Raw genomic sequence first — 72089 nt, 5'->3', positions numbered from 1 at the left:
TTGCAAGCAGCTAGAAAAAAGCAATTCAAATATCAAGGGGCCACAATAAGGGTCACACAAGATCTGGCTGCCTCCACATTAAAAGATCGAAGGGCCTGGAACATGATATTCCGAAAGGCAAAAGATCAAGGATTGCAACCAAGAATAAACTACACAGCTAACTTTAGCATTTTCTTCCATGGAAGAAGATGGTCATTCAATGAAACAGTGGAATTCCATTTGTTTCTAAGAAAAAAACCAGACTTAAACAAAAAAATTTGATCTACATCCACAAGACTAAAGAGAATCAGAAAAAAGGTAAAAAGAACTCTTGAGAACTGTATCTCTGTTGTGGATATATAGAAAGTCTGCATGGATAATTTGATTTTACTGATATAAAAAAGGGGGGGGAGTAGTAAAGGGAAGGAGGTAATATCAGAAAAAGGGGAGGGAGTGATAAAAAGAGGGAAACTACATCCCAGGAAGAGGAATAGAAAATATACCATATCTGAGGGAATTTAGAGAGGTAGAGAAACATTGTGTGAATCTTACTCTCATTAGAATAGGCTCAAAGAGTAAATAATTGACACATTTGTTTTTCAGAGAATCCTCTCTCACTTCATTAAAAGGGGGGAGAGGAAAAGGGAAAAGGAAAAGGGGAATAAGGGAAGGGACTTGGAAGGAGGGGGGAGGGATGCTAAAAAAGGGAGGGCTGTGAATCACAAGTAGGTTCTATAAATTAAATATTGGGGAAAGGGCTCGGGGGGTCAAGGGAAAAAAGCATAATCTGGGGAAAATATGATGGTAGGAAATACAGAATTAATAATTTTAACTGTAAATGTGAATGGGATGAACTCTCCCATCAAACGGAGACAGCAGACTGGATCAAAAGTCAGAACCCTACAATATGTTGTTTACAGGAAACACACTTAAAGCATGGCGATATATAGAGAGTACAGGTAAAATGTTGGAGCAGAATCTATTATGCTTCAGGTAAAGTCAAAAAAGCAGGGGTAGCCATCCTTATCTCAGATCAAGCAAAAGCAGAAGTTGATCTAATTAAAAGAGATAAGGAAGGAAACTATATCCTGCTAAAAGGTAGCATAAACAATGAAGCCATATCAATACTAAACATATATGCACCAAGTGGTATAGCATCTAACTTTCTAAAGGAAAAGTTAAGAGAACTGCAAGAAGAAATAGACAGTAAAACTATAATAGTGGGAGATCTCAACCTTGCACTCTCAGATTTAGACAAATCAAACCACAAAACAAATAAGAAAGAAATTTATAAAGCAAATAGAACATTAGAAAAGCTAGGTATGATAGACCTTTGGAGAAAACTGAATGGCAATAGAAAGGAATATACTTTCTTCTCAGAAGGTCACGGATCCTATACAAAAATTGACCATATATTAGGACATAAAGATCTCAAAATTAAATGTAGGAAGGCAAAAATAATAAATGCCTTCTTCTCAGATCACAATGCAATAAAAGCTACATTCAGTAGGAAGTTAGGGGTAAATGGTCCAAAAACTAATTGGAAACTGAATAATCTCATCTTAAAGAATGACTGGGTGAAACAGCAAATTATAGAAACAATTAATAATTTCACCCAAGATAATGACAATGATGAGACATCACACCAAAATCTGTGGGATGCAGCTAAAGTGGTAATAAGGGGAAATTTTATATCTTTAGAGGCTTATTTGAACAAAACAGAGAAAGAGAAGATTAATGAATTGGGCCTGAAACTTAAAAAGCTAGAAAAAGACCAAATTAAATCCCCCCAACCAAAAATCAAACTTGAAATACAAAAATTAAAGGAGAAATAAAAAATATTCAAAGTAAAAAAACTATTGAATTAATAAATAAAACCAAGAGTTGGTTTTATGAAAAAGCTAATAAAATAGATAAACCTTTGGTAAATCTGATCAGAAAAAGGAAAGAGGAAAATCAAATTGTTAGTCTTACAAATGAAAGGGGGATCTTTCTACCAATGAAGAGGAAAGTAGAGAAATAATGAGTTACTTTGCCCTACTTTATGCTAATAATTTTGATAACTTTAGTGAAATGGATGACTTTCTCCAAAAATATAAGCTTCCTAGATTAACAAGGAGGAGATAAATTGCTTAAATAGTCCCATTTCAGAAAAAGAAATAGAACAAGCTATTAATCAACTCCCCAGGAAAAAATCCCCAGGGCCAGATGGATTTACATTTGAATTCTACCAAACATTTAAAGCACAATTAGCCCCGATGTTATAGAATTATTTGAAAATATAGGGAATGAAGAAGTTCTGCCAAACTCTTTTAATGACACAGACATGGTACTGATACCTAAACCAGGTCGATCAAAAACTGAGAAAGAAAATTATAGACCGGTTTCCTTAATGAATATTGATGCTAAAATTTTAAATAAGATATTAGCAAAAAGAATTCAGAAAATCATCCCCAGGATAATACACTATGATCAAGTAGGATTCATACAGGAATGCAGGGCTGGTTTAATATTAGGAAAACTATTAGTATAATTGACCATATTAATAATCAAATTAATAAAAACCATATGATCATCTCAATAGATGCAGAAAAAGCATTTGATAAAATGTAACATCCATTCCTACTAAAAACGCTTGAGAGTATAGGAATAAATGGACTATTCCTTAGAATAATCAGGAGCATATATTTACAACCATCAGTAAGCAGAATATGCAATAGAGATAAATTGGAACCTTTCCCAGTAAGACCAAGAGTGAAACAAGGTTGCCCACTATCACCATTACTATTCAATATAGTACTAGAAACGCTAGCCTCGGCAATAAGAGCCGAGAAAGAGATTCAAGGAATTAGAGTAGGAAATGAGGAAATCAAACTGTCACTCTTTGCAGATTACATGATTGTATAGTTAGAGAACCCCAAAGACTCTGTTATAAAGCTATTAGAAATAATTCAGAATTTTAGCAAAGTTGCAGGATAAATCCACATAAATCCTCAGCATTTTTATATATCACCAACAAAATGCAACAGCAAGAGATACAAAGAGAAATTCCATTCCAAACAAATGTTGAGAGTATAAAATAATTGGGAAACCATCTACCAAAGAATAGTCAGGGATTATATGAGCAAAATTATGAAACACTTGCCACAAAAATAAAGTCAGATTTAAATAATTGGAAAGATATTCAGTGCTTTTGGATAGGCCGAGAGAATATAATAAAGATGACAATACTCCCCAAACTAATCTATTTATTTAGTGCTATACCAATCAGACTCCCAAGGAACTATTTCAATGACCTAGAAAAAATAATAATAAAATTCATATGGAAGAATAAAAGGTCGAGAATTGCAAGGGAACTAATGAAAAAAAGTCAGATGAAGGTGGTCTAGGTGTACCTGATCTAAAGCTATATTATGTAGCAGCAGTCACCTTAACCATTTGGTATTGGTTAAGAAATTGCCTAGTCGATCAGTGGAACAGATTAGGTACAAAGGACAAAAAAGGATGCATCTATAGCAATGTAGTATTTGATAAACCCAAAGATACCAACATTTAGGATAAAAATTCATTATTTGAAAAAAAAAACTGTTGGGAAAACTGGAAATTAGTATGGCAGAAATTAGATATGGATCCACACTTAACACCATATACCAAGAAAAGATCAAAATGGACCATGATTTAGGCATAAAGAATGAGATCATAAACAGATTAGAGGAACAGAGGATAGTCTACCTCTCAGACCTGTGGAGGAGGAAGGTATTTATGACCAGAGGAGAACTAGAGATCATTATTGATCACAAAATAGAAGATTTTGATTACATCAAACTAAAAAGTTTCTGTGCGAATAATACTAATGCAAACAAGATTAGAAGGGAAGTAACAAATTGGGAAAATATTTTTACAGTTAAAGGTTCTGATAAAGGTCTCATTTCCAAAATATATAGAGAACTGACCCTAATTTATAAGAAATCAAACCAATCTCCAATTGATAAATGATCAAAGGATATGAACAGACAATTCTCAGATGATGAAATTGAAATTATATCCACTCATATGAAAGAGTGTTCCAAATCACTACTGATCAGAGAAATGCAAATTAAGGGAACTCTGAGATCCCACTACACCCCTGTCAGATTGGCTAAGATGACAGGAACAAATAATGATGAATTTTGGAGGGGATGTTGGAAAACTGGGACACTAATACATTGTTGGTAGAGTTGTGAGAGAATCCAACCATTCTGGAGAGCAATTTGGAACTATGCCCAAAAAGTTATCAAACTGTGCATACCCTTTGTTCCAGCATTGCTGCTATTGGGCTTATATCCCAAAGAAATTCTAAAGAGGGGAAAGGGACCTGTATGTGCCAAAATGTTTGTGGCAGCTCTGTGGTAGCTAGAAACTGGAAGATGAATATAGATGTCCATCAGTTGGAGAATGGTTGGGTAAATTATGGTATATGAATGTGATGGAGTATTATTGCTCTGTAAGAAATGACCAGCAGGATGAATACAGAGAGGCTTGAAGAGACTTACATGAACTGATGCTGAGTGAAATGAACAGAACCAGAAATCGCTGTACACTTCAATGTTGTATATAGATGTATTCTGATGGAAGTGGATATCTTCAACATAAAGAAGATCCAACTCACTTCCACTTGATCAATGATGGACAGAAACAACTACACCCAGAGAAGGAAGACTGGGAAGTGAATGTAAATTGTTAGCACTACTATCTACCCATGTTACTTATGCCTTCGGAATATAATACTTAATGTGCAACAAGAAAATTGGATTTACACACATATATTGTATCTAGGTTATACTGTAACATATGTAAAATGTGTGGGATTGCCTATCATCTAGGGAAGGGAGTAGAAGGAGGGAGGGGATAATTTGGAAAAAATGAATACAAGGGATAAGGTTATAAAAATATTACTCATGTATATATACTGTCAAAAATTATAAATAAAATAAAAAAATGACAGTTTTAAAGATTTATAAGGGAGCAGACTCATGGCAGAAATATACCTGAAAATTATATAAGATTTCAAATGAAACTAGCACTTAATAACACCGGGATACAGATTAAATTTAATGGCCAATTGTGATTAGAGGAACAATGGTGAAATATATTTCTCTCTTCTCAATAAATGAAAGCTAAAATATCGATGAGGAATATTACAGATGCAGTTCCTATGATTATTTTTTGCTTAGATAGTTTTCTTTGCAATTAGAGAGAACTCTCTCTCTAAGTGGGGTTAATTATGTTTATTCTGCCCTAGCATAGATCCATAGTAATTAGTCAGGCCAGATTAACCTCACTCCTTTTCTTTTTTTTTTTTTTTTTTTTTTTTTTGATAGGGTTACTTGACTGGTTCATCTACAAATCCATTGCTTAGCCCACTACTCTGCACAATATATATATTTTTTAATATTACCTGGTACGGTATATCATATTTTATTATGTTGTGTGATATTGTTTGGTATTATAATGTACTATATTATATTATCTTTAAATGTATCATATTGTACTGCAGTAAATGTAATACACTATGCTACTTTATACCTGAATTTTATTGCTCTTATGAATTATCTTAAGAATGACAAAATTTGGTCTGGTTAACAGAAAATTTACATATAAGTGGAACTGTACCTTATTAATGATTTGAAACTAAAGAAAATTGAGGAGGTAAACCTATATCTTTGGTCATGTACCATTCAATACCTTTATAAATAACTTGAAGGAAAGGAAAGATGACATGTTGATTGCATATGAAAACAGGTCAAACAAGAATGTGAAGTGATCTCAAAAAGCTATAATGAAGATATAAATCAAACAATATAAAATGAAATAAATATAAAAGTAAAACCCTGCACTTTGATAGTTTTAAACAATAAGCTAAAATAAAATATCCCCTAAAAAGATACATGTCTCTTAGTCAACTATACACTCAGTATGAATCTATAGTAACATGAAAATTAAAGGTGAAAAAAGAAATTTCATGACATCTGACACCATTAAGACAAACAAGATGGGATTGTTCCACTGATTTATTTTAAGTAGTATTTCATTTTTTCCCCAAATACATGCAAAAGTTATTTTAAATATTTTTTTAAAAAATGATTTAATATTTTATTCCTTTCTTCCTTCCCCATTCCCTAAAATAGCAAAATAATTTGATATCGTTCATATATGTGCAATCATTTAAAATATTTCCATATTAGTTATGTCATAAAAGAAGAAATGGACCAAAAGAAAAAACTACCCAAGAAAAATTAAGATAAAAAATTTATACTTCAATTTGCATTCAGACTCTAGCAGTTCTTTCTTTGGATGTGATCACTGTATTGCTGAGAAGAGATGTCACTCTCATAGTTGATCTTCATACAGTGTTGCTATTATTGTGTACAATGTTCTCCTGGTTCCCTCATTTCACTTTACATCATTAGTTTATATAAATTTTTCTGAGTTTTTCTGAAGTTCCTCTGCTCATCATTTCTTAGAACACAATACTACTCAATTGCACATATATTACAACTTGTTTAGTCATTCCCCAAAGGATGGACATTTCCAAATTTTACCACCATAAAAAGAGCTTCTGTGAATATTTTTGCAATTATAAGTTCTTTCCCCTTCTTTATGTTCTCTTTGGGAAACAGATCAAGTAATGGTATATGAAAATATTAGCAAAAAATTACAGAAAATCATCCCCAGGATAATATACCATGACCAAGTAGGATTTGTACTAGGAATTCCGTACGGTTCAATATTAGGAAAACTATTAGTATAATTGATTATATCAATAACCAAATTAACAAAAACAATAGGACCATCTCACTAGATGCAGAAAAATCATTTGATAAAATCCAACAGTCATTCCTATTAAAAACACTAGAAAGTATAGGAATAAATGGACTTTTCCTTAAAATAGTTAGTAACATCTATTTAAAATCATTAGTAAGCATCATATGTAATGGGGATAAATTAGAATCATTCCCAATAATATTAAGAATGAAACAAGGTTACCCACTATCCCCATTACTATTCAATATTGTATTAGAAATACTAGCTTTGGCAATAAGAGTTGAGATTAAAGGAATAAGATTAGGTAATGAGGAAACCAAATTGTTACTCTTTGCAGATGATATAATGGTATACTTATAGAATCCTGGAGATTGTACTGAAAAGCTCTTAGAAATCATCTACAACTTTAGCAAAGTTTCAGAATACAAAATAAATCCACATAAATCCTCAGCATTTTTATATATCACTAACAAAATCCAACAGCAAAAGATACAAAGAGAATTTCCATTTAAAATAATTGTTGATAGCCTAAACTATTTGGGAATCTATCTGCCAATGGACATTCAGGAAACATATAAGCAAAACTACAAAACACTTTCTACACAAATGAAATCATATCTAAACAATTGGAAAAATATTAAGTGCTCTTGGATAAGCTGAGAGAATATATTAAAGATGACAGTACTACCTAAACTAATCTATTTATTTAGTGCTATAACAATCAGACTCCCAAGAAACTATTTTAATGACCTAGAAAAAATAACAATAAAATTCATATGAAAGAGAAAAGGTCCAGAATTCCAAGGGAACTAATAAAAAAAAAAAAGCAAATGAAAGTGGCCTAGATGTACCTGATCTATAAAAATATTATAACAGAGGTCACCAAAGCCATTTGATATTGACTAAGAAATAGACTAGTTGATCAGTGGAATAGGTTAGGTTCATAGGATCAAATAGTAAATAACTTTACCAATCTAGTGTTTGACAAACCTAAAGAACACAGTTTGGGGTAAGAACTCACTATTTAACAAAAACTTCTGGGAAACTAGGAAATTAGTATGGAAGAAACTAGGCATGCACCCACTCTTAACACCAAGATAAGATCAAAATGGATTTATGATTTAGGCATAAAGAACAAGATTATAAATAAATTAGAAGAACATAGGATAGTTTACCTGTCAGACTTGTGGAAGAGGAAGGAATTTATGACCAAAGAATAACTAGAGATCATTACTGATCACAAAATATAAAATTTTGACTATGTGACGTTAAAAAGTTTTTGTACAAACAAAACTATCATGCAGACAAGATTAGAAGGGAAGAAATGAACTGAGAAAACATTTTTACAGTTAAAGGTTCTGGTAAAGGCCTCATTTTTAAAATATACAGAGAATTGAGTCTAATTTATAAGAAATCAAGCCATTCTCCAATCGATAAATGGTAAAAAGATGAACAATTTTCGCATAATGAAATTGAAACTATTTCTACTCATATGAAAAGGTGTTCCAAATCAGAGATTGATCAGAGAAATGCAAATTAAAACAACTTTAACATATCATTGCACGCTTGTCAGATTGGTTAACATGACAGGAAAAGAAAATAATGAATGTTGGAGGGGATGTGGGAAAATTGGGATACTGCTGCATTGCTGGTGGAGTTGCAAATGGATCTCCATTTTGAAGAACAATTTGGAACTATGCTCAAAAAGTTATCAAATTGTGCATACCCTTTGATCCAGCAATGTTACTACTGGGCTTATATCCCAAAGAATTCTTAATGAAGGGAAAGGAACCTGTATGTGCCAAAATGTTTGTGTCAGCCCTTTTTGTAGTGGCTAGAAACTGGAAATTTTATGGATGCCCATCAATTGGAGAATGATTGAATAAATTCTGATATATGAATGTTATGAAATACTATTCTTCTGTAAGTAATGACCAGCAGAATGAATACAGACAGGTTTGCAGCGATTTACATGAACTGATGCTAAGCGAAATGAGCAGAACCTAGAGATCATTATACACTTCAACAACAATACTATATGAGGATCAATTCTGGTGGAAGTGGATATCTTTGGCAATGAGAATATCCAACTTAGTTCCAATTGATCAGTGATGAACAGAACCAGCTATACCCAGAGAAAGAGCACTGGGAAATGAATGTGGACTGCTTGCATTTTTGTTTTTCTTCCCAGGTTATTTTCACCTTTCTAAATCTGATTTTTCTTGTGCAACAAGAGAACTGTATAAATATTTACACGTATATTGCATTTAAGATATAATTTAAGAGGTTTCATATGTATGAGATTGCCTGCCATCTAAGGGAAGGAATGGAGGGAGGGAAGAGAAAAGAAAGAAGGGAAAAGTTGGAACAGAAGTGATTGCAAGGGACAATGTTGAAAACTTTCCTATGTATACGTTCTGTCAATAAAGAGCTATTATAATATTAACAAAAGAAAAACATTTCCAAAAGTTATATTATTACATTACATGGATGATATTTTGGAATGTGCACCTGAGAAGCAAATGTTAGAATCATGTCTATAAAAGACTATAGAAACAGTAAGGCACTACAAATTGTGTATATCTCCAGAAAAAATTCAAAGACAGGCTGTATGAAATATATCCTATGTCTTTACAGTATAAAAGCTTTCTTTAAGAACAGAGAACTTGTTGTACTCCTTAAATGACTTTCAGAAATTGATAGATCTGCAATGGATGCATCCAGTGTTAGGCTTGACTACCTATCAATTACAAACATTATATGACATTTTAAGGGGAGATAGTGCTTTAAACCCACCACATCAGCTTACAAAAGAAGCTCAATAGCCTTTGAGAGAAGTTGAACTGGATTTATCCAATGTGGTTGAAAGAGTTACTCAAAAACCCTTGGAAATATCAGTTTTTGCTACAAAAGAGGTACTCATAGCAGTCCTTCATCAAGGAGACAATGTAATAGAATGCGTGACCCTGCCAGCACAACCAGAACAAAGTCTTACTCCCTACCAAGTAGGGAGTGATTTGTGGCTAGAATTTTATTAAAGGCCATTAAGGGAGTAAAACCTGACAAGATATACACCTTTTGTACCAATGTACAAATTAATTAATGTATACTGTGAAACCATCCCAGAGTGGCAAATTTTATTGGCTACAGCTCCAAATTTTCACATGAGTCTCCATTAAATATAACCTGGCTATTACATAATTGTTGAAATTTTGTTTAGTTTCTTTAAAAATAAATGATGAATCATTAATGGACCTTTGATAATATATTTCTTCAGTGTTTTAGAAAAAATATATCTAAATAATCAGCCTTACATATTACATAATCAGACATATAATTTATGATCTGATTAGATCATCATCAAATTACACATTTTGAAAAATGTCCCTATTTCTCATGCATAATCCTCAATCTTATTTAGCTAATTTTCTCTAATTTCATCAATCCCCTTCCTTCACCTTTCTTCTAGCTTCAGGTAAATTTTTTCAGATCTCTGACTGCTAGAATTGTTCACAGTCTACTGAGGCTTTCTTTTCTTATATCTCCAGAACTGCTTCAGGCTTCCTGCTGTGATGCCCCAGCTCACCTTCACCATATCCATTAACTTAATGACAGCACTTAAACTCTCTTTCTAAGAATATGACTGTTCACACCTACAGGAGTTCTGACTCTCTGTCTTTACTCTACTGAAACTTTACCTTAAAATTTAAACCTGAAAGTCAGTAGAATAGAAACTATTCCTAATCTAATTTCTTAGAACAGGGTTTCTTTACCCTGTATGCACGAATGTATTGCATGAAATATATTCTTGTACCCTCTAGGTATGAAAATTTTTTTAATTTGGTAACTCTATCCCAATTAAATTGGTTCCTTTTGTGGTCTTTTACATTTTATTTTATTCAAAATATTATTCTCAGGAGGTTATAGCCTTCCCTAGTCTGCCAGAGAAGTGCATGACACACATAAACACACACGCACACACACACACACACACACACACACACACACACTCACACACACAAAGAGTAAGAATTCCTGCCTTATTTTTTCCTGCAATCAGAGATGACTTGGCACAAAATATTGAAATACAGAGTTCTTTCCTCTCATCCTCAGTTTTTAGCTAAATGACTTATTTAATATTTTCAGATCTTATTAATTCATATGAGTAGTCTCCTCATTTCTTCCTACCCCAGATATAAGCATATTGTGGCATATTGTAAGCATATATGTTGGCATACAGTTGGCAGTGTTCAGAGATTTCAGTTTTTTAATCCTTACTATCTTTTAAAGGAAACAGTTTCAAAATTCCCTATTTTATTTTTTAAAAGTAGTAAAAATATTTAATTGGATACATAGTAGTATTCCCCAGAGCATGGAAATAATTAAGTTGATGAAGGATCCTTTAGAATAGTGACTTAAAATATTAAAACTTTATTTTGAAAAGATGAAGATTGGAATGTTAATTTTATAACATTACAAAGAAGAGAAATAATAGGAGGAGCTGCTTCCTCAGATATCAACATTCTAGAACTAGAACTATTCTTTGAATTTTGAAAGGTACTATTTAGAGAATATTTTTCAAGGATAGAATTGTCACCTAAGATGTGTCATAAAAATATATAGAAAATGTAGAAATATAGAAAATCAGGAATGATTTAGTTTAGTTTGTAAATAGAGTCACATAATAGATTAAATGAGTGGTTTAATAGTCTATTTTAGAACATATGTATAGAATAAAGAGTAATCTTCATTCCTACAGAAAATTCTATAATCTATTCTTGAAGCAAGTAGAAAGAAGGAAATCCTTAAAGCTGGGAGAGAAGTCATTCCTGTATTGGGGAAACAAAGATGCCAGAACAACTTGGCTGACTGCCATGTAGGGCAAGTGAGAAAGGTTGAGTTGTTCTTATTTTATTTTGTGATGGCTTTCAATTTAAACAAATTTTGCTAATTTGATATTAAGCAATGTAAATTCTATAATGCTGAGAAATCTGCAAATGACTTCTATATTGTCTGTGGTAGAGCCCTAGTTATACTTAGTTGTGATCTGCCTATGCTTTTCCACAAGCCATCCCACACAGCCTTTGTCAGAGAGATGGCACCAACAGCATATTTCTTATGAACAAAGCAATTCACCAGAAAGTTCTAAATCCTATGTAACATCCATTTGCTTAGCTTTTGCTAAGCTTTTCTTTTCATTCTCAAAAGTCCTATGTGTAATTTAAAGTCCTTATATGCTGTCACTTATGTACACATTATATGAAAAGTCTATTTTTGCTTTCTTAGTGGATCTAGGTTAGTGTTGAAAAAGCATCTACTCCTCTTGGGTAATAACAGGTTTAAATCTTAGCATTTTCCACAATGCAAATGAACAAAGTACCAATTTTCCTCAGCTGTATACTACATGAGCTGGACAATTATTAAGTATAATATTGGCTTCATAATTCTGATGCCACTGCATTGCAGAATAGAGGGAATATTTCTGTTTTCTTATTGGCTAAATGTGATCTTGATTAATTCTTTAGAAGGTGACATTTGATTTGATTTTGTTAGAGTTGTAAAGACACCATTCATCAGCCATGTTCCACACAGTCTGCATCTATAGATTTTATTTTCACTCAGAGATTTTTTCCACCCCATCCCCATTTTTAATCAATATTCTTGGTATCATATAATAAAGCAGTCACACTAGTTAGGGGGAGGCTGAAGGAGAAAAATGTGGGAGGAATAAGGATGTGTCTTACAGAGGTAATGATTCAAAGCAGCAGGTAAGCTCTTTCTTTCATAACACATTTGAAAGGGTGAAAAATGAACTGTTGGCCCCTGTTATATTGTTGTTTCTCCAGTGACACCTCCAGCCCTTTGTCTAGAATAAGTATTAAAAGCCAGGCAACAGAATTTTTCCAAGTTCTAGAGTAGATGCAGATTGCTCTTGTCATTCTTTAAAGTTGTGTCCATGGAGTAAGTTTTGGGAAGATATTATATAGCTAAATATAAAAAAGAACCAATCTTCCCTGTAATATAGTGATGAACTAGCTTTAAGACCTTTTTCTGAATAAGTTTAGGTATCCATCTCAACCTAAGATTGTATTACTCATAGGAACAGAGAAAGGAAGAGGACCTGTGGTTTCATTAGTGTAGGGAGCTACCAATAATGAAGTTTCTCTTTGATGCAAATCAGTGTCTGTCCTGAAAACTATATTCTTAGAGAGTTTTCTAGAACACTAATGGATTTAGTAACTTAACCATGGGCTATAGACCTATTATGCATTAAGCAGGACTTGAATCCATTGCTTCTTGACCTGAGGAAAGTTTTTTGTATCCAAAACCTTGTTTCTTTTCATGATTTGCACATAATAGGCATTTATTATATGTATAAATTGAATTCAGAAAGTAATCATAATGTTCTATATGAATAAGAACCTTAAAAGCTTTATGGTAGCCTTAAGTTATTTTCATTTAAAATATTTAAAGTTGTTTCCCTTGAAAATGGCAAGACTCCCCTATAATTTCAATAGAATATTCAATCAACAAGAATCCATTACATAGCTAGTGTCAGTAACTGTGCTACATTTTGAAGATATAAAAACAGAAATGAAACAAACTTTGTCTTCAAGTAGTCCAAATTCTATAAAGGAAATATTTTTGTAGATATAACAGGAAAACTTAAGAGAGAAATTCAGCCTTCTTAGATGTGTTTTCATAGGATTGATTATAAATCTATAACATATTTTCTCATTTATAATTAGTGTCTTGCATAATTTCTTATTAATTTATCCAATAAACATGTATTAAGCACCGTCCTAGGGTACAGAGCATACTGGTCAATATCAAAAATATTATAGTCATTGAAAGGCAGCCTTGACACATTAATTAGTATCTTAAAAATACAGTTTTCAATTTTCTAGGCTTTCATCCCTATGCAATGATCTTCCAAGAAAATCAATCTGTGTTTTTGTCAGATTGTATACACATTGCTGAATAAACTGGTGATTAGTTCAATAACGCCTTTAATAGATTGCTTCCTATTGTCTGTAAGATAGAAATAAAAGTGATTTTCAACACAGAGTAATTTAGAGAACATTGGAGCTAGAGTTTAAAGACTCAGGAGCCCTGGGTTTGATTCTCAACTGGGTTATTAACTAATTGTGTGACTGGAGATCTTAAATGACTCATTTGCTAAATGAACATGCTCTCTATTGAACTGTAAAGTCCTTTCAAAATCTACATCTCTGATTTTATGAATAATCCTAGCAGAGTAAATAGAGCCAATCTTAGAGTTAAAACAACCTGGTTAAAGTCCTGACTCCAAAAACATACTGACTGAGTGACCTTAAGCATGTCACTATAAATAACAGAAAATGTGCTAATTTGCATTAGTAGAGGGGATCTCCTCCTAAGAATTCTAGCTATTTAAATCACAAGAATTATTCCCTTCCTTTGCTGAGATTTTCCCTCAAATAAAGGGAAGGTGTAATTTTATTTTAAAATTAAAGTAATTTATTTAAATTTAATAAAGTTTATTAAAGAATAATAACATCTGGTGTAAAGAGAAAAAAAAATCAATTACAAGACAAATTGCAAATAAGAATTGTATTAATTATCTCCTTTTATGTAACTTGACATTGGAGGTCCTGCCCAATGACTGAGAAAACAGGCTAGTTTTCTTCATAAAAAGTGAAGTAACCATTTCTTTAGTGAAGATTAAAAAAATAAAACAAAACATTGTTTCATAATGTGTGGGACTGTAACACAACCCCTGACTCAAAATGACTACTCAGAGATTTTTCAAAGTGAAAAGAAGTTTTATTAGAATCTCCCGAAAAGAAGATGGCAGAGAAGAAACACATGACTCTGTGAACGTCCTCACTCCCTCACAACCAATTAGATAAATTAAGCCTCAAAATAAGCCCTGGACTGATAGATACCACAAGGACTGGAAGCACAACTTACCAGCTGAAGAGAATCTGGAGTTTCAACAGAAAAGGTCAGTCCCCAGGGGAGGAAGAAGAGAGGCCAGCACAGACGGGGTGCTAGCATACTCTGCCGATCGCACTGGGAAGGGCTCTGGGATCAGAGAAGCCACTGAGATAAAGGAATCTGGCACAGGCTATTAGCTCTTCTCTGCTAATTATTTAGCAGTTCAGAAGAGAAAGCTAAAATACTTTAAAAACTCAGATTAGATTTTCCCTGGATCCTGGAGGTGACTCAGCAGATCTTTGCACCAGGGGGTGTGGCCTCAGCTCCCACCTGAGAATAGTTAAGAGATTGACAAGTGGGTGGATACGGCCCAAGGCAACATACACTGCCTAGTTTAGCTGGAGGGAGTGGAACTCAGCTCCAGGAAGTCCCAGAGAAGCGGAACCTTTGAACTAGGGACTGCGGTTTCTGGCAGACACTTCCAGTTTGAGCACAGGGGCTTTTCACGTCACCTGCTGCAGACATCCACGCCCCACCGGGACTCATAGGCTGGGCTTTGTGCTGCCTTTACTAGTCAGTCTCAACCTCAGGGAAGCCACTAAAACACAGCGCCCTCGGGGCACAGCAGTGCTAGTCACCTCTGAGGCACTTCCAGGGAGGGGGTGGGGAACTCTCTCCCAGAGCTCTATCTTAGCTCAGGCGCAGGAGCCGCTGCATCCATCCAGTCTGGGAGGAAGCTGGTAAAGAAGTAAATAAATAATTTCCTACCCCAGGGACAGACCCCAAAAGATTTTTTAAATATGAACAAAAAAGCCAAAAAAACCATAGATTCCTACTACACAGAGAAAGAGCGGGTATCCAACCCCGAGGAACTTAACAGCAGAGATACAGCAGATAACAACCTAAAGGGAACGATTCCTGCCCCCATCACATAACTCTCTCCTAGAAGAGCCTCTTAAAAAATTAAGGGAGTTTGAAGAAAAATGGGGAAAGGAAAGGGAAGCTATGATAGAGAATAACAACGTCCTGAAATTGGAGTTGGAAAAAATAAAGAATTCACAGGAGATGCAGGGAAACAAAATTTATGAATTAGAAAAGGTTAAAAAAACACAGGAAAGTAGGATTTCTGAATTGGAAAAGATAAAAAAGTCTCAAGAAAATAGAATTTCTGAATTGGAAAAAGAAAATAATTCTCAAAAAAAATTAGGGAAATGGAAAAAAATTCAATAGAGCAAAATAATTCATTTAAAAACAAAATTGGGCATTTACAAAAAGAACTAAAAACTGTGAAAGAAGAAAATAACTCCTTAAAAGACAGGATGGAACAAATAGAAATGAATGATTCACAGAGAACTCAAGAATCAGTCAAACAAAACAAAAAAACAAAAAAAAAAAAAATGAGAAGCTGGAGAACAATGTCAAATACTTACTGGGAAAATCTATAGACCTGGAAAATAGATCTAGGAGAGATAATCTGCGGATCATTGGACTTCCCGAAAACTATGACCAAAAAAAGAGCCTATATTCTATTTTGCAGGAAATTATCAAAGAGAACTGTCCAGAGATAATAGAAACAGAAGGAAAAGTAGATGTGGAAAGAATTCATCGAACTCCTTCTGAAAAAGACCCTAAAAAAAGAACACCACGGAATATAGTGGCTAAGCTGCAGAATTACCACACAAAGGAGAAAATCCTGCAAGCAGCTAGAAAAAAACAATTTAAATACCAAGGTGCCACAATAAGGGTCACCCAAGATCTGGCTGCCTCCACATTAAAAGATAGAAGGGCCTGGAACCTGATATTCCGTAAGGCAAAAGATCAAGGACTGCAACCAAGAATGAACTATCCAGCTAAGTTTAGCATCTTTTTCCATGGAAGAAGATGGTCATTCAATGAAACAGAGGAATTCTATATGTTTCTAAGAAAAAACCAGACATAAACAAAAAATTTGATCTACATCCACAAGACTGAAGAGAAACAGAAAAAGGTACACAGAAACCTTGAGAACTGTAACTCTGTTGTGGATATATAAAAAGTACTCAAGGATAATTTGATTTTACTGATATAAAAGAAAAAAAGGGGGGGTGTAGTAAAGGGAAGGAGGTCGGTTCAGAAAAAGGGGAAGGAATGATAAAAAGAGGGAAACTACATCCCAGGAAGAGGCATAGAAAATACACCATATCTGAGGGAACTTAGTGAGGGGGAGAATCATTGTGTGAATCTTACTCTCATCAGGAGAGGCTCAAAGAGTAAATAATTGACATATTTGTTTTTCAGAGAATTTTCTCTCACCTCATTAAAAGGGGGGAGAGGAAAGGGAAAAGGAAAATGAGAATAAGTGAAGGGACTTGGAGGGACAGGGAAGGGATATTAAAAAAAAAAAAAGGGAGGGTTGTGCGGCACAAGGGGGGTCTGTAAATTAAATATCGGGGAGGGGGATCAGGGGGGTCAAGGGAAAAAAGCATAATCTGGGGATAATATGATGGCAGGAAATACAGAATTAGTAATTTTAACTGTAAATGTAAATGGGATGAACGATCCCATCAAACGGAGACGGATAGCAGATTGGATCAAAAAGCAGAACCCTACAATATGTTGTCTACAGGAAACACACTTAAAGCAGGGAGATACATACAGAGCAAAGGTAAAAGGTTGGAACAGAGCCTATTATGCTTCAGGTAAAGCCAAAAAAGCAGGGGTAGCTATCCTTATCTCAGATCAAGCAAAAGCAGAAGTAGATCTTGTTAAAAAAGATAAGGAAGGAAACTATATCCTGCTGAAAGGTACCATAAATAATGAAGCCATATCAATACTAAACATATATGCACCAAGTGGTATAGCATCTAACATTCTAAAGGAAAAGTTAAGAGAATTACAAGAAGAAATAGACAGTAAAACTATAATAGTGGGAGATCTCAACCTTGCACTCTCAGATTTAGACAAATCAAACCACAAAACAAACAAGAAAGAAATTAAAAAAGTAAATAGAACATCAGAAAAACTAGGTATGATAGACCTTTGGAGAAAACTGAATGGCAATAGAAAGGAATATACTTTCTTCTCAGCAGTTCATGGATCCTATACAAAAATAGACCATATATTAGGACATAAAGATCTCAAAATTAAATGTAGGAAGGCAGAAATATTAAATGCCTTCTTCTCAGATCACAATGCAATAAAAGCTACATTCAGTAAAAAGTTAGGGGTAAATAGACCAAAAAGTAATTGGAAACTGAATAATCTCATCTAAAAGAATGACTGGGTGAAAGAGCCAATTATAGAAACAATTAACAATTTCACCCAAGATAATGACAATGATGAGACATCATACCAAAATCTTTGGGATGCAGCTAAAGCAGTAATAAGGGGAAATTTTATATCTTTAGAGGCTTATTTGAAGAAAATAGAGAAAGAGAAGATTAACGAATTGGGCTTACAACTTAAAAGGCTAGAAAAAGACCAAATTATAAACCCCCAACTAAAAATTAAACTTGAAATACAAAAATTAAAAGGAGAAATCAATAATATTGAAAGTAAAGAAACTATTGAATTAATAAATAAAACCAAGAGTTGGTTTTATGAAAAAGCCAATAAAATAGATAAATCTTTGGTAAATTTGATCAAAAAAAAAGAAAGAGGAAAATCAAATTGATAGTCTTACAAATGAAAAGGGGGATCTTTCCACCAATGAAGAGGAAATTAGAGAAATAATGAGTTACTTTGCCCAACTTTATGCCAATAAATTTGATAACTTAAGTGAAATGGATGACTTCCTCCAAAAATATAGGCTCCCTAGATTAACAGAGGAGGAGATAAATTGCTTAAATAATCCCATTTCAGAAAAAGAAATAGAACAAGCTATTAATCAACTCCCCAGGAAAAAATCCCCAGGGCCAGATGGATTCACATGTGAATTCTACCAAACATTTAAAGAACAATTAGCCCCAATGTTATATAAATTATTTGAAAAAATAGGGGATGAAGGAGTCCTACCAAACTCCTTTTATGACACAGACATGGTACTGATACCTAAACCAGGTAGATAGAAAACTGAGAAAGAAAATTATAGACCAACCTCCTTAATGAATATTGATGCTAAAATCTTAAATAAGATATTAGCAAAAAGATTTCAGAAAATCATCTCCAAGATAATACACTATGATCAAGTAGGATTTATTCCAGGAATGCAGGGCTGGTTTAATATTAGGAAAACTATTAATATAATTGACCATATTAATAATCAAATTAATAAGAACCATATGATCATCTCAATAGATGCAGAAAAAGCATTTGACAAAATCCAACATCCATTCCTACTAAAAACTCTTGAGAGTATAGGAATAAATGGACTATTCCTTAGAATAATCAGGAGCATATATTTAAGACCTTCAGTAAGCATAATATGCAATAGAAATAAACTGCAACCTTTCCCAGTAAGATCAGGAGTGAAACAAGGTTGCCCACTATCACCATTACTATTCAATATAGTACTAGAAACGCTAGCCTCGGCAATAAGAGCCGAGAAAGAGATTCAAGGAATTAGAGTAGGAAATGAGGAAATTAAACTATCACTTTTTGCAGATGACATGATGGTATACTTAGAGAACCCCAAAGACTCTGCTAAAAAGCTACTAGAAATAATTCAAAATTTCAGCAAAGTGGCAGGATACAAAATAAATCCACATAAATCCTCGGCATTTTTATATATCACTAACAAAATGCAACAGCAAGAGATACAAAGAGAAATTCCATTCCAAACAAATGTTGAGAGTATAAAGTATTTGGGAATCCATCTACCAAAGAAAAGTCAGGAATTATATGAGAAAAATTACAAAACACTTGCCACAAAAATAAAATCAGATTTAAATAATTGGAAAGACATTCAGTTCTCTTGGATAGGCCGAGCGAATATAATAAAGATGACAATACTCCCCAAACTAATCTATTTATTTAGTGCTATACCAATCAGACTCCCAAGAAACTATTTCAATGACCTAGAAAAAATAACAACAAAATTCATATGGAAGAATAAAAGGTCGAGAATTGCAAGGGAAGTAATGAAAAAAAACTCAGAGGAAGGTGGTCTAAGTGTACCTTATCTAAAGCTATATTATATAGCAGCAGTCACCAAAACCATTTGGTATTGGCTACGAAATAGACCGGTAGATCAGTGGAACAGATTAGATACAAAGGACAAAAAAGGGTACATCTATAGCAATCTAATCTTTGACAAACCCAAAGATTCCAACATTAGGGATAAAAATTCATTATTCGGAAAAAACTGTTGGGAAAACTGGAAATTAGTATGGCAGAAATTAGATATGGATCCACACTTAACACCATATACCAAGATAAGATCAAAATGGGTCCATGATTTAGGCATAAAGAGGGAGATAATAAATAGATTAGAGGAACAAAGGATCATCTACCTCTCAGACTTGTGTAGGAGGAAGGAATTTATGACCAGAGGAGAACTAGAGATCATTATTGATCACAAAATAGAAGATTTTGATTACATCAAACTAAAAAGTTTCTGTACAAATAATACTAATGCAAACAAGATTAGAAGGGAAGTAACAAATTGGGAAAATATTTTTAAAAACAAAGGTTCTGACAAAGGTCTCATTTCCAAAATATATAGAGAACTGACCCTAATTTATAAGAAACCGAACCATTCTCCAATTGATAAATGGTCAAAGGATATGAACAGACAATTCTCAGAGGAAGAAATTGAAAATATATCCACTCACATGAAAGAGTGTTCCAAATCACTATTGATCAGAGAAATGCAAATTAAGACAACTCTGAGATACCACTACACACCTGTCAGATTGGCTAAGATGACAGGAACAAATAATGATGAATGTTGGAGGGGATGTGGGGAAACTGGGACACTAATACATTGCTGGTGGAGTTGTGAAAGAATCCAGCCATTCTGGAGAGCAATCTGGAATTATGCCCAAAAAGTTATCAAACTGTGCATACCCTTTGACCCAGCAGCGCTACTACTGGGCTTATATCCCAAAGAAATACTAAAGAGCGGAAAGAGACATATATGTGCCAAAATGTTTGTGGCAGCTCTTTTTGTAGTAACTAGAAACTGGAAGATGAATGGATGTCCATCAGTTGGAGAATGGTTGGGTAAATTATGGTATATGAAGGTTATGGAATATTATTGCTCTGTAAGAAATGACCAGCAGGAGGAATACAGAGAGGCCTGGAGAGACTTAAATCAACTGATGCTGAGTGAAATGAGCAGAACCAGAAGATCACTGTACACTTCAACAACAATACTGTATGAGGATGTATTCTGATGGAAGTGGAAATCTTCAACATAAAGAAAAACCAACTCACTTCCAGTTGATCAATGATGGACAGAGGTAGCTACACCCAGAGAAGAAACACTGGGAAGTGAATGTAAATTGTTAGCACTAATATCTATCTGCCCAGGTTGCATGTACCTTCGGAATCTAATGTTTATTGTGCAACAAGAAAATGATATTCACACACATGTATTGTATCTAGACTATATTGTAACACATGTAAAATGTATGGGATTGCCTGTCATCGGGGGGAGGGAATATGGAAGGGGGGTCTAATTTGGAAAAATGAATACAAGGGATAATATTATAAAATATATATATATATATATACAATAAAAAATTATTAAGTACAAAAAAAAAAAAAAAAAAAAAAGAATCTCCCGAAAAGCAGGCAGTCCACTCACTGAGTTCTTCGAAGAGAGGAATCTGATGTTATAGAGGCTAAGAGATGATTTAAATGATAGAGAGAGAAAAAAAAAAGTTACAGAAACTATTCACCCATCCATCTATTAATCCTCGTAAAATCATTGGCAAACTCGACCTTTTTTCCTTTATTTGTCTTTCGAATATAGGTGGGCTTTTGTGGTACTAGGGTCTTGGTTAAGCAAATAGCTATTGCAAAAAGAGGATCTGTTCTACTTCAAAGGTTCTATTAAGTTAGAGGCGTTAAAGGTTTCTAAAATAACTGAGGAGACTTGGTTTACCTCAGGCTTTTCTCAATCAACAAATAGAGATTAACAAGTGTGGACTTTTCCAATATTTCCAGGCCATTAAATGATTAATCAACTTCTTCTCTAAACAGTTATCTCTTAAATGTGTTCTGCTTGGAGAAGTCTTTGTTCTTTCTTCCCAGAGCCTAATGATTAAACAGATCCTTGGTGCTGAGTCTTATTATTCTGGGGAGTCCTCAGTTTCCCATTTCACCCATAGTTAAAGTGTTATAAAGTGTTACAATGTTTTATACATTCTAGTCTGTTACAATATTTACTCAAACAAATATGGTTGACTTATTACAAATATTTGTTTACCCTTAGCTGGTCACTATACTTTATTTAAGCTATTTTAGGTTCTTTAAAATGATATTTATACTAAGAATTTCATTTTCCCAAATCCATCAATTTACTTCATAGATTAAAAATCCAAATGTTAGGTTCAGTCTATCTTAGTTAATGATTTTATGAGAAGCCACATAATTCCTTACAGTAATGATGAACTGAGAAATTTTAAAATGTGTGCTTAACTATTCACTATTTTAAAACATCATTAATTGAAAATAATCAACCAAAACCAGGTAAGAAGACATAAAAGAAAGATGAATATATGTGGGACAAAGTCAGATGCAGGATAAAATGTTTGTTTTCCCTAAGAGACTTTTGAAACTTATGCTCCCTGTTTTTTTGTTTTTTTTCTAAATGCTACAACTTCAAATTGTCCCTTAGCCTAATCACTGAATTTGCATTTCTATAGCAATTTAAAGAATATGTGTTGAAAAATTTTTGTGTTTTTTCCCCATTATTCATTGAGCTAGATTCCACTAAAGAATGGTTAATTCTCTTTTACAAAAGGTAAAAATTTCATAAAGGTTAAAAAATTATTTGCCTCAGGCCATATAGTTAGTACATATCAAAACTCTGATTTGAACCAAAGCATGGGTGCAAATTTAACTTATTCACTGTAATAAGTTATTTCTATTGTGAGTTTCTTATTGGGATATACATTTTATGTCAAGGGGAGTGGGATTTCTTTTTTTTACCTTAAAGATGTATACATTTATAACAGGTAGTGTAAGAAATATCCTTTGTACTTCTCTTCATGATATGCATGCACTAGGATGAGTTTTAATTTAATTGACCAAAAGGGAAAATACTCTTTGTCAGGTTTCAACAAGGGAGAGAGTTCCTTATTATGCCTACAGTCATAGGCAGAAATTCTTTTGTTTATCCTTTTTCCCAAATATGATCAAACTAAAATTCTCCTCAGAATATGATTTTATTCATCAATAGAATTAAGAAACAATGAATTATAGTTTAATTAAACAGTTATTTCATATTTGACCAAAGAAATCTGCATTGTGTGGTAAGTAGGTAGTTCTCATACATTATTAATTTGAAAAACAAACTAGCTTAGAGAAGAAATTACAAGATGGAATTTCTTGTCTCTGAAAGAGCAAGTGAAGAAAAACTCATAAATATAGTTTGCAACAGAGGCACATGTCTGATGATTTTTTTAAACAGATTTTTTTTTTATTAAACCCAAAGGAAATTTTAAAAAATATATATTGCAAATGTGGTATAAGGTCAGAGGTAGAAAGAAAGGAAACAGCCCCAGATAAAATGCTCCATAAATGAGATAAAATGAATGAAATAAAGAGGATCTGACTATGTGAAATTATCTTTAAAAATCACCAAATAAATAAACAAAAAATTAAAACTTTGCCTCAAGCTAAGAATTCATTATAAAAAATTGTTCCCAAGGTAAATATTTTTTAAATTTTAGTGATTTCCATTCAGTGACAGATCAATAAATTATGGACTGGTCAGGGAACAACACACATTGTTGAGAAATTCCGAATTTGCCTAGTGTAGAATAGGAAAACAAACAAACAAACAAACAATCTTGCTACTAAATAATGAAAAAGTGACAAAATGGCTAGTTCAAAACATAGTGATTGAATTAAATTGCAACCAAAAGTGAAATCAAACTAATCAGTTTGATAAAAGCCAAGTGACTTTTAAGCAGATTTCCAAGTATAAATATATGATCAATTTGGAGTATTCTGTGTTAATCTGACACTGCCCCTTATGTGTAGGATACTCACTTCTACTCACAAACTGGCCTTATTAATTCTCATGGCCAAGTATAAATATATGATCAATTTGGAGTGTTCTGTGTTAATCTGACACTGTCCCTTATGTGTAGGATACTCACTTCTACTCACAAACTGGCCTTATTAATTCTCATGGCAATCTTAGACTTAAGTGTTCAATTTTTTTTTTTTACTTTAGAATGCCCATGCAATTTGTTATGTCCTCACTAAAAGATCTGTTATCTGTATGGTATATAAAACTCAAGTAGTATTTAATTGTCCAATTCTGTACCACTCATAATATATCAATGAGATCAACAGGAGCTAGGTGGCATAATAGATAGCAAACTGGGCTTGCAATCAGGAAAATCTGAATTCAAATACTGACTTAGATACCTATTTGTGCAGTCAATCATTTAACCTCTTTGAGCATCAGTTATCTCATCGTTAAAATGTAACAGGGGAGCGGGACTTGTTAACACCAAAGCCTATTCTTACTATTTTATGAACCATTGAATGCTACAAAAATTATTCTCCCTTTCACTCTCTGCTTCAGCAAACAAGTGATGTAATTTTTTTAAAAAGTCATATTTAGAGAGTGGTAGTTGAGGATTAGAATAATCAATGACAAGTGAGCATAGGCAACTTTTGGGGGTGGAGGCAAGATCATAGTGTGAAGTCAGGAAGCTCCTCCATCTCTCCCAGTTTCCAAAAAAAACATGAAAACAAGTCTCTGAATAGTCTGACAGCATGAAGCCACTTTCCAGATCAAGATAGACTAGAAAAACTTCAAGAAATGTCAATCTCCCAGGGATGAAAAAGGTATTCAGCCCAGCTAGATGGACTCTGGGAAAGCTGGAGAGAGGCTTTCACAGCAAATCAGCAAGTAAGACCTTCATTCCTGGCTCAGTAGAGGAGCAAATCAATGGGGCATCCCGTCCCAGCTCAGGAGCCAAGCTCTAAGAAATCAAGCTGTTGTCTGAAAAGAGCAGGCAAAGCTATCCCCTGAAAAGGCACAGAGCCGAATAAGAAGTTTGGGATAATGGATCCTTTATCCCAAGAGCAGAGTTCAAAGATAAAAGCAAAAAAGAAAAGACAAAATACCAAAAGAAAAGGAAAGAAAATGAGCTAGAAACAGAAAAGAACCTTGACCATTGAAAGCTACTATGTTGACATGGCAGACCAAAACAAAAACTCAGTCAAGGGCAGAATATCAATAGAAGAAATCTCAAAGAGTGATATGAATTGGTTTTAAGCCCAAAGAGACGTCTTGGAAGTACTCATAAAAAACTTTAAAAGGCAAAACAGAAAAGTAGAAGAAAAAAATGAGAAAGGAAATGAGAGGTGTGCATGAAAGAGTCAACAGCTTGGAAAAGGAAGAGAAAAAAAAGTCTGAAGAAAAGAGAATCTTAAATAGTAGAATTAACAAAATAGAAAAAAGAGATACAAGGGCTAAATGAAGAAAATCACACCTTCAAACAGTGGTCCTCAAAATTTTTAAATAGGGGGCCAGTTCACTGTCCCTCAGACTGTTGAAGGACCGGAGTATAGTAAAAGCAAATTCCTATGCACACTGCATATATCTTATTTTGAAGTGAACAAACAAAACGGGAACAAATACAATATTTAAAATGAAGTAAAGTTAAATCAACAAACTTACCAGTATTTCAATGGGAACAATAGGCCTGCTTTTGGCTAATGAGATGGTCAATGTCTGGTTCCATATTTGTCACTGCTAGTCGTAACAAGTGATGCAAATGTGCATCCATTAGTCTTGATCTGGTTGGAGATTTCAAATGTTTCATTCTAGAAAAAGTCTGTTCACAGTGCTGCCAAAGATGGTTTCCATTTTGACTGCATGGTTCCTGAGATAAGGATATGTCTCACAAGGGAGAGATGCATAGAAATTATGAAGGCTGCTTGACTTGAATGCATCTTTCAGAGACTCACAATTCTGCAGTTCATTTAGTAAATTGTATCCACATTTTCAATGTCTATAGAAAATGGGTTATGGAAAAGCTGTATGTCCTGTTCATGGAGATGAAGCTCTTTAAATCTAAATTGGAATTCCTTTTGCAATTTTTCCAATAAATCCACACATGTTTTGTTTGGGAATGCAATCAGCAGTTTTTCTGCTAACAAATTTTGAATTGTGGGGAGATGGCAGAAGTTTTCACTTGTTTGATGAGGAGGCTTAATTTTACTTCAAATGCTTTGACATGTGATTGCATATCACAGATGAGCTTCCCCATTCCTTGAAGTTGCATATTGAAATTGTTGAGTACCTCTGTTACATCTGTCAGAAAGGTAAGGCGCCATTTCCACTCTGCATCATAGAGCTCTGGTACTTCTTTATTTTTTGAAAGCAGAAAAGTTGTAATCTGTGGAAGTAAGTCATAAAAACGTTTCAAAACTCTCCCTCGACTCAGCCAACGTACTTCTGTGTGATATAGAACATCTTCATACTCAACATTTAGCTCAGACAGAAATTCCTGAAATTGTCTGTGATTTATTGCATTAGCTCTAATGAAGTTAACACAAGATACTACTATTTTCATAACAGAGTCCCATTTCAGTGATTTACTATACAGCGCTTATTGGTGGATGAAGCAGTGTATGGCTATTGGATGAGAATGGTTATGTTTGTCCATCTCTTGGTTAATGCGAGCAATTACTCCTTTCTTAGACTCCACCATGCCGGGGGCACCATCAGTTTTCACACTGACTAGTTTAGCCCAATCCAGCTCCAAACCATTCATAGTTTGGCAAACCTTTTCATAGATATCCTCTCTTGTAGTTGTTCCTTTGATGCTTTGCAATGCAGCAAGCTCTTCTATGACTTCAAAATAATCACTCATCCCACGAATAAAAATTAGAAGATGTGCAGAATCATGAACATCATTGCTTTCATCGAGTGCCAAGGAAAAATATGAAAAAATTTTTTTGTGGAGTTTTGCAAATGCTGATGCAGATTGTCTCCCATTTCTTCAATCCTCCGTGTAATTATAGGTCCTGAAAGACTCACTGTACTAAATAAATTGGCTTTCTCTGGACACTTCTCTCTGGCAACAGAAAGAAGGCATTCTTTAACAAATTTTCCCTCTATGAATGGTCTGCCAGTGCATGCTATTAGCTTGGTAACTTGAAAACTTGCTTGCAGTGATGAAATATTTAGCTGCTTCTGCTTCACAAAAATATTTTGCTGAGTTGTCAATGTATTTTTCAGTTTTAATGTTTTATCTTTTCTCACTTCTCCAACCAAACAATCATATTTATCTTTATGTTGAGTTTCATATTGTCGATGCAAATTATAGCCTTTCAACACAGACACTGTATTCTGGCATATCAGACGTACAGCTCTTTCCTTGTACTGCATGAAAAAGTAATCATAAGTCCACTGTTCTTTGAATATCCTATACTCCAAGTCAAATTTTCTTTTTCTTGACATCATTATTTCTAAGGGATTCCAAATTGCTATTAGTAAAATACCTATATATATATATATATATATATATATGCCCATATATATATACAGCGCTACAAAAACAATATATCAGCAATAACTTTGCCCACACAGAGACATACAGACTGCAATGCCCAACTTCCTCCAAGCTGCCTCTGCACTGGATGCCTCCGTTTCCTGCACTCTCTGTCCTGCTTCAGACCTTCATTGCACACTAGTCACTGCTCAGATGGCCTTCCCAAATGCCCTGGCTTCCTCTGAATCCTGGGATCAATTCTCATGATCCAGCACTGCATGATCGTATGTTCTGCACCCGTAATTTATCATAATCGCAGGCAAGACTATGCATATATGTATATAACTGTGTGATATATTGTATGTGCAGCATGAGCTTCAGTGACAAATTGTACATTGGGGCTTCTGGGGGAGGTCATCATGTGACTTGAAATTGCACAAGTGTATAGGGACCTTAAGAATCTGGAGGGGGATGAAGCAGTACACCAGCTCTGCACCCCCTCATACTCGGGATAAGTGGGGGGGACAGTAAGATCAGACTCCCAGTGATTATAAGGTGATGACATGTTAGTAATATTCCATCTCTTTATGAAACTACAGAATATATACACAATGATAAAACTGATGACCACAATAGCCAGACATGAAGTCACTATGGATACAGGGCCATAGCCTGGTACCAGGAGCCTCACTCTGGGCGACAGTACTGAAGCATGCACTAGAGAGGAAGCCATTACATTGTCATTACAGCATAATGACAATGATAGAGTCAAGCTGGGATTTGTAGTACTGTTACTATACCCGCACACCAGACACAGCCCATATATTGCCCCTGCAGCGGCTGTGACATGTGCAGCATGCATTGTACATCCCTCGCACCTGTCTGTTGTGGTGGCTTCTGTTACTTTACAAGGCCGTGGGCCATCAATTCTCCGTCTTCTGCATCTTTTTCCCTTCCCCACACCATACACCTTGGCCTGGGAACTCACCTCACCTCAGTATGGCCTCACACTCTGTCTCCACTGCCTCAGCCCAGTGCCCGAAGTGTGCATTGCTAAGGGGAGTTTAGGTCGAACATCACTTCCAGTCTGATTTTGCCATAACCCAGAGGGCTACATAAATGTCCTCAGCAGGCTGCATCTGGCCTGCGGGTGGTATATCATCTTAAAATTGTATCTTTCAATATTATTCAGTTTTGTATTAGAAATTCTAGCAATATCAATAAGAGAAGAAAAATAAATAGAAAGGATCAGAATAAGGAATGAGGTTATTTTAAAAAAGACAACTAAAATGTTAGTTGATATAATTAATAATTTTAGCAAAGTAGCAAGTATATAAATTAAATTCATATAAATCATCAGTATTCCTATCTATCTGTCTATCTATCTTCTATCAATTGATCTATCGATCTATCAATCTATCTACCTGTCATATCAAAAACAAAAAAAAAAAACTGCAAGAAGAGATAATAAGAGATATCATATGACATAGGGTCTACAATATTTATCTGCTCTCTTTGTGATGGCAAAGAATTGGAAACTACTAGAATGCTTATCAGTAGGGGAATACCTAAAAAGTTGTGATACATGATCATGATAATGTATTACTGTGTTAAAAGAAATGACAAACTCAATAATTTTAGAAAAAAATATGTAAAGACTTGCATAAAATAATGAAAAGTGAAATAAACACAACCAAGAGAATGTTGATTATAATAATAGCATTTTTTTTTAAAGAACAACTTTGAGTGAATAAGTAATATGACTATTATAAATACCCAAATTAACTACAAAGACTATGAAGGAAGACAAGATCTCATAAATAAAAATATGTTAAGAATGATTTTATATAGATAGATAGACAGATAGATAGATCTTTATATATGTGCATATAAATGAATAGATACACACACAAACACACATATATAAGCATACAGCTAGATGGATACATACATACATATTTGTATCAAGTGGTAACCATCTGTGGGAATGAGTCAGATGGACTATCTGGCAGACTAGGTCCAGATTTGCCTAAGATGTGCTAATCCTTATCTCAAATATTGTTTAAAGATACTTAGAAGTTTGAGATACAGACAATGAAATTTGATAAAGATTTCCAGTTTCATTCTATAGAAATAGGATAGTCTGGATAGAACACCAGCCTTGAAATCAGGAGGACCTGAGTTCAAATGTGGCCTCAGACACTTAACACTTCCTGACTGTGTGACCTTGGGCATGTCACTTAACCAACCCCAATTGCTTCAGCTAATAATAATAATAATAATAATAGCAATAGCAATAATAAAAGAAAAGAAATAGGAAAGTCTGGGAATTGTTATGCCTCATAATAGCTAGATGGCCTTCTCCCTGAGTGAGGAAAAAAGTGAATCCACATCAATAGTATCCATGTATTTGGCACTCAATAAATGTTTATTGATTTTTTTTTAAAATTGAATAATCTCTACCCTCCCAAAATTTAATTCTTGTTTTATTCAACTACAATGTACAGTCAGGAAAAAAAAAACAATAAATGCAAAAAAACCTGTCCCAGAGTAACATGTCTTGGGTAGCAGAGGATCATATTGTGGCCTAGAGTAAGGAATAAGAAACTGATTCCCAGATTAATCTGTTGTTCCCCATGAAGTATTTAAGGCTTTAGAACAAAACCTAGCATGTTGTCAGGATCTTCTGTAGGTTTTCTATGGAAGAATATGACAAAGAATTGAATAAGATAAAAAAAGTATGGACTAATCTTTGCTTCAATGAAGAGAGTACTCATTGATAAAGCTACTCTCCTATTTTTTAAGTACTGAAGGTCTTTTGAGTAATTGTAGAGGCCCAAGTATACTTGAAACAAGTAATCTTGATGAGGTGAAGTCTCTGAAGTCAGAGCAGCTAGATGGCTTGTGGATAGTATGCTGGACCTAAATCAGGAAAACCCATCTTCCTGGGTTTAAACCTGGCCTCAGACACTTACTAGCTGCTTGGCTCTGGGCAAGTCATTTAACCCTATTTGATTCAGTTTCATCAGTAAAATGAGCTGGAAAAGGAAATGGAAAACCACTCCAGTATCTTTGTCTAGAAAACCCCAAATGGGATCATGAAGAATCACACAGGATTAAAAGGATTGAAAAACAGCAAAATAGTTTAGCAAAAGAGCAAAACTAAAACTACAAATGAATGGCAAGCATATTAAGAAAATACAAAATAGAGTGGTTTTTTTTTTATTATTATTCCTGAAATAGGAGGCATTGACATAAATGTTCTTAGAAGAGGTTGCAATTAAGATAGACTTTAAAAGATAGATATGAATTCAGCAGTGAAAGATGGAAAATATATCCCAGTTATAAGAAACAGAGTGAACAAAGACAAAGAGAAGCAATAAGTTTGTGAGACAAAAAGATAATCTACTTTGGAGTTCAGAAACTTTAGAAAATAATATTACGTAATAATAATGGTAAGATAAGATGAAATCATTTGGATCTTTCCAGTTTGCCATTGGAACTTTTTCATCTTGTATTATTGACATGAGTGAATACTGTAAAAATTATGTAAAATAATCACTGAAAATGATGCAGGTGAACTACGTAATAATCACTGAAACCATGTCCCCTTTGATCTACAAAAGGAGATCTAGAGAGAAGGCCCATCTTCCCAGGATGAGATAAGCAGCATTACTCAAAAGCAAATCAACTTCCATTGATCTTTTGGAAAGTAACATCCTCATTCAGGAAATTCTAAAACCTTCAATTTTCATTCAATTCAAAAATCCTGGTCTGATTATCAATTCAAACTGCCCCCAGATTTGCTCATAAAGTGGGTCTTTGTCAGTCATTCTTTGCAAAAATTTTCTTTATTAAGAAAATATGTCCACTAAGGGAAAGCCTCTTAGTGAAAAATAAAACCTCTTTTTGCCACAGACTTTGGGGTTAGTGAATTCTTTCACTTCTGAACCTGCATCTCCAAGCAGAGGGGATCTCATTCATTCAGTCATCATCATCATCATATCAGCATGAAAACTCATACCTCATTTGTCTAGTTAGGGTGCAGTGCAGACAGACTTTTTTCAAAATTTAAGGAAAACAGCTAGACCAATAATTTTTTTCATTTGTCACCCCATGGTTCTCCATTGGAGTTCTCTATAATGATTCCCTTTTGGTTACCTTCCCTCCTTCCATAATCTTTTTATCTTCCTATTATTCTATATTATTTTCCTTCCCCATTAGACTATAAGCTCCTTGAGAGCATGGCTTATGTTTCTCTTTCCTATGTTTCTCCAGAGCTCAGCACAATTTCTGGCATTTATTAGGCAATTTATAAATGCTTTTAAAGTGATAGACTGATTTAACTGGTGCCAGACTATAAGAATGTTTAAATGGAAACCAAAGATTATGCTTTACTCAGTATGTAGCATAGAGTCTTGGAAGACATTTGAGCAATAAAATGAAATGACAAGATCTATGCGTGAGAAGAATTATTCTGGAAAAGGAAACAATAATTGAATGAAAAAAGAAATACCAGGAGACTATTTTAATAGTTCAGGTAGAGAGATAATGAGGGCTTATGCCAAGGTATTAACAGTAAGAATAGAAAAGAGGACAGGGACTCAAGAAAAATTATATAGGTTATTTAGACCTTATAATTTTTAACCTGTAGAGATGGTGAATAACATTAAAACTAAAAAATAGAGAAAATAAAAAACATTGACAAATTAAGAAAATCAGATCTCTTTCTACAGAAACTGAAATAGTAAAAATTTTTGCATCATAAGATGAATTTCATTTTCCAATAGATAAATGGTCAAAAGTTTAGAACAAATTGTTCATAAAGGATTTGCAAAATATTAGAAACAAAATGAAATAATGCTTCAAACCACTAATAATAAGAAAAATTAAAAGCAAAAACAAAGGTTTCATATCCTATCCAATGAAATGAAAAAAAAATGAGGATACTCATGTTGCAGTTATGAAAGGACATCAATATATTATTGGTAGAGCTGTGCATCAAAACAGCCATTTTGGAAATTAATTTGGTATTATGTCAGTTTGGTTAAAGAGGCCATAAGCTAGAGATTACATTATGGGATATATACATACACCAATGCTATCACTGATAAAAAGATGGATTTATAAGAAAATTTTTGTTACAGAACTTTTTGTGGTAATAAAGAACTGGGAACAAAGCATATATTTTTACATTGAAGACTAGCCAAATAAATTATGGTGCATAATTGAATATTATTGTGCTGAAAGAGATGAGAACCATGAAGAAGACTGGGAAGCATAGAACATCTTACATGATGATGGCAAGTGAAAAAAGCAGAGCTAGAAAAAGAATACACATGATAATTACAGAAATTTAAATGAAAGAATAACCACCACAAAAGAAAAGAAAATATTGTGAAAGTATAAACAACAAACTTCTCCCCAAAAGAGAGATAAGTCAAGACATTTCCCATAAATCCTTTACAGAGGTAGGCTGTCAATGTAATGCAATATGTAACACACAATATAATATTAGTATAATGTAATATAATATAATATAATACAATATAGTATAAGTAATACAATACATAATGTTTAAATACATGTATATATAGAAATATATATATATGTACATATATATAAACACACACAAATATGTGTAGTTGTTTTGCTCATTTTTTCTCTTTTATTTTTCTTTTTAAAATCATTTCAAGGAATGACTATCTTGGAGGGAGTAGAAAGAGAGATAAGAATCTAAGATGATATAAAAACAAAATATATCATAGTGATGAGGGTTGGGGTCCCTTTGAGATTCCTTTCTAATTGCCCAACCCATGACTGACCTTGATTCACAAATCCTGGTCAAAGGAACCCTTTGAATATCTGGGCCCAGTCCCCACTCTCAGCTCAGCTTCCCCCAGCCCTCACCTGATCTGGGCTAACTGAAAAGCCCACCAGAACTGGGTACCACCAATCATCTTCTAGGTATAAAAGAAACGAGCTGGAACGCCCTCTTTGCAGGAGCCCTCCCAGCCAACACATGGTATCCTTCCAGCCATGTAAGGGTTCTTGCCCACCTAGTGGCCACTTTCAACCCTGGCATCTTTCTAACTGAACTTTACTTCCAAATTTCTAAGATAAGCCTTTTATTTATCAATCTAGGTTTTCAGGCTTGTAAATTCATTTTACAGGGACACTGCACCTCATGGGATTATCTATGCACCGAGAAATGGGGTTCCCCCTTTCCTTTCCCTCATTAATAGCAATTTTAAAAATATAAACTATATTATTTTTGCAGCTTGGGCAGGTTCATCTTTTCTGCAATGTGTTTGATATTGGACTTGTCATGAAAATACTTTTAAGATATATTGCTTTATATTTCATTAGCTGAAAGAATAACAATTATATGATATACCTGATAATTTTCCTTTTATAGAATATAAAGAAATTTTCATTTTATAGAATATGAGGAAATTTTCAAAATGACCTTATTTTTATTCATTCAAATTTAGAAAGAATATTAACACACTGTATTCATTCACAAGCATACACACACACACACATATAAATGAATTCAAAATGAAGTGAAAGAGGAAGAGAATAAGCATTAATAAGTATCTACTATATGCCAGTTATTGTGCTAAGTGCTTTACAAATATCATCTCATTTAATTCTCACAATAGCCCAAGGGAATAGGTAAATAATGTCACCATTTAAAAATAATATTTTAATTTTACTCAATTACATATTATTTTAAGATAATATTTAAAATTTTTGAGTTTTTGTCCCTTCCTTCCCAATTCCTGGGATAGCAAGCTAGTTGTGTTGTAATAAAAGATATAAACAACAATAACAACCAAAAAAAAGAGCACCAAACACACAAGAATTAAATATAGTATATTTTGATCTGCATTCAAAATCCAATAATTATTTATAACGAGGTAAATCTCATTTTTCATCATGAGTGCTTTGTTTCTTGGTTCATTGGTTTGCTAAGAGTAGTTAAGTTATTAGCACAGTAAATAATTAGTAAATATTGCTATTATTGTGTACAATATTTTCCTGGTCCTACTCACTTCTCTTTACTTTGATTTATGCAATCTTTCCAGATTTTTCTGAATTATTTCCATTTTACAGATAAGAAAATTGAGGCAGACTGAACTGAAATGACTTGCCCAGGGTCACAAAGCTAATATTACCTTTCACAATATATTTCCATAGAAAATCAAAGAACTTTTCCCTCAATCAGCAAAAAAAAAATCTTTTGTGGAGAAAGGCTATAAAAGGAATTATTGCATAAAGGAAGAGTAAGTCTTTATAGCAGGAGTATTAATATCTATCTGCATATTATACAAGGTATCAGATCCTTTTTTATTTCTCATGAGACCTTGATGATAGTATATAGACATTATTGATATTTTATGTATCCTTTTTATTTCTCATGAGACCTTGATGACAGTATATAGACATTATTGATATTTTATATTTATTTATTATGCATTCTTTTTTTTAAATGTAGCCTAATTGCCAAGTGAGTGCTTGGTAACAGACTTTGAAATGGGAGGAGGGGGGAACGCAAACCTAGGACATCAAAAACAAGTCCTATTTCATTTAATGATTCTAAATTGGTAGTATATCCAATTTTTTTTTCATTCCAAGCATTTTCACTATCTTTTCTCCATTGCTAGAATTTTCATTCTCCTCTTTTTTACTTCTGGTTTCCTAGGCCTTTTAAATCTTCACTAAATTCCCATCTTCTAAAAAAAGAAAAAAAAATCTTTCATGATCCTTTTTAATGCTAGATGGAACATTTTATCTCCAACTTATCCTCTATATGTGCTATTTGTACATAGTTCTTTGTTGTTTCTCCTGTTAGACTGTGGGATCCTCCTTCAAGGCCCTTAGCACAATTCCTGTTAATAAATCCATTTTGACTGACTGAGTAATTCTTTTTAGCACTTAATCAATCAAGATTTATTGGGCACCTTCTCTATGTCTTACACTACAACTTAAAACATTTTCCGTTGCCCACAAGGAACATTAAATCTTTCTGGTCAAATGATCATTGTTTTATTATGGAATGAGACAAAGGAGATTTAGACATAAAAGGTGACATCATAAATAGATAAAGACAAAATTCAGTTCTAATAATAGAAGAAATCTGACCAATCAAGGAACAGATTACAGGTAATAAAAATAATAATTTTGATTATGTAGAATTAAAAAGGTTTTACAGAAACAAATCAATTCAGTTAAGACACTAAGGAAAAAAAAAGTCTGAAGCAAATAGCTCTACTAAAGGTCCCAGTTCTAAGATACATAAAGAAATGATTAAAATGAACATGAATAGAAATCATTCTCCCTTTGATTTATGGATATGAACAGGCAGTTGTCAAAGGAAAAATTTCATTAACATCTATAAGATAAAAATGATTAATAATTAAAGAAGTACAGATTTAAGCAATTCTCAGTTTTCACCTTATCTTCATCAGCTTAAGCAAGTTGACCAAAAACAAGTGCATTATTTCAATGTGGCTATTAATTTGAATTAGTCTAGCCATTGAAAAGAAATTTAGAACTAAAAAAAGTTTTAAATAGCATATCCTTTTACCCAGTGATACCACTATTTAGCTTCTTCCCTATCAAAAAAGAAATCAAAGAAAGAGGTAAAAGGTTGACTTACAAAATATTTGTAGAAGCTCTTTTTGTGGTAACCAAATACTAAAAATTAAGGGGACACTTTGAAATGGATCCAATCATTTTGAAGAGCAATCTGGAATTATACCCAAAGAGTTATAAAACTGTGCATACCTTTGACCCAAAATAACATTATTAGGTTTATTTCCCAAGATGATCAGAGAAAAAGGAAAAGAACCTATATATTCTAAATTATTTATAGCAGCTCTCTTTATGAGGGAAAATAATTGAAAACAGAGACAATGTCCATTAATTGGGGAATGACTAAACAAATTATGGCATATGATTGTAATGGAATACTACCTTGGTGTAAGAAATAATGGACTGGTTCAATTTGAGAAAACATGGAAAGACTTAAATGAATGTTTTTGTTGTTTGTTTGTTTTTTTTTTTTATGTAGTCTCTTTTATTATTTAAAACTAAATTTTAAATAAGAAAAAATAGAAAAACAAAAACAAACAAAAAAAGAAAAACACAAAACAAAACAAAGCATGGTTTTGTACTCAGAAGAATATTATGGAGGGTTCAAAATAGGTAACAATAAGTTTCCACTTCAAGAAAGCACATATATTATATAATATTAATAACAATATCACTATATTATATAATATTAGATAATATTCTACTTCAAGAAAGCATATATAATATTAGATAATATTAGATGATGTTATAATAATTACTATCCACCTTTGCTTCCTTGTAAGTTATTCTTTTGTTCTCTGCTGTGTACTTTCTACTTTATTCGTTTCCCCCCTTTCATTCTCTCTTCCCACCCTTGTTTCAAGCTTCCCCCAAGCAGGCCATAGTTAAGCACACACACACACATATATATCACCTGCACACTCACTCACCCATACACATACATATATCTAGGTACACAATGCATATATTTGCATGCACACACACACAGATACATGTCTCCTAATATACGTATGCATATGCATATATATGTATATGTATATGAAATTGATCTCTGATATAGGCTCTCGTGTGTTAAATTTTCTATTGAGCTGAGGTTTGCTTGAAACAAAATGCTAAAAATCTGTGTGTTTATTGAATATCCATTTTTTTTTGTTCAATATTATGATTAGTTTTGCTGGATATGATATTTTTGGCTGAAGGCCTAGTTCTTTTGATTGTTGTATTCCAGGATCTGTGGTCATTTATTGAAGCTTCTAATCAATCCTGTACATTTCTAATTGTAGCTCCAGCATATCTGAATTATGTATCTTGTTTCTTGTAGAATTCTTTTTTTGATGTAAGTTTTTTTTTTTTTTAATTTAGCAATAATGTTCCTACATATTTGTATCTCTTTGAGGTGGTGATCAATGGAATTTTTTCTATTTCTACTTTCGATAATGACCAGATAGGGATATACACACACACTCGAGCACACACACACACACACACACACACACACACACACACACACACACACACAAAAAAACCCTAAATGAATGTGTATATTATATGTTGGCATATATACACCCATATATATTTTTCCATTTTATACATAGTTTTGTTTCTTATATTCAAGTGATCTCTATGTTTCAATCTTTTCTCAGAACCCAAAGGATTCTTAGAAAGAGAAACATAGTCTGTTTTCCTAATGCTTATATGTATATATTTTGCTTACCTAGGAATGTTTGTATAAAGAGTTCTCTTTCTTTTCTTTTCAAATAGGGTATAATTGAGAAAAGAGAGTAAATTTTTATCGCATGAAAAAAAAAAATTCTAGAACCTTTATTTTTCCCATTTATGTGTAGAAACAATATTTTCTGGGGTCATAAATGTAAATTTTTTATTTTATATATTTCCTTATAAATAATGTTGAGAGAGAAAAATCAGAACAAAGGGGAAAAAAAACAGAAGAAAAAGAGAAAAATATAATTTTTCATGTGTTGATTTACATTCAGTATCCATAGTTCTCTCTCTGTATTTGGATGGTGTTTTCCATCCAAAATTTATTAGGGTTGTCTTGAAACACTGAACTGCTGAGAAGAAGCGAATTCATCATGGGTGATCATGACATAATTCTGCTCTTGGTCTGTACAAGTTTTCTTTTTTCTGTTTGCTTCACTCTGCATTAATCCATGTAAATCTTTCCAGGCCTTTCTAAAATTAGTTTGTTCATAAATTTTATTGAATAATAATATTCCATTATTTTCATATACCATAACTTATTCAGCCTTTCCCCAATGGATGGGCATCTGTTCATTTTTTTAATTCTTTGCCACCACGAAAAGGGCTGCTACAAACATTTTTGTACATGAGGATCCATTTCCCTCTTTTTTGATCTCTTTGGGATACAGACACAATAGTAACACTGCTGGATAAAAGGGGTTGCCCAATTTTATAACTCTTTGGGCATAGTTCCAAATTGCTCTCCAGAATGATTGGATCAGTTCACAACTCCATTAACAATGCATTAGTGTCTCAGTTTTCTCACATCCCTTCCAACATTTATTGTTATATTTTCCTGTAATTTTAGCCAATCTGAGAGGTGTGAGATGGAATTGTTTTAATTTGCATTTCTCTAATAAAGATTTAGAGCATTTTTTCACATGGTTATAGATTATTTTATATTTTTTAATTGGAAAATTGTCTGTTCATAGTCTTTGACCATTTATCAATTAGGGAATGACTTTTATTGAAAGGGGACTTTTGGGACTTCCAGCCAAGATGGCAGAGATGAGGCAAACAGCTGCTTGAGCTTCACGTTTTCTCTCAGAATTTACTCCATGACAAACCTCAGAATTAATGCTTGACCGGAAAAGAAACCCACAAATAATCACAAACAGAAGACATCTTGAAATTCGCCAGAAAAGGTCTGTGTTGCTTGGAGGAGGGAACAAACAGACTGGGCACAGACTGAGGGCAAGCAGTGAGAGCTAGCTAGGCAACTTATACTGCTCAGACCAGAGGGAGGAGGGGAGCGATCTCTTCCACTTCTGGGAAACGACCTTTACCACAGTATGGATACTCCATCTTGGCAGCAAGCCAGGAGCAGCAGAGAAGGTGTAAACACCAAGGTGAAGAATAAAACCCCTGGAAAGCTAGCGTCTCTTGGGACCCGGCCACCCCCACCCCAACCCGGAGTGATTCAGTGCATTTTTAGAGCCTTAGAGCACAGACACAGCACAGCCATTACTGCCCTGCTAGTGTCTCGCTGCTATCTCCTGCAGTCTGTAGAGGAACCCAGTAACAACATCCAGCCCCAACCCCCACCAGAAGCAGAACAATTGTTTCCCTTGTCAATTTGTTTTCTGTAATTCCTGCTCTGACAAAATGAACAAACAATTTAAAAGGGCTGTAACCATTGACAGCTTTTGTATGGAGAGAGAGAAGACTTCAAATTCTGAGGAGGCTAAAAGTAGACTGTCTCCAGAGGAATCCCCTAAGAGGTATATGATCTGCTCCTCAATACACAAGATTCTCATGGAGAAAATCAAAGGGCTCTCAGAAGACAGCTAAAAGAGAAATGGGAAAAGGAAAGGGAAGCTTGGCAAGAGAGTCTGGAGAAGTCATCCCAAGCATTAATAGACAGAGTGGGTAAAGAAAACAAATCATGAGAAATAAAATTAGTGAGTTGGAAAAAGAAAACAGCTCTCTAAAAATAAAATGGATGAAATGGAAAAAAATTCCATAGAAGAAAAAACCTCACTTAAAAACTCAATTGGACAATTACAAAAATATAAAAAAAGTGAGTGAAGAAAATACATCATTGACAATTAGACGCGAACAAGTAGAAATGAATGACTCAAGGAGAAACCAAGAAGTAGTCAAGCAAAACCAGAAAAATGAAACAATTGAAAAGAATGTCGAGTACCTTATTGGAAAGACAACAAACCTGGAAAACAGATCCAGGAGAGACAATTTGAAAATAATTGGACTCCCTGAAGAATGTGAGGAAAAAAAGAGCCTGGACACTATTTTCCAGGAAATTATCAAAGAGAACTGCCCAGACGTTTTGGAAACAGAGGGTAAAATAGACATTGAGAAAATTCATCAATCACCTACTGAAAGGGACCCTAAAATCAAAACTCCAAGAAATATAGTGGCCAAGTTCAAGAATCATCAGACAAAGAGGCAAAGGTAACTTATTATATCTGACAGAAAGAAAGGAGGGGGATGAACATAGTGTGTATCAATTGACATATTCGATTTATGGTGAAACTTCTTCCACTTAATTGAAAAGTGGATGGGAAGGAGTAAGCAAAGGGGAAGGGAAGACAGAAATTGTGAGGAAAAGGGGTAAAATGGGGGGAGGAAATTTAAGTTGGGGAGGGGATACAAAAAAGGGAAGGCTGTGAAAAGGAAGTGGTGCTCACAAGTTTAATACTGGGGAGGGGGATAAGAGGGAAGTAAAGGAGAAAAGCATAAGCAGGGGTTAACAGGATAGCAAGCAATATAGAATTAGTCATTCTAACCATAAATGTGAATGGGGTAAACTCCCCCATAAAGAGGAAGTAGTTAGCAAACTGGATTAAAAGCCAGAATCCTACCATATGTTGTTTACAGGAAACACATCTGAAACAGAGTCATAAATTCAGAATAAAAATAAAAGGATGGAACAGAATCTACTATGCTTCAGGTAAAGCCAAAAGAGCAGGGGTAGCCATCCTCATTTCAGATCAAGCAAAAACAAAAAGTGATCTAATTAAAAGAGATAAGGAAGGGAATTATATTTTGCTAAAGGGTAGCATAGATAATGAAGAAGTATCAATATTAAACATATATGCACCAAGTGGTACAGCATCTAAATTCATAAAAGAGAAATTAAGAGAGCTGCAAGAAGAAATAGACAGCAAAACTTTAATAGTGGGAGACCTCAACCTTGCACTCTTAGAATTAGATAAATCAAACCACAAAATAAATAAGAAAGAAGTCAAAGAGGTAAATTGAATATTAGAAAAGTTTGATATGATAGATCTTTGGTGAAAGCTAAATGGAGACAGAAGGGTGTATACTTTCTTCTCAGCAGTTCATATGAAAATTGATCATATACTAGGACATAAAAACCTGAAAATCAAATGCAGTAAGGCAGAAATAGTAAATAAATCCTTTTTACACCACAACGCAATGAAAAATACTCTCAATAAAAAGCCAGTGGAAAATAGAGCATACCAAAATGTGTGGGATACAGCCAAAATAGTAATAAGGGGAAGTTTTATATCTCTAGAGGCCTACTTGTATAAAATAGAGAAAGACAGGGCCAACGAATTGGACTTACAACCAAAAATGCTAGAAAAGGAACAAATTAAAAACCCCCAGACAAACACGAAACTTGAAATTCTAAAAATAAAAAGTGAGATTGATAAAATTGAAAGTAAAAGCAAAAAACTATTCAATTAATTAATAAAACTAAGAGTTGGTTTTATGAAAAAACCAACAAAATAGACAAATCTTAATAAAGCTGATTAAAAACTGGAAAGAGGAAAAGCAAATTGTTAGTCTTAAAAATGAAAAGAGAGAACTCACCACTAATGAAGAGGTAATTAGAACAATAGTTAGGAGCTACTTTGCCCAACTTTATGCCAATAAATTAGATAACTTAAATGAAATGGAGCCCATATTAACAGAGGAAGAAGTAAATAATCTAAATAGTCCCATTTCAGAAAAAGAAATAGAACAAGCTATTAACCAACTCCCTAAGAAAAAAATCCCTAGTACCAGATGAATTTCCATGTGAATTCTACAAAACATTTAAAGAACAACTAACTCCAATGCTATATAAACTATTTGAAAAAATAGGGATTGAAAGAGTCCTACCAAATTCCTTTTATGACACAGACATTGTATTGATACCTAAACCAGGTAGGCTGAAAACAGAGAAAGAAAACTATAGACCAATCTCCCTAATGAATATTGATGCTAAAATCTTAAAGAAAATATTAGCAAAAAAACTACAGAAAATCATCCCCAGGATAATACATTATGACCAAGTGGGATTTATACCAGGAGTGCAGGACTGGTTCAATATTAGGAAAATTATTAGCATAATCGACCATATCAATAATCAAATTAATAAAAACCATATGATCATCTCAATAGATGCAGAAAAAAGCATTTCATAAAATCCAACATCCATTCCTACTAAAAACACTTGAGATTATAGGCATAAATGGACTATTCCTTAAAACAATGAACATATATTTAAAACCATCAGTAAACATCATATATAATGGCGATAAACTGGAACCTTTCCCTGTAAGATCAGGAGTGAAACAAGTTTGCCCACTATCACCATTACTATTCAATATAGTACTAGAAATGCTAGCCTTGGCAATAAAAGCCAAGAAAGAGATTCAAGGAATTAGAGTAGGAAATGAGGAAATCAAACTATCACTCTTTGCAGATGACATGATGGTATACTTAGAGAACCCCAAAGACTCTGCTAAAAAGCTTTTAGAAATAATTCATTACTTTAGAAAAGTTGCAGGATACAAAATAAATCCATATAAATCCTCAGCATTTTTATACATTGCCAACACAATCCAACAGCAAGAGATACAAAGAGAAATTCCATTCCATACCGTCAATAATATAAAATATTTGGGAATATATCTACCAAAGGAAAGTCATGAATTATATGAGCAAAATTGCAAAACACTTGCCACAAAAATAAAGTCAGATTTAAATAATTGGAAAGACATTCAGTGCTCTTGGATAGGCCGAGCAAATATAATTAAGATGACAATACTCCCTAAACTAATGTATTTACTTAGTGCTATACCAATCAGATTCCCAAGAAACTATTTTAATAACCTAGAAAAAATAACAGCAAAATTCATATGGAAGAACAAAAGATCGAGAATTTCAAGGGAAGTAATGAAAAAAAAAAAAATGAAGGTGGCCTAGCTGTACCTGATCAAGAACTATATTATAAAGCAGCAGTCACCAAAACCATTTGGTATTGGCTAAGAAATAAACTAGTTGATCAGTAGAATAAGTTAGGTTCACAGGACATGGTAGTGAATAAAAATAGAAATCTAGTGTTTGACAAACCCAAAGATCCCAACTTTTGGGATAAGAATTCATTATTTGACAAAAACTGCTGGGAAAAATGGAAATTAGTATGGCAGAAACTAGGCATGGCCCCACACTTAACACCACATACTAAGATAAGATTAGATCTGGGGTTTTTATACTTGTCAATAAGCCAAATGGGGTTGAAAATACATTCAAATCAAATTATGTGACTTGAAAAACATGAGGTTTTTATTTGGAGATATAATGATCAAGGATATGATTGAGGGAAAGAAAGAGAGTAATGATCTTTGTGTATCTCCTTAGAAAGAAGAATTTTTTTTTTAATAATGTCTTCCTTTCATACAACATGTGATAGTGAAAGAATATGTCAATTACACTTTGTCAGAAGTAATCACAGTAAACCATTAAGTCTATATTTCTTTTTTATTGTTCTTTTTGACTGAGTATAAAGATACAATTGGAATATACTTACTGAAAAAGGAGAATGGACTGATAGAATTGACAGGTGCATGTCAGAATAGACATTATAGTGCATAAAGTGAAAGAATTCCATTTTTTAAAAAATAATTGTAAAATTCAATTTTTTTTAGAGTTTGGTAAGATGAGCAAAATTTTATTTTCTAAAGAAGAATTTTTTTTAAATTTTTAACGTAAAGGTTATGATTTAGGGGGGAAAAGAGCAATGATGTCCTTTCATGATCCCAATAAATGATAGCTACTCGTTAATATACAAACAAAGTAAGAAAGAAGCCTAATATTAAAGAACAAGAAAATTATCCCTATTTGTAATAATAATAATAATAAAACATCATATTAAGATCACTAAAATTAAAGCAACCTTTTTGATGAAGAAAGACATGCTATGATAGAAAAAGATAATGATGAATGTTAGAGGGGATGTGGAAAACTGGAAAATTAATACATTGGTGGTGCTGTTGTGAACTGATCCAGTCATCCTGGAGAGTAATTTGGAACTATGACCAAAGAGCTATAAAACTATACAGATCCTTTGATCCAGAAATGTCTACTGGGTCTGTATCACAAAAAAACCATAAAAGAGGGAAAATGATCCACATGTGCAAAAAAAAAATATTTGTAGTATCTCTTTTTGCAGTGAATTGGAAACTGAGTGGATGTCCATCAGTTGGAAAATGTCTAGATAAGTGATGATATATTAATGTTATGGAATATTATTCTTCTCTAAGAAACCATCACCAGAATGCTTTTAGAGAGGCCTGGAGAGACTTGCATGAACTGATGCTAAATGAAGTGAGTAGAACCAGGAGATCATTGTACACAGCAGCAACAAGATTATACGATGATTAAGTCATCAGAATTGATCTTTTCAACTACAAGGTGATTCAGATCTATTTCAATAATCTTGTGATGAAGAGAGCCATCAGCCCCCAGAGAGAAGACTGAGTGTGGATCACATGTAACATTTTCACTTTTTTGTTGTTATTTGCTTACATTTTCTTTTCTTTCTCATTTTTGTCCCTTTTTGATCTGATTTTTCTTGAGTAACATGATAATTGTGAAAATATGTATAGAAGAATTGCACATGCTTAACGCATATTGGATGAATTTGGAATACAAGATTGCAAGGGTGAATGTTGAAAATTATCCATGCATGCGTTTTGAAAATAAACACTTTAATAAGAAAAAGAAAGATATGCTACTTAAAATATCCAAAAAAGAAAAAAAGTGCCTGAGTTTGCATTTGGAGTAAGCTATGGATTTCATGATAGAATTTGTTCCAGGCAGAAAGGGCATCCTGTAAAAAGACACAGAGCTGGAAGATGGAATATTATCAAAGAAATAGTACATCATAGCTTATCTGAAATGGTGAAGCTGTTTTTTTTCTTGCTGGGTAATCAAATATATTTTAATTATTGGTACAAAATATAAAAGCTATATCACCAAGGCTTTAATTTCTGATTTGAACACCCTAAAATTTTTATTTTTCCTATTTTTTTCTTCAAGGATAAAGATTCCAAATTATGCAAATGTCTCATGATGAAGGTTTTTTGTTGTTATTTTTGTTGTTTTTGTATTTTTAGAGGCAACAGGAGTGACCTATACCTCGCAGATAATTCCACTAAACCCTCTTCAAAAGTTAATAGGGGACAATTAATTCAAGGCACTGTTTCCAATAAGATCAGAAGAGAGCTAAAGTGTGAAAATCTTTGGCATTTTAAAGTACACCTTGTCTTCCTTCCTAGAAACAAATTCAAATGCATGGAATTTGGAGAAATTAGGACAAAATCTAAGAATGATTCATGAGTCCAATGTGGCTAGAATATCTAGGAAATAAAAAAAAAAGACTACTATTAAATAAAGATAGACAGTCAACTTAGATTTAGAACACAGGAGATTTAGAATTCCAGAATAAGAAATTTGTATTTTAAGTTGTAAATAATGGAGAGTCACTGAAGGTTTTTAATTAAGGAGAAAAGTGATCAGATTTATTGTTTTTTTTTTTTTTTTTAGAAAATATTGGAATTAGTGTTGTGCCACAGTATTCTTTTATTGTCCTGACTCAGTTTCCCCAATTGTTCTGACTCAATTTCCCTCAACTGTTCTGCCTCAGTTTCCTTAATTGGTCCTGCCTCAGTTTCCCTAAGTGTTATGCCTCAATCCCCTTAGTTGCAAAGACCCCCTCTGATTCATGAAGACTGATATAACTATTTGCTCTAAGGTTATAAATTGTCAATGATTAAATTCAGAAAGGGGAACTCCAGAGACAGAAGTCTCTTGTCAGACACTTTTTTTTAACTCCAAGCTTGTTAGAATTTATGGTCCTACTCCCCAGCCTGTCAGAGCCAAGTTGATGGTTCCTGCCTGGAGATTCCAGATCACCAAAGTTTGGACTCCACCCCCTTGCCTTTGTTTAGCTACTGTGTATAAATATGTCATTGGGAACTTGCATGTGCTGCTGGATGCTGACTGGATGCTGGATTCTTGGAGAACACAGAACACAGTGTATGTTGATTCCATAACAGTTTTTTTTTTAATTTTTTATTATATATATTTTTTATAATATTATCCCTTGTATTCATTTTTCCAAATTATCCCCCCTCCCTCTATTCCCTCCCCCCGATGACAGGCAATCCCATACATTTTACATGTGTTACAAAATAGTCTAGGTACAATACATGTGTGTGAATATCATTTTCTTGTTGCACAATAAACATTAGAATCCGAAGGTACATGCAACCTGGGCAGACAGATAGTAGTGCTAACAATTTACATTCACTTCCCAGTGTTTCTTCTCTGGGTGTAGCTACCTCTGTCCATCATTGATCAACTGGAAGTGAGTTGGATCTTCTTTATGTTGAAGATTTCCACTTCCATCAGAATACATCCTCATACAGTATTGTTGTTGAAGTGTACAGTGATCTTCTGGTTCTGCTCATTTCACTCAGCATCAGTTGATTTAAGTCTCTCCAGGCCTCTTTGTATTCCTCCTGCTGGTCATTTCTTACAGAGCAATAATATTCGATAACCTTCATATACCACAATTTACCCAACCATTCTCCAACTGATGGACATCCATTCATCTTCCAGTTTCTAGCTACAACAAAAAGAGCTGCCACAAACATTTTGGCACATATATGTCTCTTTCCGCTCTTTAGTATTTCTTTGGGATATAAGCCCAGTAGTAGCGCTGCTGGGTCAAAGGGTATGCACAGTTTGATAACTTTTTGGGCATAATTCCAGATTGCTCTCCAGAATGGCTGGATTCTTTCCCAACTCCACCAGCAATGTATTAGTGTCCCAGTTTCCCCACATCCCCTCCAACATTCATCATTATTTGTTCCTGTCATCTTAGCCAATCTGACAGGTGTGTAGTGGTATCTCAGAGTGGTCTTAATTTGCATTTCTCTGATCAGTAGAGATTTGGAACACTCTTTCATGTGAGTGGATATAGTTTCAATTTCTTCCTCTGAGAATTGTCTGTTCATATCCTTTGACCATTTATCAATTGGAGAATGGTTCGGTTTCTTATAAGTTAGGGTCAGTTCTCTATATATTTTGGAAATGAGACCTTTGTCAGAACCTTTGTTTTTAAAAATATTTTCCCAATTTGTTACTTCCCTTCTAATCTTGTTTGCATTAGTATTATTTGTACAGAAACATTTTAGTTTGATGTAATCAAAATCTTCTATTTTCTGATCAATAATGATCTCTAGTTCTCCTCTGGTCATAAATTCCTTCCTCCTCCACAAGTCTGAGAGGTAGATTATCCTCTGTTCCTCTAATCTATTTATTATCTCCCTCTTTATGCCTAAATCATGAATCCAATTTGATCTTATCTTGGTATATGGTGTTAAGTGTGGATCCATATCTAATTACTGCCATACTAATTTCCAGTTTTCCCAACAGTTTTTTCCGAATAATGAATTTTTATCCCTAATGTTGGTATCTTTGGGTTTGTCAAAGATTAGGTTGCTATATATGTACCCTTTTTTGTCCTGTGTATCTAATCTGTTCCACTGATCTACCAGTCTATTTCTTAGCCAATACCAAATGGTTTTGGTGACTGCTGCTATATAATATAGCTTTAGATCAGGTACACTTAGACCACCTTCCTCTGAGTTTTTTTTCATTACTTCCCTTGCAATTCTCGACCTTTTATTCTTCCATATGAATTTTGTTGTTATTTTTTCTAGGTCATTGAAATAGTTTCTTGGGAGTCTGATTGGTAAAGCACTAAATAAATAGATTAGTTTGGGGAGTATTGTCATCTTTATTATATTCACTCGGCCTATCCAAGAGCACTGAATGTCTTTCCAATTATTTAAATCTGATTTTATTTTTGTGGCAAGTGTTTTGTAATTTTTCTCATATAATTCCTGACTTTTCTTTGGTAGATGGATTCCCAAATATTTTATACTCTCAACATTTGTTTGGAATTGAATTTCTCTTTGTATCTCTTGCTGTTGCATTTTGTTAGTGATATATAAAAATGCCGAGGATTTATGTGGATTTATTTTGTATCCTGCCACTTTGCTGAAATTTTGAATTATTTCTAGTAGCTTTTTAGCAGAATCTTTGGGGTTCTCTAAGTATACCATCATGTCATCTGCAAAAAGTGATAGTTTAATTTCCTATTTTCTTACTCTAATTCCTTGAATCTCTTTCTCGGCTCTTATTGCCGAGGCTAGCGTTTCTAGTACTATATTGAATAGTAATGGTGATAGTGGGCAACCTTGTTTCACTCCTGATCTTACTGGGAAAGGTTGCAGTTTATTTCTATTGCATATTATGCTTACTGAAGGTCTTAAATATATGCTCCTGATTATTCTAAGGAATAGTCCATTTATTCCTATACTCTCAAGAGTTTTTAGTAGGAATGGATGTTGGATTTTGTCAAATGCTTTTTCTGCATCTATTGAGATGATCATATGGTTCTTATTAATTTGATTATTAATATGGTCAATTATATTAATAATTTTCCTAATATTAAACCAGCCCTGCATTCCTGGAATAAATCCTACTTGATCATAGTGTATTATCCTGGAGATGATTTTCTGAAGTCTTTTTGCTAATATCTTATTTAAGATTTTAGCATCAATATTCATTAAGGAGATTGGTCTATAATTTTCTTTCTCAGTTTTTGATCTACCTGGTTTAGGTATCAGTACCATGTCTGTGTCATAAAAGGAGTTTGGTAGGACTCCTTCATCCCCTATTTTTTTCAAATAATTTATATAACATTGGGGCTAATTGTTCTTTAAATGTTTGGTAGAATTCACATGTGAATCCATCTGGCCCTGGGGATTTTTTCCTGGGGAGTTGATTAATAGCTTGTTCTATTTCTTTTTCTGAAATGGGACTATTTAAGCAATTTATCTCCTCCTCTGTTAATCTAGGGAGCCTATATTTTTGGAGGAAGTCATCCATTTCACTTAAGTTATCAAATTTATTGGCATAAAGTTGGGCAAAGTAACTCCTTATTATTTCTCTAATTTCCTCTTCATTGGTGGAAAGATCCCCCTTTTCATTTGTAAGACTATCAATTTGATTTTCCTCTTTCTTTTTTTTGATCAAATTTACCAAAGGTTTATCTATTTTATTGGCTTTTTCATAAAATCAACTCTTGGTTTTATTTATTAATTCAATAGTTTTTTTACTTTCAATATTATTGATTTCTCCTTTTAATTTTTGTATTTCAAGTTTAATTTTTGGTTGGGGGTTTATAATTTGGTCTTTTTCTAGCCTTTTAAGTTGTAAGCCCAATTCGTTAATCTTCTCTTTCTCTATTTTCTTCAAATAAGCCTCTAAAGATATAAAATTTCCCCTTATTACTGCTTTAGCTGCATCCCAAAGATTTTGATATGATGTCTCATCATTGTCATTATCTTGGGTGAAATTGTTAATTGTTTCTATAATTTGCTCTTTCACCCAGTCATTCTTTAAGATGAGATTATTCAGTTTCCAATTACTTTTTGGTCTATTTACCCCTAACTTTTTACTGAATGTAGCTTTTATTGCATTGTGATCTGAGAAGAAGGCATTTATTATTTCTGCCTTCCTACATTTAATTTTGAGATCTTTATGTCCTAATATATGGTCAATTTTTGTATAGGATCCATGAACTGCTGAGAAGAAAGTATATTCCTTTCTATTGCCATTCAGTTTTCTCCAAAGGTCTATCATACCTAGTTTTTCTAATGTTCTATTTACTTTTTTAATTTCTTTCTTGTTTGTTTTGTGGTTTGATGTGTCTAAATCTGAGAGTGCAAGGTTGAGATTTCCCACTATTATAGTTTTACTGTCTATTTCTTCTTGCAGTTCTCTTAACTTTTCCTTTAGAAAGTTAGATGCTATACCACTTGGTGCATATATGTTTAGTATTGATATGGCTTCATTATTTATGCTACCTTTCAGCAGGATATAGTTTCCTTCCTTATCTTTTTTAACGAGATCTACTTCTGCTTTTGCTTGATCTGAGATAAGGATAGCTACCCCTGCTTTTTTGGCTTTACCTGAAGCATAATAGGCTCTGTTCCAACCTTTTACCTTTACTCTGTATGTATCTCCCTGCTTTAAGTGTGTTTCCTGTAGACAACATATTGTAGAGTTCTGCTTTTTGATCCAATCTGCTATCCGTCTCCGTTTGATAGGATCGTTCATCCCATTTACATTTACAGTTAAAATTACTAATTCTGTATTTCTTGCCATCGTATTATCCCCAGATTATGCTTTTTTCCCTTGACCCCCCTGATCCCCCTCCCCGATATTTAATTTACAGACCCCCCTTGTGATGCGCAGCCCTCCCTCTTTTTTTTTTTTTTTAGGATCCCTCCCCCCTCCCTCTTTTTTTTTTTTTTTTAGGATCCCTCCCCCCTCCCTCCAAGTCCCTTCACTTATTCTCCTTTTCCTTTTCCCTTTTCCTCTCCCCCTTTTAATGAGGTGAGAGAAAATTCTCTGAAAAACAAATATGTCAATTATTTACTCTTTGAGCCTCTCCTGATGAGAGTAAGATTCACACAATGATTCTCCCCCTCACTAAGTTCCCTCAGATATGGTGTATTTTCTATGCCTCTTCCTGGGATGTAGTTTCCCTCTTTTTATCATTCCTTCCCCTTTTTCTGAACCGACCTCCTTCCCTTTACTACACCCCCCCTTTTTTTCTTTTATATCAGTAAAATCAAATTATCCTTGAGTACTTTTTATATACCCACAACAGAGTTACAGTTCTCAAGGGTTCTGTGTACCTTTTTCTATTTCTCTTCAGTCTTGTGGATGTAGATCAAATTTTTTGTTTAAGTCTGGTTTTTTTCTTAGAAACATATAGAATTTTTCTGTTTCATTGAATGACCATCTTCTTCTATGGAAAAAGATGCTAAACTTAGCTGGGTAGTTCATTCTTGGTTGCAGTCCTTGATCTTTTGCCTTACGGAATATCAGGTTCCAGGCCCTTCTATCTTTTAATGTGGAGGCAGCCAGATCTTGGGTGACCCTTATTGTGGCACCTTGGTATTTAAATTGTTTTTTTCTAGCTGCTTGCAGGATTTTCTCCTTTGTGTGGTAATTCTGCAGCTTAGCCACTATATTCCGTGGTGTTCTTTTTTTAGGTTCTATTTCAGAAGGAGTTCGATGAATTCTTTCCACATCTACTTTCCCTTCTGTTTCTATTATCTCTGGACAGTTCTCTTTGATAATTTCCTGTAAAATAGAATATAGGCTCTTTTTTTGGTCATAGTTTTCTGGAAATCCAATGATCCGCAGATTATCTCTCCTAGATCTATTTTCCAGGTCTATAGATTTCCCCAGTAAGTATTTGACGTTGTTCTCCAGCTTCTCATTTTTTTTGTTTTGTTTAACTGATTCTTGGGTTCTCTGTGAATCATTCATTTCTATTTGTTCCATCCTGACTTTTAAGGAGTTATTTTCTTCATTCACAGTTTTTAGTTCTTTTTGTAAATGCCCAATTTCGTTTTTAAATGAATTATTTTGTTCTATTGAATTTTTTTCCATTTCCCTAATTTTTTTTTGAGAATTATTTTCTTTTTCCAATTCAGAAATTCTATTTTCTTGAGACTTTTTTATCTTTTCCAATTCAGAAATCCTACTTTCCTGTGTTATTTTAACCTTTTCTAATTCATAAATTTTGTTTCCCTGCATCTCCTGTGAATTCTTTATTTTTTCCAACTCCAATTTCAGGACGCTGTTATTCTCTATCATAGCTTCCCTTTCCTTTCCCCATTTTTCTTCAAACTCCCTTAATTTTTTAAGAGTTTCTTCTAGGAGAGAGTTATGTGATGGGGGGCAGGAATCGTTCCCCTTTAGGTTGTTATCTGCTGTCTCTCTGCTGTTAACTTCCTTGGGGTTGGATACCCGCTCTTTCTCTGTATAGAAGGAATCTATAGTTTTTCTGGCTTTTTTGCTCATATTTAAAAAATCTTTTGGGGTCTGTCCCTGGGGTAGGAAATTATTTATTTACTTCTTTACCAGCTTCCTCCCAGACCGGATGGATGCAGCGGCTCCTGCGCCTGAGCTTATAGAGAGCTCTGGGAGAGAGTTCCCCACCCCTCCCTGGAAGTGCCTCAGAGGTGATTAGCACTGCTGTGCTCTAGGGTGTTGAATAGTAAAGACAGCACAAAGCCCAGCCTATGTGTCTGGGTGGGGTGTGGATGTCTGCAGCAGGTTACGTGAAAAGCCCCTGTGCTCAAACTGGAAGTGTCTGCCAGAAACCGCTGTCCCTAGTTCAAAGGTTCTGCTTCTCTGGGACTTCCTGGAGCTGAGTTCCACTCCCTCCAGCTAAGCTAGGCAGTGTGTGTTGCCTTGGGCCGTATCCACCCACTTGTCAATCTCTTAACTATTCTCAGGTGGTAGCTGAGGCCACACCCCCTGGTGCCGAGATCTGCTGAGTCACCTCCAGGATCCGGGGAAAATCTAATCTGAGTTTTAAAATATTTTGGCTTTCTCTTCTGAACTGCTAAATAATTAGCAGAGAAGAGCTAACAGCCTGTGCCAGATTCCTTTACCTCAGTGGCTTCTCTGATCCCAGAGCCCTTCCCAGCGCAATGGGCGCAGTATGTGAGCACCCAGCCGTCTGTGCTGGCCTCTCTTCTTCCTCCCCTGGGGACTGACCTTGTCTGTTGAAACTCCAGATTCTCTTCAGCTGGTAAGTTGTGCTTCCAGTCCTTGTGGTATCTATCAGTCCTGGGCTTATTTTGAGACTTAATTTATCTAATTGGTTGTGAGGGAGTGAGGACGTTCACAGAGTCGTGTGTTTCTTCTCCGCCATCTTGGCTCCGCCCCCTCCATAACAGTTTGTTTTGAGATAGGAAGTGATAAAAATATGAACTTGGGACAGAAACTGGTAGAAATTCTTTTCCCACTGTATTCTGCTCAAGGTATTTCCCCACACACACACTCAAAAAAGTTGTGAACCATGGTGTACAGAGGAGAGAAAGAGACTTCAAGAGAACAAGATGAATGCACACAAGAGAAAATAAAAATAAAAATAAAAAGGCTGCAACTTGCTCCCAGGGACTGAAGAAAATTAAAAAGGTAAAAGAAGTTTTGGAATCCATCAGTGTTCTATTAGTCATCTTCTCCTTCATCCTTCTCTCCTTCTCATTCAGCCCTGGGACCAAATCATGGATCCATTTGATCCCAGTAAAGCTCTCCAATAAATAAAATATTAAAACTCTCTAAGCTCTATCTTGCCTTAGTTTCTCTGGCATTACTGTGTAAAGAATGGATTGGAGAATGGAAAGACTATACACAAGAAGTCAAGTCAAGAGGAAATGGTTCAGGCAAGAAGTGATAACAAATAAAATGAGGTTAGTGGCAGTAGAAAGAGAAAGAAAGAGGAGACATTTCAAAAGCAAAATTGACAGACCTTATTAAGAGGATGGAGTGAAAGGAGGTTAAAAAGAACTAAAGTTAACTGAAATTTCAGATCTGGTGATTAGGTGAGGGTTGATGTTATTTCCAGAAATATAGATATTAAGGGAAGATAGAGAAGGGGCTAGATAACAAATTTGCTTTTGGATATGTTGAAACTAATATAAAAGAACATTCAGCAACACATTGTGCATATGATAATAATTATTCTTAGAGTAATTATAGGCAATATTTAGATAGAATTTAAAAATTTGTAAAACACTTTAAAGAGATTATATCATTAGATCCCTCATAAGCACTCTGTCATGGATCCAGTTCTCTTCTTTGTTGTTAATTCCATCAGTTTCCATAATTTCAAATATAATTTTTCTAAAAGAGATAACTCAAATTAGGCTCTCCACTCTTATTTTCTCTAATGAACTCCATTGTTAAATCACCAGTCAGCTCCAAATCATCTCAGTTTGAATAATCCAGACTTCTCAAACTTAAAATATGCAAAGCAGAATTTGCTTTTTCACTAAACCAATCTTCTTTGCCCATTTTCCTATCTATGATACTGATTTACCTTTACATGTGAAGGGTTTAGCCCAGAGCATGACATATAGAAAGTGCTTAATAAATGCTAATTGATCAACTGACTCAAGGTGGTTAACTAACTTTTGATATATATTTTATTGTGTGTTTACAGAAAAAGCCAATCTTTGGCTCCACCATGTGTTTTTTTTTTTTCCCTTCAGTTTTTTTCTACCCCCTCCCCCACTGTTCACCTTCACCCTCATAGTTTGCCTGCTCTTTAACCAATCTGGTGACTCATTTCTTCCCAAACAAGTCATGCTTTTTTTCAATACTATATCTATGACATTTCCATTCTTTGACATCTTTCCCATCTTTAAGACTGAAATACTATGTCTTAGCCCCCTACAAGGTAATTATCATAATATCACATCACACAATAAGTTGGGCATTATGGTAAGTGTTAGGAATACAAGTCTTCAGTCCTCAAGAAACTTGCCTCCAAATATTATGATTAAAACCTTTTGCTTTTCTCATTATTATTTCTCATGTTCTGAACTGTATAAGTTTGAGCTATGTACATGTTTTATCTTTCCCTTCTCCTCTACAAATAACTCTGGGACAGGGACAAAATGTCTTTGTATCCCAAATAGAGATTAGCACAGAACCTTTAAGATTAAAAGGTTTTTCAAAAAATGTTTGGTTAATGAATTTAGCCTGAATTAATCATCCATGTTCCTTGTCATTGCCATATTGTGTATATTTTCTTCCTTACGTATCCTGGCTTTGTTGAATGTGTCCCTGTTCCTTTCTGGAAATTAACCAGGAAAATAACCAGCTATTAACCACAGCCTGAGCTTTTTATTCTATTGTTGTAGTTCTTGATATACACTGTTAAACACTTTGCCCAGGAGGACTTGGTAAAGTCCTTGAGGCAAAGACACCCAGCACACTAATATGCACCCAAGTTATCATCCCTCAGGCTACAAGAGCAAACATTAAATGATAATGCCCTGGTGCATTCTGATTAGGTGGAAAGTGAAGCCAGTTATCACAGAGGGAAAGAACTTCTAGTTTTAAAATAGGTTTATGGTTCTGAACTATTCAGTTCTATTTGAATCACTGGGATGACCATTTATTAAGCACCTCCTAACTGCAAGGCTCCTCTTTAGGTGCTGCAGATACAAAGACAAAAATGAAATCAGTTCCTCTCCTCAAGGAATTTACATTCTCCTGGGAGGAGGAAACAAAATTCTCAAAGATCAGTAAATACGAAATATATACAACATGTACTTAAAGAGGATATTCAGAATTAGGAGGATCAAAAAGACCTGTAGGACCTGGCATCTGAACTAAATCTTGAATGGATCTGGGGTTTCCAAGAGGTAGTGGAGAACATATTTTCATGGACAGCCTGTGAAAAGGTACAGAAATGGGAAATGAACAAATTGGTTAGTTTGGCTGGAAAATAGAGGAGATGAGGTAGAGCAATGGAAAACAAGTCTGGAAAGAAAAAAAAAAATGAAGTCAGATTATAGATGTTTTACTCCCAATTAGGAGACCTTGTATTTTATTCAAGAGGCCATAGAGGGTCACTGAGTTTCTTGAGCAGAGGACTAATAATGTTAGACTTATAATTAAGGAATATCAATTTGACATATATGTGGAAAATGGATTTGGGAAAGAAAAAAATACTTGATGTAGAAAAGCCAAATAGGAGATTATATAGTTGCCTCAATAAGAGTTTATAAGAGAAGCCTGAATTATAATGATGGTACAAATGAAGAGAACATATTGGATGTGAAGCATATAATAGACAAGATATCAGTTGATATGGTGTGTGTATGGTGGAGGGGAAGGGCAAAGATAATGATGGAAAGAGACTAGTAAAGATATATCCAAGATTGAAAACATGAATGATTAAAAGTATGGTGGTATTCTTAACAGAAATAGGAGAAACAATAAATTTGTGGGGAAAGGCAGTGGAAATGCACATTCTGAAATGCAACCCATCATTATGTATAAACATATACATACATACATACAAATATACATACATATGCACGCACATTTATATATATACATATATATATATATATATATATGTATATATATAAAACATACCCTCACATTTCAAGCAACCCATCCTTTCTTAGATTGTGTAGGACTTGCTAAAGGAACTATTTCCAAAGCCTTCCTTAGAATAGTAATACTGCTCAAATAATTCTTTACTTTCCTTTTCCTTTTATTCAGCTCTTCATAGGGCAATTACCCAGGAAACATTCAATCAATATTAACTGATGAACATAGTTATGGATCACTAATAAATGTTCTTGGTAACATTAAAATACAGAGAAAAGTTCTCTTGAAAAAGTTTTACATGTCCTTTACAACCTACCCTGCTCAAAAAATAGAGGGGAACTTAATTTCATATTTATGACAACCTAAGCTATTAAAGAAGAAAAAATTAAAGCTTGAAAAGCAGCTTACATTATTCTACAATGTTGCTATATAAAGAATATTTCCAGAGAAGATACAACTTTTCTTCTCTCTTTCCCTTCCCACACATATCTCTGTGATTATGTAGACAAAAAAGAAGACAAATTTCAACATATAAAAATATCAGACTTCCTTCCTTCAGTTTCCTAAGGAAAGGAATTATTTAGGGTAGCAGCTCTTTTGTGTTTTGTGGAAAGCATATGATTTCTGATCCTGCTGCTGTCCTTGAGTTGTCCCATGTTCAGCCAGTTTCTGTCAGATAGCCTTTCAACAGAAAGCATTCATATTCACACCTGAAATACCAAGGATTTCATTTTCAGTTCCACAAGATATTTTCACAGCAAAAGAGACAGTCTTCTGAAGAATAAGAGTTTTGAGAAAGTGATACTGAGAGGAATGTTCTTTTCAAATAGACTTGTATCTGTCATAGGTATATGATTAAAAACATTCTAGGGGTGACATCTGAGAGCCTAAAGCTTTTTATGGGGGGAAGGGGGCAAGCATATGAATTTTGATGATGAAAAGAGTTTTGACACCTCCCATCTCTGCAATGAAAAATTACCTCTGTGATGAGAAATGAAAAGTAGAGTAGGAAAAAACAAACACATTTTGTTACTGAACCACTTTAAAACTAAAAGAATCACTTTTAAACAATTCACATCACCCAAAGTAATATTTTCTCAAAATAGGCCTGTATAATCCATCATCACATATTCTCTTACAAAATTTTCTGATACAATCGACACATTCCTATATTACTGATTTCAAAATCCTCTGCACACCTATTCCCATCATGAATATCTCCTCAGATTTTGAAAGCTTCATTAATTTTTTCTATCTGTTCAAGATTTTGGGGAAAATACTGTTACTCTAGTGTTGATATACTATTTATACCCTGTTGAGGGATTAAAAAAAACTATTTATATGTATTATGGTATTTTGAAATGTTGAATTATTACTGCTAAAGAAAAATTTAATGCATGTGTTCCAGCCACCAAGCAGACAAATTACCATTATGCTGTGTGAGTTATACTTTATAAACTCATTTGTCACATAGGAGATGTGTCACATGTAATCTGATTCATTGTACATAAAGTATTAAATGAAATTTGCTTAGATTTTCTGTGATGGGTGTGAAATAACTAACTTAACTCATCAGCCAACTATATTTTATCTTTTAAATCATGTTAGGACTCCTTGGGAATACACAAAGAAAAATAGGTGGTTATATTTCAGCTGGCATTAAGAGAAACCTCTGTGGTATTGTTATCATACAAATCAAAGTCAAATCAGCACCACATTAGGGGTTTCTACTGGGCACATGAAATCAACTTGTGGCATCCCTGAAAAAGGCTCTATACCTTGACTCACAGAAATTGGTTATTATTCACTTGTGTGGGTGATATAGACAGAGATTTCCAATTGAATTAAGGGGAAAAAAAAAACTCTTGCCTAAGGAACAAAGCTATTGATTGACCAGTATTCAGGAAGCATCTATATTGAGCATTACAGATATACAGTACTCTTTTTACAGAAGAATGCTGTTTTAAGAATTATCCATACATACTGTAGAAATGTGTTTTTGTGCTGGTTGTTTATAATAGTTATAATAATCAAAAATTTATACAAAAGTTTACAAAAGTATTTTTTCTATTTATTCTAGTAAGATAATATATTTATGTTGAGTATATCTGTGCATGTATACATATCTATTATAGAAGTAAGTATATATATATATATATATATATATATATATATATATGCACATATGTAAATTTGAGTGTTTATGTTGTTTTGAAAAATAAAAAAACAAATATGGATCAGAAACCCTGAGTTCAATATCTGATTGTGATATTACAACTCCTGTGACTTCAGATAACTCATTTTTAATCTTTATGGACCTCAGTTTCCTTAACTGTAAACTGTATTAATTATCATATCACTCTATGTCCTGCAAGTCATGAGACATGAAGTACTTAGTATAATTTGATTAAAAGTGCTGTGAGCTATTTTTATTATCCCCATTTTACAGAGAAAGAAATTGAGTCTGCTATCATAAATAATCCATGACCACATAGTTGATGAATGCCAGAGGTAGGACTCTAAATAGTATCTTCTATCTCCTTGAGTGATGTTTCTTCCACTTATAGTAAATTCAGAACTCAGTAATTCTGAATTTTTGATCCTTGATCAAAAACTTCTTTGAAGTTTTCCTTTGCAGTGTTTGAGGAATGATATTTTCTTTAAAAAAATTACAAATACTACATAAATATAAACAAATAATATAATAAATACATTAATGAATTAACAGCAAAAACAAGATTATAAAATTCTATTTTTATTAACTTTAGAGAACAAATCAAATATATTTTTTTTAGGGATTTAGCAAGTTACTCTTTATATGCTAGTGTTAATTACATAGACAACTAAAGTTTCTGTGTACCCATTTGAAAGGATTACATAATAATTCCTAAAATAAGAATACTCTGTAATCCAGATATTGCCCTGGTTTTGACTATTTTCTTTCCCAGTTATTCTTAAATGATTTCCATACTGTTACTTGTACATGATAACCATCCCACATATCCATCTCTGTTTTGCCAAAGCTTTTCATCAATGCTTGGATTGTCTACTTAACCTTCTTCTACCTTAGAGAATGTCTTTCTTTAATGGTTAGCTTACCTGTCACCTTCTGTATGGGCTTATACTGACTTTTCAGTTGTTATCCTCTTTACTACTCCTTTTCAAATACTTGGGGTCAGGAATTCATTCATTAAAAAAATGTCTTCTAAGTCTTAACACAGTGTCAGGCCAATGTGGGTATTCAATTATTCAGTTGTTCAATCATGTCTAAATTTTTTTTGACCCCATCACCTATTACTGAAATTTATCTTAAAGAATCTTAAGCACACCTCTTGCTGGCATGTGAAATGTGCTGCTTATTTATTTGAACATTCCATGACATTGTCCCTATTTATGATTGGGATATAAATTGATATTTTCCAATTAAATGATTTTCTACTTTTTCAAAATTTGCTAGCATATTGAGTGGAACATTCTAACAGGATCGTCTTTCAGGATTTTAAATAGCTCAGCAGGAATTCAGTTACCTCCACTAGCCTTATTGTTATCAATGCTTCCTAAGACCCACTTGACTTCATTCTTCAGGATATTTGACTCTAGATTATTAATCATATCATCTTGTGGTTATCAGTGATGTTAAGATCTATTTTCTATAGTTCTTTTGTTTATTATGGACACTTCTTAATCATTTTTGTTTCTATTAAGTCTCTTCCATCTTTGCCTTTTATCATGTCCATTTCTGCGTCGAAAGTTTTTGATAGTTTTAATTTTCATGAAGAAATATATTTCCCTTTGTGTTGTTTCTTTTTTTTTTTTCTTGTCATTGCTCATTTAGGAAAAGCTTTTCTCTTTTTGTTATTTAGGAAAAGCTTATCTCTTTTGCTGTTCTCTGGAACTCTGCATTCATTTGGGTATATCTTTCTCCTTCTCCTTTAACTTTCACTTTGTTTCTTTCCTCAGATATTTGTAAAACCTCACCAGACAGTTATCTTGCTGTCTTGCTTTTCTTTATTTGAAATATTTTTATTGCTCCCTCTGTACAATACAGCAAACTCCTTTAGACTCTATATTGTATATCTAATACTTTAAATTTATTCATAATATTCATAAATAATGTTATTTGGTTCATACTATATTGTCTGAATGTTTACCCCACTCTCTTCAAATCTGAATTATTCAATAAGAAGCTCATTATTTGATCACCAGTTCAGCTCCAAGTCTTGTTTAAACTGACTGTTAACTTACTATGGAGAGTTTCTCCACTCTTTAGCTGCAAAGTACATAATCAATTTGATTTTGATATTAATTATTTGGCAATGTCAGTTGTTGGACTGTTAGAAAAGAGTATTTGCTATGACCAATGAGTTATTTTGACAAAACCCTATTAGTTTCTTTCCTGATGCATTTTATATTCCAGGACTCATTTTCCTACTTTAGCATTCCAATCCCAGATAATGAATATGGCATCTTTTGGAGGGTTGGGATACAGTATTATTTCTAGAAGATGCTGAAGGTTTTCATGGAACTGATTATCTTTAGCCTCTTTGGCATCAGTGGTTAGAGCATAGATTTGTGTTAAATATGATATTGAATGTTTTGCCTTGAATTCAAACCCAAATATTGCTTTTATATCCTTATATTGACTATGAGGACTGCTCCGTTCTTTCTAAGGAATTCTTTCCAAAAGAAGTATATGCAATGATCACCTGAATTAAATTCACTTATTTCCTTCCATTCATTTAAGTTCTCTGACACCCAAGATGTTGATGCTTAGTCTTTACATTTCTTGTTTAGCATTGTTCAGATTTTCATGGTTCATAGTTACATTCTAGGTCCCTATACAGTACGGATCTTTATAGAATCAGACTTTCCTTTTATCACCAAGTGCATCCATAACTGGGTTTCCTTTCAGTCTTGATCCAGGAATTTCATTAGTATTGGAGATACTTGTAGCTTTCCCGGTAATGTATTGGAGACCTTCTAACCTAAAGGGTTTTCTTTCAGCGTCATCTCTTTTAATATTTTAGTATTATCCATAGGGCTTTCTTGGCAGAGATATTGAAGTGTTTTGCCATTTTCTTCTCCATTGGAGAGTTCTGATTAAAGATGATCCACTGGAGAAGGAAATGGCAAATCACTCCAATATCTTTGCCAAGAAAACCTCATGGACAATATTAAAATTGTAAAAAAAATGACACTGAATTTGGATAACTGCCTAGTTGTGGGAGAGGGATTTGCATTGCTCAATGAAACTATAATGTTATATAAGATCAGTCCATAGTAGGAATTGAATAAATGTTCATTGAATGAATGGCTAACTACTGCCATAATTCTTAATAAAATATATATTTGTCCAGTTTATTATCAAGCCTGAGACCTAGTACCAAAGTTTTTACTTACAATAAAAGAAGCTACAATATATTGGATCACAAAACAATCTGAATTATCTGTGAAGCATTTCTGTAGTTATCCCACTTACTTCAGTGAATGCAACTCCTACAATTTCCTTTGCTCATATATCCAGATTTTAAATGCTTATGCAAAAGTGATGCTAGTTCTCTGAATTTAATTCCCTGTGGAATTTGTTGCAAAGCTCTGATAGGAAAGGAGGCTGAATGTCTAGTCATTTTGTTTTCATTGATCTTTTTCAAAAGAAAGAAGCATTCAAAGGACTATTGGCATTAGCATGCCTGAGTGACCTGAATTTTAAATATAATTTAAAAAATGAAGTGACCTGAATTTTTAGTTTCAGTGCGCCTTTGGTAGATCAGTCTCTCTTAAATTATAAATTAGGCTGAAGTAATGCTTTTTTTGACACTTTACCTAATATAACTTCATCATTAAATGTTATAAATAGGCAATTTACATTAGACATGTAATAGGCTCCATAGAGCATGGGCAGAGATTCCATGTGTGACAATGAAATTAAAGATTGTACTAATGACTCAATACCATAGAGAAAGGATTGAGAGGACAAAACAATTCTGTTTTGGCTGCTGAACACAAGTTGATCTTTAAAAATTGTAATGATTCTGCCTTCTCTTCTTTTTACAATCCTAGAGGTATCCAGTGAGATTTCCCATGATGGTGGGCATGGGTTGCTCCTTCTATACTCAGGAAGAAATGGCCACTTGCCCAGCATGTAGCAGGAAGTAATTAGAGCTGACACTTAAGAGTACTTTCAGTTTTACAGAGAACTGTACACCTATTGACACATTTAACTTTTTAAGGCTGTGAAGTCTATAATTATTACCTCTTTTTATGGAGGAAGAAATTTAATAGAGGTTAAATGATATGCCCAGAATCATGAAACTATCAGGAGTTTAGATTAGAACTCAGGTTTTCTAAATCTAAATCTATCTCTAAATATAGTACTGCTCCTTAGCTAAGCCTTTGTTTTGCTAAATTGAGCTTGAGCTTCAGTTTGGGCTTGCCTATTTATTCTTATATTTTCATAATCTTAGGGGATCATAGACCCTAAAATGGATGTACTTACTTTGGTCAGCTTGTGAGGTTGAGAAATTCAAAGAGTCCATCAGATAAAACTGACTGGTGCTAAGGGAAGTTCCTGCATCAAAGAGAATACCATAGAAATGCTTTCCAGTCAGTTTTTTTTCCTCTTTCCTCAATAATTTGTTAAATTAAAGTGAAACATCTAGTTAGCACAGTAGATAGAAAATTAGGACTGAAGTCAGGCAGACTCAACTTCTTAAGTTCAAATCTGGTCTCAGGCACTTACTAGCTGTGATTCTGAGCAAGTCAGTTTGCTTCTTTGCTTCAGTTTTCTCATTTGTAAATTGAACTGGAGAAAGTGATGGTAAATCATTCTAATGTCTTTGTGAAGAAAACCTCAAATGGAGTCATGAAGAGTCATATCTGACAACAACAGTAGTCATTATGTTGAAATAGCTACGTGGCTCATTTAGAGAGCTGGATCTGGAATCAGAAAGACCTGATTTCAAATCTAATCCCAAACACAGAATAACTAGCTATGCTAATTGTGGACAAATTACTTAACCTCTGTTTGTGGCAACCTGCTGGAAAACAAAATGGCAAACTACAACAGTATCTTTGCCAAGAAAACTCCATTGACTGTATTGGTATACTATAATTTACAGTCACAAAGAGTGAAATATTACTGAATAACAAGAACATTATTGTTTCACTTCCCTATTTAAGATGATCATATATGCATAATATATTTCTAAATGTTTTAGTACATAGGCAGAAAAATATTAGATAGAAAAATCACCTTAGGGAAAATCTAATTCAATACTTTCTTTTTTACAGATGGAAGAAATCCCACAGAAATTAAGTGATTTGCCTAAGACCATGTATGTAGTAATAGAGTATGGATGAAAACCTATTTCTCTGGCTTCTAAACTGAGGATTCTTTTTTTTTTTTATATATAACTTTGATTCTAAAATTTCTTATTCAAAATTGTGGTATATGAATATTATGGAATATTATTGTTCTGTAAGAAATGACCAACATGATGATTTCAGAAAGGCCTGGAGAGATTTACATGAACTGATGCTGAGTGAAATGAGCAGGACCAAGAGATCATTATATACTTCAACAACAATACTATATGATGATCAATTCTGATGTACGTGGCTATCTTCAACAATAAGATGAAACAAATCAGTTCCAATAGAGCAGTAATAAATTGAACCTGCTACACCCAGCAAAAGAACTCTGGGAGATGACTATGTATCACTACATAGAATTCCCAATCGCTCTATTTTTGTCTGCCTACATTTTGGATTTCCTTCACAGGCTATTTGTACACTATATTAAAGTTTGATTCTTTTTGTACAGCAAAATAACTTTTTGGATGTGTATACATATATTGTATTTAATTTATATTTTAACATATTTAACACGTATTGGTCAATCTGCCATCTGGGGGAGGGGAGGAAGGAGGGGAAAAGTTGGAACAAAAGGTTTGGCAATTGTCAATGCTGTAAAATTACCCATGCATATGTATTGTAAATAAAAAGATATAATAAAATTTTTCTTATTTATCATTTTAGGTAACAAGAAAGAATACTATAATTATTAGTTTTAGATTCTTTTCAGTGGGATTTCAAAAGCAACTTCTTTTTATCCCTCTTCAATGATTTTTCAAAGGGAAATGGCTTTGTTTTAAAAGAAGTTACATTGTGAATGCCGTAGACAAAACACTGCTTATCTATGGCAAATATATTTTGTTCTCTTGAGAATATACACATAATTGTGTTTGCCTATACTTACTTCAGCACCTATAACTCATGGATTGATCTTATTGATATATGTCATTGGTACACAGATCATAACCTATCCACACCTGCTGATTCTGTGAAGCTCCTATCCATGTCTTCCCATAAATGTTCATGGCTGATGTACCAAATTTAGTATAGTCTTTCCTGTATATGTATGTGCATATATATATATATGTATATGTGTGTGCATACATGTATAAATGTGTATATATTTATGCATGTGTATATAAATATTTTGAATGTGCCATTAAAGCAACTAGGCTCTCCATCTGTTATTCTTTTCCACCAATACTTCATTTTCTTATTGCATTTTCCTTGGGAAATATTTTATGAAAGGGATGGTTTTATTTTTGTCCTTTTAGTGAATTTTGTACAGAACTTTTAAAGTTAGCAAAATACTCTAAATATCACTTTATTTGATCTTTAAAGTAATCTGGAGAGGTCAGTCATTTTTTTAGTCATGTCCTACTCTTGACTCCATTTGAAAAAAAAAAAATTGGCAAAGATACTGGAGCATTTTGCCATTTTCTTCTCCAGCTCACTTGACAGATGATGAAACCAAGCCAGCTAGAGTGAAGGGTAATATAACTAGTAAGGGTCTGAGGCTATATTTGTACTTAGAAAAATGAATCTTTTTGGCTTTAGAATTTAGAGCTTTTTATTTATTTTTTTCCAATCTCCTGATTCATTTCTACTAGGTCTTCTTGCAATCCTTGTAGAAAAAATTTCTGTGAATTTCTGCCTGCATTTATTAATGAGTTAACCCAGTTTTTGAGGGATATCTAGATATGCAATAATTATATTATTAGTTAATGTTTTCTTTATCAATCATACCAACTTTATTTTCTGAATTAGGGCTTTTTTCGAGGCTGGACTCTGTTTCATGCTGTGATTTTGATTGGTATAGTTGATCCTACTTCATTTTGCCCTGAGTTCCTAGTTTTCATGCTTTGAATTAAGTCCCTTTATCCCTGATCTTTGAAGTTCAGAACACTGTATCTTCCAGATCTTCTCTGGACTCTTATAACAGAAAATTGAACTATGTATTTCAATTGTTTATAAAACCCCCTGAATCCATCATTGTATTAGAATCACCAAACATGTAATCTACATTATGATATAGATGATTTTGTCAAGTTACTCACTGGATTTTACACATTGAAGATGAGAGAAGAGAGAGAATGATGATGATGAATAGTGCTCCCACAATAGAGGAGGGATGGGTTATTCGGGATAAAGTGTACAAGTGAAAAAGATGGTCTTAATAAGAAAGAACATTTCTGCACAGGAGTGAAGATTAAGTTGCATTTTTAAACCTTATGGGTTTCCGTGGCTAAAGAATGAATCACTTAGTGACCAAATAATTGATGAGCTTTTTTAAGCTAACCTGGTATTCAATAGTAGACGCTATATGGGTTTTAATTACAATCTTTCTTTTTTGTCAATTTCCACAGTTTTTGTATATAGCATTTGAGACCAAAAATTTCCTTTCATGCCACAATGAGGCTACAGAAAAGAAATTATTGTAGCAAAAATGGTACAAGTTAAAAAACAAACAAAACAGCAATCAAACAAAAACACCAATATAGAGATTGAATTTATGAAATTATCTTTCCTATAACAACATGCCAACCCCAAACAGCAAATCTAGTAATATTCTAACATTTATACAGATTTTCATATTTATAAAAGACACTCTGATAAAAATAGTTTCCTTTACTGCCACAGCAATCTTTTAAGCTAAAGCATGTTCTGACCTTTTTAAATTAGGAAGCTGAGAACAATATGTAATTTACCTGATGTCATTCAGCTACTAAGTGAGGAAAACTGATTTCATGTCCAAGTATTCTCCATCTTAGACTAATAATCTTTTTAATATATCAAGATACCTTAACAATTAATCTAATAAACTTCAGACTTTGTATTAGATATTTTCTAAAAATTTCTTTCTCAGATAAGAAGGCAGCATAATATAAAGAACACTGAACATTTGGTTTAAATCCTGACCCAATCAGTCATCAGTTGTGTGACACTGGGCAAGCCCCAAGAGTATTAATTAGAATTGAGATGGAATTTAGAAATTATCTGGTCCACTATACCCCTATTTTATAAATGACAAAATGGAAATCTAGAGAAATTTGTAGGGTTTCCTAAATGTCATAAAAATTCATGGGGATATGCCCCAGACATCCTGATCAAGTTTACTCATTAAGTAATTAAGTCTTGAGAAGTAAAATTGTGAAAATTATGAACTTGCTCTTGATATTTTACATCCAACTTCATTGTGTATTAGATTTAGTTCAAAGTCAATTTTAAAAGGCTGCATATGCTACCTTTCTGAAAGGTGGCTGTGAAGAAATAAGAAAAATATATTTTTTTAATTCTCAAGATAAAAATAATTATATTTCTAAAACCTTGTTTACAATAATTCTTACAAAATACATGTAGATAACATTGATGTATATTATAGTTTCTGACCCAATATTACCTCAGGTGAAATATTTTCAATATTTACCCCATAATACTTTTTTTTTTTTTTTTTGCAAAAAAGTCTTAGATTTTACAGTAAGACTGACAAAGAACTCAATCACATCTGCTGTATTCTTTTCTTTATCATAGCAATTCTGCTGAAGTCACAGTTGAAATCTGGTTCCAATGAGCCAGAATACTGAAATTGAATTTAAACTCCCAACCTACAGCACACATTGAGAAGCTGGACAAGCATTTGAGTTCATCTAATCCAACTTCCTCATTTTACAGATGAGAAACTGAGTACTGGGTAAGTTTAATGACCTTTCCAACATCACATTCTAAGTTATTGGCAGAATATAGTTCTCCTTACTCCTAGATTCCTGCTCTTTACTGTAGTAAACTCTACTTCTCCTCAATTGGCTCCTCATTAAACTTTCCTTCTTTAGATCTTAACATTATTATTTCATTTACCTCTACTAGAATTATCAAATGTTATTTTTAGTTCATATTTTACAATACATATCTATCTTGGGATTTAAAAATCCACAGTAAACTCAGAAGAAAAGCTTCTATTACCTTTGTTCAGATATATATTCTCTTTGGTTTCAAAATTAATTTGCCTATTGTTTGTATGTGGCCTGTCATTGATAATTAGAAGCATAAAAGTTATCAAAAATGGATAAGGAATGACAGGAGTAGAAGTAGAAGTAGAAAAAGATACCAATTTCTAAAAACAAGATTCTTCATGATATTATTGAAGTTATTATGTGTGAGCAAATAGTAAGAGTAATGCTAATGATTTTAAGCTAGCATGGCTTCATTAGGTGTGGGTTATGATGTATTTAGCATTCCTTTTCAGTAAAATAAGTAGAGTGTTCCAAAAGTAATAAATTGCTAAATCAAAGGAAGCTCATACAGAGTATTCTTGAATTTCAGGAAAGTATTTTGCCAAATCTCCTTGTAGACAATTTGGAAAGCCATGGATTAGATGATAGTACAATTTGGTGAAATAACAACTTGTTGAATGTATACAGGAAGCTATTGTTAAGTTAATTTGAGTTCATCTAATCCAATTTCCTCATTTTACAGATGAGAAACTGAGTATTGGGTAAGTTTCAGTGGATTGTCATTGATGTATGTCGTTGGCTTGGTGTAGACCTATTTTTTCATCAGTACTCTGAGAAGTAGCACATTAGTAATCAGAATTGAAATATCAAAATCTCATGAGGCTAGCATTATGGACCCAAAAGAATTTAAAATGAAGAATAGTAAGTGCAAAATAGAACAAAACGAGATGAGGTTAAGTAGAAATAAATATAAAGTGAGCTATAATATTAACTAAACAAATAAAAGAAGGAGGTGACATTATGACTATTTTTCATATGGGGAAAAAAGATTTAAAAAATTATATTTTATTACAAACTCAATATGTGTCAGAAATGTAACAGGGAAGCCAAAAACTCTAATATGCTTAGCCTACATTGAGAGAAATAATATACAACATGAGAGACATGATATATCCATTCTGATTTTTTTACCAGATTATATTTAGATATTTGCATCCTTCAGTTGATATGATATTTTAGGAGAGATAAGTTTGATCATGTCTGGATTATAGGTATTTGAATGGTAGAAGAAGTATAAATTAAATATGAAGAGATGTTAAAGAAACTGGGCATATTCATCTTGAGGGTAAAAGGAAGACACAAAAGAAATTATAACAATCATAAGAACTTTAAGAGTTGTCTTGTTAAAGAGCGATTAAATTGGTTTAATCTAGCCTCAGAAAGCAGAACCAGGTTAAAGTTACAGATATTTGAATATTAGCATAAGGGCAAGCTTTATAATTATAATTTTCCAAAAATGAAATTGGATTCTTTGGAAAGTAATGAGTTTCTAGGATGAGAGAACTTTAAGTAACAACCAAATGATCACTTTTGGGGCATGCTATAAGACTTGACAGTCAGGGAGAGAGATGCTGAGAGGAGTAACCTTTGGATGCCAGATGATAGATCAGTGTAGCATTTTGGAGAGAAACATAATTACCTTGTAGCACTAGAGTTATGAATTAACTTTGCCATATGGGTTTCCTATATGTGTTTTTTACACTTTCCCCCAAAATTGAATTTAGACTCCCAAATTAACTACCTCAGCTTCAAAGGCTGGTCAATATTATTAAAACTATAGATCATAAGCCTCAATTTGAGTGTTTGTATTTAATAGTCAATCAGTAGACACAATCTGTTCAAAGCTAAGTTATTTTTTAAAAATGATATAGTGAAAAAAATGCCACAAAATATTTCCTCTATAAACCTGCGGAATTGTCCCATAAATAGAGAAAGCATCAGTGAAAAATTACCTCTCAAAAACTGGTTCAAGCTGGCTCTAGCACACCTCTGCACAAGCACACAGGGATAGTGAGACCTAGAGGTAGGAAAATTACAATGTTATTATTAGAAGCTTGATGTTTCTTCTCATTGAGGAAAATGTATTTCCCCTTTTTTCTCTCTAATAGATTTTCCTGGACACAGAAAAAGGGGGTCATGATCTACCGTCTTTCTCTATCTCTGGTTCTTCCCTAAACTGAAAATGGTGGCACTTTAAAAAGATCCCTGGCGTAGTGTCTCTCTAGAACTGTAATCAAGCCTTTTTTAAGGCCATCAGAGGTATGATCAAACTTTTTGTCTGTCAATAAAAGATGCTTTTCATTTCGATCAGCAAAACCTTCTTCCAATATTTAAAAGTGTACCAGGGTATAGACAAGTCTCTATACTTTGTTTAATATATTAACATCTCCTTTTCTCTGTTTCCTTCCCCTTTTGTAATTTCATTAACTGAAGTGGAAGAAAAGTTACCAGTTAACTGAAAAAAGTCCTAAACAATATGTAATTTTTTAAATACCCAATATGAATGTTTTTCTCCCCTTGAATCTCTAATAATAATTGGTGAGTTTATTATAACGAGTAGATGATGATGACAATGATGATAAAACAATGAAGACGAAGGAAGAAGAACTCACATTTATTTTTGTATCTATCTTATGACAAACACTTTATAAATATGATTTCATTTGTTTCTTCCAGTAATCCTATGAAATAGGTATTATTATCACCAATGGCAACCAGTGGTTAAATGGTTAAGATTTGACTTAGGGTAAGAAAAGAAAAAGAAATTAAAGGAATTAAAATAGGCAATGAATAGATAAAACTATTACTCTTTGCAGATAATATGATGGTGTACTTAGAGAATCATAGAAAATCATCCAAAAACCTACTTGAAACAACAGCTTTAGTGGAGTTGCAGGATATAAAATAAACCCACACAAATAATCAGAATTTCTATGTTACTAACAAATCCCAGCAGCAAGAGATAGAAAGAGAAATTCCATTTAAAATAATTGTAGAAAAAATTAAACATTTGAGGGTCTACCTGCCAGAACAAACCCAGGAACTATATGAACCCAATAATATAACACTTTTCATACAAATATAGTCTGTTCTAAACAACTGGAAACATATCAATGTGTAAGCTAAACAAATATAATAAAAATTACAAATCTACTTAAATTGATCTATTTGTTCAGTGACATCCTAGTCAAATTGCCCAAAATTATTTTATAGAGCTAGAAAAATAATAACAAAATTGATCTGTAAAAATAAAAACTTAAGAATATCAATGGAATTAATGAAAAAAAAAATAATGCAAAGGATAGTGGCCTAGCAATACCAGACCGAAAACTCTTGTGAAGTCAACAAAACTATCTGGTACTGGCTAAGAAAAAGAAGCTTGGATCTATAGAATGGGTTAGGTACACATGACATAATAATCAATGACTATAGTAATCTAGTATTTGATAAACCCAAAACTTCAGGTTTTGGGATAAAAACTCACTATTTCACAAAAATTCCTAGGAAAGTTGGAAAATAATGTATCAGGAAATTTGGCATAGACCAACATTCACATTTCATACCAAAATAAGGTCAAAATAAATCAAAATTTGGGAGTAAAGGGTTTTACCATAAGCAAAGTAGGAGAGCAAGAGATAGTTTACCTATCAATCAAATTTTTAAGAATAAAATTCATTCCCCAATTAATGAATGGTCAGAAATTATGAACAATGTTTACATAAAAAATTAAAGCCATCTTTGTCATTTGAGAAAATGCTATAAAACACTATTGATGAGAGGAATGCAAATTTAACCACTCTGAGGTACCACCTCATACCTCTCAGATTGGCTAAGAGGACAGGAAAAAATAATGGATGTTGGAGGGGATGTGGGAAAACTGGGCCACTAATGCACTTTTAGTGAAGTTGTGAAATGATCCAATCATTCTGGAGAACAATATGGAACTATCCCCAAAGGACTATAAAACTGTGCATTCCATTTGACCCAGCAGTGCCCTAGTGGGTCTGTATCCCAAAGACATCAAAAAAGAGGGAAAAGACCCACATGTGCAAAAATGTTTGTAGGAGCTTGTGTGTGTGTGTGTGTGTGTGTGTGTGTGTGTGTGTGTGGTGTTAAAGAATTTGAAAATAAGTATATGCCCATCAATTGAGGACTGGCTAAATAAGTAATGACACATGAAAGCAATGGGATATTACTGTTCTGTTAAAAAAAATTATGCACAAGTTGATTTTAGAAAGAGCTGGAAATATTTACATGAACTGATGCTGAGTGAAACAAGCAGAACCAAAAATACACTGTACACAATAACAGCAAGATTGTGTGATGATCATTAAAAAAGACTTAGTTCTGCTCAGCGGTTCAGTGATCCAAGGTAATCCCAATAAACTTTGGACAAAACTTCAGATAAAAACCACCATTTGGATAAAAATAAAATGCTATGTTTACTTTTTTGACCTTTTTTCTTCTGCTTTTTTTCCTCTCGTGTTTTTTCTCATGTGTTCTGATTTTTCTCTCCCAACATGAATCATAAGAAAATATATTTCAAAAAAATCTGATCTGAGTCAAACAGGATTCCCCCCTTTTTATTTACAAAACATATGCATGAATAATTTTTTCAACAATGACCCTTGCAAAAACCTTTCCCAAATTTTCCCCTCCATCCTCCTACTCCCTCCCCTGGATGGCAGGTAGACCAATACATTAAATATATTAAAATACATGTTAAATCCAAAATATGTATACACATTTATACAGTTATCCTCCTGCACAAGAAAAATCAGATCGAGAAGAAAGAAAAAAAAAAAAACTCCGATAGAAAACAAAGTTCAAGCAAATAACAGAGAGAATGAGAATCCTATGCTGTGGTCCATATTCAGTTCCCATGGTTCTCTCTTTGGGTGTAGATGGCTTTTTTCATCATGAACAAGTGGAACTGGTTTAAATCATCTTATTGTTGAAGAGAGCCACATCGATCAAAATTAAAATTGTATAGTCTTCTTGT

This window comes from Sminthopsis crassicaudata, chromosome 3, assembly GCF_048593235.1.
Source record: "Sminthopsis crassicaudata isolate SCR6 chromosome 3, ASM4859323v1, whole genome shotgun sequence".
NCBI classification, from domain to species: Eukaryota; Metazoa; Chordata; class Mammalia; order Dasyuromorphia; family Dasyuridae; genus Sminthopsis; species Sminthopsis crassicaudata.
This window is presented reverse-complemented; position numbering follows the sequence as displayed.